Genomic DNA, 72,089 nt, shown 5'->3' with positions numbered 1-72,089 from the left:
AAGGACTATCATACATAATATAGGTAGTAATGCATTGAACCTATATTTAGTATTGCAGTAATTTCTACTACCAGAGTCAGTAGTGAACTACAGTCTTGAACTATGGCTACTTATGGGATATTAGATATTACCTTACACATTTAATAGTCCGAGTGTTCTCATGAACTCTCAGAGCTGGCACTTTTCGGCTCTGTGCTAAATCCCAGTTTCATGAGTGTATTAGAGAATAAGTCCCAATCCTCTTCAGGGCAGCCCCACCCATAACACTCATATAGGTGAAATCCATCAAGAGTGCTCCTGTAATTCAAACACTCCACTCATAAGACCTCTAGATTTCATTAAGAGCAAAAAAACTCAACCTTACTTACATTACAGGATATATGCACATACACCATAGGGATGGAGTATTAATATATAGTTGTGCATATCTTTATTCAAATCACTATGTAATTCGTTTTTCCCTTTTGAACCTAACTCTTGGGATCTCCAATCATTAGGTTGGGTATCCTTACATGTGATTTATGTAATTATGGATTTTAATCCCATCCCTCTTGAGGTATCCCAAACTCTTTCTCTAGCTAGAGGTTTTGACGAGGGATCAGATATATTATCCCTTGACCTTGTATAATTTACATTGATGGTACCATTTCCAATATATGCTCGCACAATACTATGCTTTCTTCTTATTGCTCTTGATTTTCTATTGTAGTATCGATAATTTACCCTACCAATTGCTGCGATGCTGTCACAATGTATCAATGTTGGCGGCACTGATTTTTCCCATAATGGAATCTCATGTGTAAGATCCCGTAGCCAACTTGCTTCTTCACACGAAGAAGCTAATGCAATTAATTCGGCTTCCATTATAGATTTTGTCATAATTTGTTGCTTCTTTGATTTCCAAGATATAGCACCACCAACTAAAGTAAAAATATATCCGGTAGTAGATAATGAATCTCCAGACAATGTATTCTAGTCTGTATCACAAAATCCTTCAACAGCAGTAGGGTAATTTATATAAAATAAACCATAAGACTTAGTCTTGGCTAAATGTTTCATTAGACGATTAATTGCATGCCAATGAGGAATATTTGGTTTGCTAGTAAATCTACTAAGTACTCCTACGGCATATGCAATATCAGGTCGTGTGCAATCAGCTGCATAACGCAAACTTCCAATTATACTAGCATATTCTTTTTGGTTGCACACATCATTTTCATTTTCAATTGGAAATAAGTGAACACTAGGATCAAACGGTGTACTAACATATTTAGTATCACCATAATTATATTTCTTTAGTAATTTTTCAATATAATGTGTTTGATCTAACAAAATACCATCATTTAAACTAGAAATTTTCATTCCAAGTATAACATTAGCTACACCCAAGTCTTTCATGTCAAAATAGCTTTTTAGCAACATTTTTATTTTCTCAACTACACCTAAATTGGAAACAAATATCAATAAATCATCCACATATAAGCAAATAATTACATGTAGGTCATCAATATTTTTAAAATATAAACATTTATCACATTCACTACATTTGAAACCATTTTCTAGTAAACAAGTATTAAATTTTTCATGCCATTGTTTAGGAGCTTGTCTAAGACCATACAAGGATTTATTTAATTTACACACTTTATTTTCTTGACCAAATACAATAAATTCTTCTGATTGATCCATATATATTTCTTCATCTAAATTGCCATTTAAAAAGCTGTTTTTACATTCATTTGGTGAATAACTAAATTATGAATAGAAGTAATGGCAATTAAAAATCTAATTGATACTATCCTTGAAACTGGAGAAAAAGTATTAAAGAAATCAATATTTTCTTTTTGCTTGAAACCTTTAGCAACTAATCTTGCTTTATATTTTTCTATTGTTCCATCTGATTTATATTTTTTCCTAAGGACCCATTTGCAACCGATAGTTTTACAACCAGGTGGCAGGCCAACTAGTTTCCAAGTCTTATTAGAAATTAAAGAATCCATTTCATCATTAATAGCTTCTTGCTAAAAAATTGAATCAAGAGATGATAAAGCCTCTTCAACAGTATTAGGAATTTCTTCCAAATTATAAACATAATAATCTGAACCATAATATTTTTCTATTCTAACTCTTTTACTTCTTCTAAGTTCAATATCACTCATATGTTAGTTTTCCATAGAAGATGTTGATGCAAATGCATTATTCTTAGGGCTGTCAATCGGGCATAATAAGCCGAGTTTTCATAAGTTCAAGTTCAGCTTATTTAATTTGTAATATTTTCGGGTTTCGGGCTATGAGTTTTGGATTAAAAAATGTGAAACTCATACTCAACTCACATAATATTCGATTTGCGAGCCTTATTCAGCCTTAGCCCAAACTCACTTATAGCTCTTCATTTTCTATCTTAATATAATTACTATAACTATTAAGTTGTAAAACTAATTTAACATTTATAAGACTACAATATTAAAACTAAACATGAAAAAATAATAATTCTTAAAAAGTATATAAACCAAAAAATTTTCAACAATATTTATATTTAATTCGTTCAAAATATATGAAAAATAGTAATAAAACATGTGATCATAAGCCAATACATCTTTAAAAGTTGAAACTTTTTTATAGCCTTGTGATTTGAATCTAAACATGCTTGATGATTTGTGTTTCTAGACCAAAAAGAAATCAACTAATATTATGTCAATACAAAAATTTACTCAACCAATAAAAAAGTTAGAAATTCAATTATGCATTACTAATATTGGCTCTGAAGAAAGCTCATAGAAGAGTCTTCAGATGCATTTTTGTGTTGCATAATTTATATTTTTAGTATTTAGTAATAATATATTTGGATATATAATTATACATAATATCAAAATATAAATATTATATATATAGGTAATTAAAGGGCCGGTCCTAGACCGATTTGAGCCTAATGAGGCCCAAGCTCGGTTCATATTTAATTCGGGTCTAATTTTTAGGTTCAAACTCAAACCGGCTCACTAAAAGATCGGGCTTTTTGGGCTTTTTATCAAGCCAAACGAGCCGAGCTCTGGCTAGCCCAGCCCCATTGATAGTCATAGTAATTTCTGCACCCCCATTATTTCTAGACACATAGGGAAACTTGTCTTCATGAAAAATAGCATCTAAAGATTCAATCACCACATTATTTTTCAAATCTAAAAATCTATAGGCTTTACTTGTTAAAGAATAACCAACAAGAACCCATGTAGAAGCTCTAGCACCCAATTTTGGTCTTTTAGGATCATTTAATCGTACATAAGCCAAGCAATCCCAAACTTTTAAATAATTTAAATTAGGCTTATAATGTTTCCAAAGCTCAAAAGGAGTTATTTTAGAATTTTTATGAGGTATTCTATTTAAAACATAACAAGCAGTCAGGATTGCTTCGCCCCAAAGATTAAAAGGCGCATTAGAACTCACTAGCATAGCATTGGTCAAATCAATTAAAGTTTTATTTTTTCGTTCTGCTACACCATTAGAAGACGGTGGGTGAGTAAGGAGGTGTAGTTTCATGAACTATCCCCATCGACTTAATATATGAATCAAAGCCAAGTGATTCATATTCCTTACTTCTATCACTTTTAAATCTCTTGATTTTTCTATCGAATTGATTTTCTACTTCTTTTATGTAAACTTGAAAAACATAAAAAACATTACTCTCATTTTTCAGCAAGTAAACGTAAGTATATTTAGAAAAATCATCTGTAAAAGTCACAAAATATCTTTTACCACCACAAGTTAAAATTCCTTCAAATTCACACATGTCTATATGAATTAATTCTCGAAGTTGAGAATATCTTTCAGCACTTTTAGAAGGTTTCTTTGTGACTTTTGTCTTGCTACAAGATTCACATTTTTCAAAGTCATTACTTAATCTCGGAATCAAACCAAGATTGCTTAGATTTTTCACATACTTACTATTTATATGACATAATTGTGCATGCCAAATATTCATAGAAGAAAGCATATAAACAGAACCATAGGAAGTTTTATTGATGTTCATAACATTTAACTTGAACAAGCCATCACATGCATATCCTTTACCAACAAAAGAAGCATTCTTCATAATCACATAACTATCAGACTCAATAATTTGCTTGAATCCAGCCTTATTGAGAAGAAATCTCAAAACTAAATTTTTCCTCATCTCAAGTGCACGAAGCACATCTTTAAGAAGTTCGACCAGAAGTAAAGTTTTATTCAACCTCACCAGAACCCAAAACTTTGATAGTATGAGAGTCACCAAGCATGACTTGTTTATCTTTCTCGATGGGTGTGTGGCTTGTGAAGCAAGTGCAATCAAAGCATACATGTTTTGAAGCACCCGTGTCTATCCACCAACCATCGAACCCCCAAGCATGTTAACTTCTGTGATCATAGCCACATATAATTCTTCGGCAACATTGGCCTGTGGTACAGACCCACGTTTCCAGTATTTGCATGTCTTAACAAAATGTCCTTGCTTTCCACACACATAACAACCATCATTTGGGAAAGGGATTGATTTAAAAGGGGGCCTTTGATTTTTGCCTTTCTAATGGAAGTTATATCTATGTTGGTTTGAGTGCTGATTCTTATGCCCACGTTTCATTTTTTTTTTCTTTGGTTTCAGTTGGGCATTATTTTTTGCATTCATCTCATTGGACATGTTGTCATTGGAAGTAATGAAATTTAACTTGGTAGTACCATTTTCATTACCATTTTGTTCACTTTTGGCATCTTGATCTATTACTTCTTCTTCAATCCTTAGACAGGTGATGAGACTTTCTAATGAGAACTCTTTGCTTGCGTCGAAAGCTCTTTTGGAAATCCTTCCAAGATGGTGGAAGTTTATCCACTATCACAGCAACTTGAAGTTGTTCATCAATCTGGATTCCCTCGGACCTTAACTCATGTACAATCATTTGAAGTTCATGAGATTGGGCCATCACAGATTTTTCATCCTCCCTTTGAAATTTCAAGTAGCGGCTTGTGGCACATTTCTTTGTGCCTACTTCTTCAATGTTATACTTTTTCTGCAAAGCTTTCCAAATCTTTTTAGCAGTAGGATATGAATTCTCATAAAATCATAAAATTCATCAGAAAGACAATTTAGCAAGTACTTCTTGCAATGAAACTCATCAACTTCCCATTTCTTTATTTTTTTCTTCAAGAACTTTCTTGTCTTCATCACTTATCTCAATTGTTGAAATTTTTTGGACTTTTTCTCCATTAGAATGTAAGCCAATTTCATCAAACTAAGATAGAAGAGAACTTTTCCCTTCCACCGTTTGAAGTGAACTCCATTAAAATGAAATGGCTTGTTCAAATCACTTGAGTCTTTGATATGAACTTGCGAGTTGGTCTCCATTTGATCTGAATTACCTTAAAATTGTTGTTCAACTGAAACAAAAATTAAGAACAAACATGCAAAAGAAAGATTAGACAATAATGATATATTGATACTCAAGTGTGGAGGGTTGAAGTATGGCTATCTCACTCTCTTTAAGGTGATTCAAGCCTCTACGGAAGAATCAAATCTGGTGCAGCAGGTTCTCTAGCTTGTCACCCCCAGGATATAAGAGCCCAGCCACACTTGCTAATACTTTCTCTAGACTGCACAACTAGGAGAGTAAAACTCTACAAATACCTTTTGTTTCTTGTCTAACAATGAGACGGAAAATAGTGAATTTAGACTCAAAAGACATAAGTTGTTGTAGTATCACTTTTCTATCTCAACTATGCATAAGACACCAAGTAAATGCTGAAATTATTGGCCATTCAAAACAACATTCAAATTTTTGTTGTAGGTTACAAGAAAACTTATTGTAATTAAAAAATCATAATTTCACATAATGATACCTATTCAATTCAAATTTGAATTGTAAGTTACAAAACTTCAATGTAATTGAAAAGCCATAATTTCATACAATAAATCTTTATTAAAAACATTCAAACACCTATAAATTTCAAAAAATTTAACCAATTTATTTCCCTTGTAACATGCACATTTAATTGAGAATTTAATTATTTTATTAAAATACTACAACACATCTGATTTGGTGAATCCAAAATTTTATTATCTTTCACGTCAAGGAGAGGAGTAAGGAAACTGGCTCAACATTAGGGATTTGATTAAAAAATTCTGAAAATGCCTAAGGCAGAAATGGTATTGACCTAAGTTTTCTCAGGAAAAGATCGAATGAAAAGAGACCAAAGTTGAATTAAAGAGTGATAAATTGGACTTTACAGAAGACCAGGATAAACTATTGAAATCTATTAGTGGTTGAACATCAGAAAACCTTGCAGGCCCCAAAAACAAACAAACAACCAATCAAAAACTTGTATCCTTTTGTCTTTTTTAACATTTAGCGCAGACTAGAGATTGAGGGACATGGACCATAACTTTACAGATGACTATCTGGGCAAAACTTGAGTATAGAAGATTCTTCATGTCACCGACAACAGTTTAGATGGCTAACCATTCAGTGCAAAACTTGAGGGATTAGACGGTACAGTTCAAACTACCCAATTTTGGCCTTTGTATCCAATGGCTCGATAATATTTGAAGCTATTGTCAGTTCAATAGAGAAACAGATCGCTTAAAGGTGACATTAGCAATTTTCAGAACCAAATGTAAATACAAAAGCATATGTAATCAGAATTTCTGCACTGCCATGCAAAAGGAACTAGATGAGAGTTACAGAAAATACCTCAAGAAGTTTTGAACTCTTACAGCTAATAATCTGCTCTTGTATTTCAAACTATTTCAGTATAGATAAGAAAAATGCCAAGGAAATTCTGTATTGTATGCCAGGCGGCTATCCAACATTGAGCCTCAAGCTATGGGCATCATATATTCCAATTGCACCATCAGAAAAGCCTATATATACCAGAGGCCATTACAGCAATATGTTGCACTTGCAATGCAGAGGAAGAAAATGAGTCTTGTGGATTCCACTGCAATACTAGCTAGACATTCTAAATCCATGATAAAGAGTAGAATAGACTTGAAAAATTTCTCAGCTTTATCTTAGTTCACGATGGATGTAATTCGTATAGCAATCATCTATAACTTTATGCGAAATCATGATTTGCAGGTGAAATCACATGCTACATGGAGCATAATCTATATCCACTTGGCAAACATTAATTAATTTCTTAGATGTATTCTCATTTTTATTTTATTTTCTTTTCATCTGATTGTAGACACCAAATTTTTGTCAATTTTTAATGTTTTTCTGAAATTTTATCTATTTGATAAGTTATTATTATTATTTTTTTTAATATATATTAATGTGTGATTTTCTCATTTTTGTAGGTTTGTTTTTGGAAAAAGAAAAAAAACACAAAACAAAAGAGAAAAATCAAGAAATAAAAAATCATTTTCATCATTTTCCCTACCAAAACAACTATTAACCCATTCCACACTCAATTGCCAGGCACATTTCTTTTCATTAGCTAAGAAATCATCATTTTGACAAATCCAACACACAAACTCCTCTTTTTCTCTCCCAATACTCACTCTCTCGGCTCTCTCGAGGCTGAAAACGGAACAGACAAGCAAAGAAAAAAAAAAAAGAAGCACTCTAGCTCCCAGACATATCTCTCGGCTCCCTCTGGTCTCTCAACAGACAAGACCCAAAAAGAAACAAAAAACACTCCCTCTCTCAATTCAGTCTCTCGGCTCCCTCTCTTTTTTTTCAACAAACTCATCACACAGCTTCAAACATCAAAAGAGAGGCAGCAACTGGTTGGATAATTGGAGCTTTTCACCACAAAGCTCAACCAACTGACTGCAATATCCTAGGGGTATTTTTTTCTTTTTTTTTTTCAGTTTTGTTTTTCACATGAAATTCATATTTAGTTGCTTATTTTCTCCTGTTTTTGCTGCCTTGCATTGTTGTTGTTTTATTGTTAAAAAATTGGGAAATGGCATGAACCAAATATAGGAAAAGGAAATGTTTCTTGTGAATGCATGTTAATTGTTTGAAAAAATGCCAAAAGGAATTTTAAGGACTGTTTTGCCTTAATTTAGCCTTTTTATGTTGTTTTCTTGTCCAACTTAGATTATAGTTGTAATGTAGAAGTTATAAGAAGGGTTTTGGCATAATTTTTATGATTTTTGGTGAAGATTATAATGTTTTAAAAAATAAAAAACTGGACTGACTTTTTGCTATTTTGGCCACTTTCGGGTCATCTTTTGTAAAAATTAACTCCGGAAATGGAACCTACGCGAAAAATGGAGTGGGGAGGTGCATTTTGAGAAATTTTGGTGACCGGAGAATTCGCCGGCGACCACCGCCGTAGGCGCCACGGCGGTGGCGGCCGCCAACTGAAGTAAGCTTCATCTGGCCGAAGAAGAAGAAAAAGAAACGGATGGGAAGTAGAAGAAGAAGAGAAGAAAATAAAGAAAGGAAAGAAAATAAAGCAAAATGGTTTGGGCTAATGCTTTACCTTATGTTGGGCCAAGAGTTAGTTTTGGTTGGGTTTTGGAAATGGGTTTTGATTTATTTCTCTTAGGTTTCGTTTGAGTTAGAAGGTCAGATCCATGCTTTATTTTTAGTTGGGTTTGAGTGATAAAAAAGGGGCTGGCCTGTGTATTTTAGCCTGGACTTTCGATTGGGCCAGATAGCCGTGGCCCAAAGAAGAAATAGAGAATGGCCCAGTGGCCTGTTTTCTTAAGAAGATCTGCTAGCAAATTTGCACTTTAGCTCCTGATCTTTAGAGTAGTTTTATTACGGCCCAGAATATTTTAAATTTCTATCATGTAGGTCCTTATATTAATTTCACTTTGGTCCTTGAGTTTTATCTTTCATTTAGTTCTGACCCCTAAACTTTGAAAAAATATAATTTTTATCCCCGAAAGTTTTTCAATCTTTGCAATTCAGTCCTTGGCAAATTTTGGCTCTCTTTATTATGATTGTTTCTTTTCTTTAATAACTAATTATGTTACTTTTGCACATATTCAACTTGCAATTTTTAGATGTTTTAAATTTCTTTATGTTTGACATATTAGTGTGAATTTAGTACTTTTATTATTATTTTTTTCAATTAAATTGGTGTCATGATTCTTTTGTTCATTGTGAGTATAAATAGGACAATTTGACTCCATTTAGTCACCACTTCAAACAGGAGGTACCCCTATTTTTATTATTTCAATGCCAATTACGTGCTCTTATGTGCTCCTATGTGTTCCTATGTGTTTATATATTTTTATATGCTTTATTTATTGCATTTAAATGTTCATTTAAATTTTCTTATATTATACTTGTTTAGTCAATTTTTATAATTATTCGAGAGGCATTTAAATACCTCAAAAATGTAATAGATAGGATAACTAATTTTATTTTATCATATCTTTTCCATTTTAGATTGTAGTTAGATTCCCCGATGTAATAGATAGGTTGCGTGTTTATGTGGTTTATGTGTTATGTGTTTTACCCGCTTTTCTTAGGATTTTTGCCTCTAGATATTATGTTTACGTGTTATGTGCTACGTGCTCTTATGTGTTTATTTGTTTTAATTTATGCTTTATTTGTTTTACTATGTACTATTAATGCATGACGTCACCACACTAGTCCAACGCTAGTTGTGGCTTTTCCCTCTATTTACTTGCTAGTCCAACGCTAGTAAGGATTTTTAGAAATGGGCTAGTCCAATGCTAGACCCTTTAGGTAGTCTTGCGCTAGATTCATCTTTGTGTGCTATTCACTACATTTTCATGCATATTTTCATTTTTAGGATCTTTTCTCATTTGTATGATATTCCCTATTATATTATCCCCTACCCGCTATAGGTGTTAATCATGTCATTTAGCATTGCATCTCATTTAAGCTAGTTCATTTGCTTGTTCATGTTAGGATAATTATTTTTCAAACATGGGAAATGGGCGATTATAACTTTTTAGTTTAAATACCCTATTAATCCATGTATAAGAAAATTATGTCACGAATTTTTGCCTCCCGTACCCTTTATGTTGCATTCCCTTTTTCTTTGATCACTTATATCTATGTATATAATTTAATTTCTTTTTCTTTATTTTTAATTTCATCATTTGCATACTCGTGACACCTTCAAGGAATTATTTTGGCCTTCGCAATTAATGTGATTGGTTCAATTAAACCCTTGAATGAACATTTTGTCCCTTTCGATATTTTTATAAATTTAGATTTGTATCCATGTAAAAAACATCCAAACGTGATAAAATTAAGGGTTAGATTAGGAAAATTTTGACTAAATCTCGCAACTAACTTAGACTAGGTTGAAAGGATGCCTTAGGTTTGATTTAATCGAACCTTTGCCTTCCCTTTCTTCAATCGTGACTCTCGAACCCATTTTCTCTTGTTTTTTCGAAGACCTGGAGTTGTCAAAAGGGTTTTTATTTTATCTTATTTTTATCAAAAATATTTTTGGGGTGACTTGGTACACCCAAACTCAATACCAAGTGGCGACTCCTCTTTTTCTTAAAAAAAACCCTATTTAGACTAAATTTTTGGACCCAAATTGTCGCATTTTTTAAAGTCCCACTCTAGGTCCTTTTTCACTTATTTTTAAATAAAATCATATTTTTTATAAACATCTTTTTATTTTTATTTTTCCATCGCGAAAAAATGGGGCGCGACACTGATGATATCTCTTATGACTCTACCTTGTCGGAAAAATAATTGAGGGAATTTACTCTAACCAAAAGTGTTATGCTTATATATATTTTTTTTGTAAAACTTATTCTACAAAAACACAGCAGTGGTACCATAAGTGCACAATAATATGCGCAAACCGCAACCAGATTACCATATAAATTGAATCAATAATTGAAAGTAATCACCAAAAAATTAAAAATGTAAATGATGGGCCTCTTATACCTGGACTTCGCAAGGCAACCAAGGTTTGTAGAGACCCATGATATGATTTGGATACATGGGCCTTTGTAGAGAACTTTTAGTGACATTTCTGGCCCATATGTCAATGCAAAAACAATTAGAGGTGGGCAAAAACAACCGTTGACTCAAAAATTCGTCATACCTAATCCGATCGGACCTGAAAATTAGAATATCCAATCTGTATTATTTGATCGAATCAAAAGAGTGCCAAATACCCGCTTAGATGTTGGATGGGGTAGGATCACATAAATTAAAAAGCCACAGGTACCCAATCCGCCTCCCCCCCACCACACACACATATATGTATTATTTTTATACACATACCACAAAATAATATTTTTAGAGCTAAATAAGTAATTTCATTGTTTAAATTACATTACAAATATGGGAGACTATAGTCTGTTCACAAGATTTATTTGCAGAAATCATGATCCTATATTTTTTAGAAAAGAGTTTAATTAATGTGGAACATATACTTAAAAAAAGGTATTACTTATTTCAAAATTTCATTGATTTTGAATTCTTTTAATTTTTTCCTTTTTCTTGTATTCTCTTCGCATGTTTGTTTCTTAGTGGGAGACTTTTTATTAAATTATAGATGAATATGTAAAATACAAAAATTAAATTAGTATAAGTTTTTTTAAAAAAATTAAATGATAAGCAAGGTAGTGCAACTACCTGTTAGAGCGGATAAGGGTCAGAAAATGTCTGACCCGTAAGATGCGGATCGAGTCAGCCAATTGGTACACGAGGTAGATACATGGCCCGTGCCCGGCCCTAGAAACATCTTTCTAAACTAAATTAGCTGACCTAACAGTCCAATGCAAACTAGTGTTGATTAAGAGCAAATTACCCTGGTAGCCATTGAACTTTTAGAATAATCAAGTTTTGGCTACTCAATTATTAATAATATATTTTTATCCACTGAATTAAAAAAATATAAATTTTGAATTATTCCATCTGATTTCACCATTAATTCTATTAGATCTAACAATTAATAGTATGTCTCGTGAACAATGCAAATTCTAAGATCTGGCAGAGTTAATAGTAAAATTAGATGAAATTACTGAAAATTTGTTTTTTTATAGTTCAATGGGTAAAAATATACTAATAATAGTTGAGTGGGCAAATATTGACTATTCAAAAAATTTAGTGGCTATCCAAATAATTTGCTCGTTAATTAATGGTAGTCTTTTCGTTTAGGCTAAGGAATTTAACAAAGGATTTCAAATTCATCTGAATTGTTCTAGTAGTTTAAATTGTTTAAGAAGTATTTAGATTTGTATCAATTATCAAAATATATTTTAAATACTAAAATAATTGATGATTTATAAATTCAAATACATTTTGAAAAAATTTCAAATCTTTTGTCAAATCATTCAATCTAAATGCAGACTAAAATAGTTTGAAGTAATGAACTCGTTACTAATATGAAGGGAGAAACCTTTCCTCGTTGCAGCCGTTCCCATCCACTTGCGGTCAATTTTAAGTAACAAATATCCACAATTAAGGCTAACAAATATCCACAATTAAGGCTAAAGATGAGATTATATGTACATTTTCTTACTAAATTGAGTTAAGGGACCTAAGAATATTTTCCCTCAGTTGGACATCTAAATAAAAAAAAATTACATTTTCCTTCTACATGGATTGGGTACTAATTGATAACTGTTTGCCATAGATCTCCTAATGATTTACCTATATGTTTTGTTAGTGTCTCCATTCCTTTGATCATGGATATTGATTATTAACAAAATTATAAAATAAGTTCCAAAAAATATTTTCTCTTTTCGTAGAAGTATATCTCATTTTATTTTTCAAAACTATATGCACAACAAATTTGTCATGGGACACCAGATCGTTTTTCAAGTCCTCGCCATATTTATTTTGTCTCCATCCATCTCATTATTGCGGGAAGACTTAGCGTCAACGTTGGTGGACCGACAAGAAACAATGGGCATACTCGATGTCAATTTCGGTGATTTTTTTTTTTTGGTTTTATTGGAAAAATAAATGTTTACGTGGTTTTAGCTCAAGTTATCACTATGGCTCACGACATCCCCGATCAGTTACTGAATATCTATAGATTAGTCTTATTTTTTCTCTTTATATATATATATATATAATGCTAGTAATAATTTTATTGATCATTCTTTTTAATTTTTACCAAAAAATCCAGCAATTGCTGTGAAAAGTATGGATGTCAGGTTCTTTAAAGAAGCATCGATGTCCATGATGTTGAATTAGTGCTTATTGAGTTAGTTGTTGGAAAGGAACACAGCGAAATGACTCATTCTCTGAAAGCTTTCAATGGTTGAATGTTATCCATCAACTTCTGTTTCAGAACTCAGAACAATGTGATTCAAATTAGATTAGGCAAGCATTTGAGGATGAAATCCATAAGTTTGTTAGAGTTTTAGTTAACTGCATTTAATTTGATCCGAGAAAAGGTCATCCATGCTAAAAAGTGTACAAAATGTTGAGCTAAAGATGTGTCCTCGCAAATGATTCAGGACTGGTGGGAATTTGAATATGGCTTTCCCAGCATGGATGATTTTTCCTTTTGTTGATCTTCAGAACAGTGTTTCCATATCCACTAATAATTGGGATACTTATAACGTTTAGATATAAGAATACCATTTATAATACTTATAACGAGACAAAATGGAAGCCCAATACTCCCCGCGAACTACGGGCGCATGCACGAATTGATCTTTTAACTTGTCTGCATAATAACTAGTGAACATAGATAGGTTAAGTGCGCACAATTCCGTTATGTTTTGCAGGTAGTGGCATTTGAACACAGAAAATCAACATATTTTATGCAAACTAGTGTTGATGCAAGCAAATTACCTGGTAGCCATTGATCTTTTGGAATAATGGAGGTTTGGTCACTCAACTATTAATAGTATATTTTTATCAATTGAACTAAAAAAATATATAAATTTTAACCATTCCATCTGATTTGCCGTTAACTCTACTAGATCTAACTATTAATAATGTGTCTCATGAACCATGGAGACCCTTTAGTCTCGTAGAGTTAATAGTGAAATTAAATGGAATGATCCAAAACTTACACTTTTAATAATTTATTGAGTAAAAATGTACTATTAATAGTTGAGTGACCAAATTTTAACCATTCAAAAAGTTTAGTGGTTGTCCGAGTAATTTGCTTTGTTTATTAATTGTGGTATCTTCGTTTGGAATGAGGAATTTAACAAGGGATTTCAAATTCACCAGAATTGCTCTAGCAGTTTAAATTTGTATTTCACCAATTATCAAAAGCACATTTCAAATACTAAAATAATTGATGATTTACAAATTCAAATACCTTTTAAATAATCTCAACAACTAAAGGGATTTGAGAAAATTTCAAATCCTTATCAAATCATTCATTCTAAATGCAAACTGAAATAGTTTGATGTAATGAACTATGTACTGATATGAAGGGAGAAACCTTTCCTCGTTATAGTTGTTTCCATCCACTTGCGGTCAATTTGAAGTGGCAAATATCTACAATCAAGGCTAAAGATGAGATTGTATATACATTTCTTAGTTAAGGAACCCGAGAATACTCCCACAGTTGGACATTTGAATAAAAAAAAAAATTTGTACGTTTTCGACATGGATAGGGTACTAATTGATAATCATCTGACATATGGCCCACTTGGAGCTCTTGATTCCGTGGCCCAGCTCAATAAAATAGTCGCCCCGTACTACCTATTTAAAGTTTGAGAATAGGTAGATCTCCTAATGTTTTACCTATATGTTTTATTAGTGTCTCCATTCTTTTGATCATGGTATTGATTATTAACAAAATTATGAAATAGAAATGTTATTTGCATTCTCACCATTTATTTTATCATAGAGTCTAATAAATGAAAGCCATATGATAAAAATGATACTGAAAGTGTAATTAACAAAACTTGGAGTACAAATAACATTTTTTTTATAAAATAAGCTCCAAAAAATATTTTCTCTTTTCACAGAAGTATATCTCATTTCTTTTTCGAAAGTGTATGCATAACAAATTCGTCATGATCATTACAAGTCATGGGAACTCGTTTCAAGTCTTCGTGACCTTTTTTTCCTCCCCATCTGACAATTTTAAAAAATGCTCTCTTCCTTCAATTTTCCCCTCTAAAAAATCTGAAATAAGTTAAAATGTCTTTTATCTTTTACTTTTCAATTCAAAATCATGTTTCAATATCACGAGTAAAATCTATCAAAATTTTAACCTTGTTTCATTTCAAAATTTTCATTGTAAAGTATTTAATCGAAAATAATATCTTTATATAGCAGTGATTTTAGTACGTGATCTACATAATTTTGTCCTTTACTATTCTATATTTTGCCCCTACTGACCTCAGGTCCTCCTAACTCAACCACTATTTAATGCAATTGGTAATTATTTGAGAACTATAATGTTTAAAACATTTTTGGACGGGTTGTGATGAAATCCCCCGTGAATCCAATTTCTCTGGAAAAAGAAGACAATCAAGAATCCCAATGATCAATTCAAACTCTCCACAAAACAAATATAAAAAAAAAGGTTCATTAACTTTTGGTAAGTAAAATAAAAAAAAAATTTCCTGTATCATATCCGAGAAATTTCAACTTACTGATTAAATAGTCGTAAATGCTGTTCTTAAGAGAGAATCATAGAATGATTGAACAAAAACACATTTCCTATGAATCGGAAACACATTACGCGCTTTTCTCTTCAATTTGTGAATAGGAGTACCGGACTTCAATATATGACGCGCTTTTACCTCTGCTTCCCACGTCCCCCGGCTTCCACTCCATAATCACAGTATCCCACATACCCAATTCACATCCTACACTATATGAATAATATAAGCATATCCACAAATTACACAACTAAATATACGAGTAAAATTACTATAATTTCCACATACTATACTACATGAATATCAATTTTATCTCTTCTTCTCATAGTAAGATATTAAATCAGCAACTTTTGACATCGTTGAGGCTTTATAAGTACAAATGTAAAAAACAAATTAGGATAAAAATAGTTTGTTATTTTCTGCATGAGTCATGAGATATGTCATAGTCGCATCATAAATTTTAGAGTTTATTACAAATGGTAACTGTTTGAGAGCTATAATAATTTAAAATTTTTTTACGTGCCTTATGCTATTAGGTATAAAGTATAAATAATTCAGAATATTTTCAAAATGTATATAATGCTATAGTTGTTTGGGACTAAATGTAAGAACGTATAATATGAATTTACATTAGGTTTTGACTTCGGGAGAAGCTGGGCGGGGCGGGGAACCAACTCTGCCCCATTGCCATCCTTATTTTGATATCGTCGAGGCTTTATATCTATATAAATGTAAAAAAAATTAGGATAAAAATAGTTTGTTATTTTCTACATAACACATGAGATATGGTTGTAACTACAAATAGCCTACCAGGAAAAAGATATTAAGGATGGGGCTTGAAAACAATACTCCTACAAAATACTTAAACCTTATTATTTGAGCCAACTCTTGTTGACAACTACTAGGACAAAAACGACAATAATTTAGTGCCCCATTGGCCAATGTTTCAACCTTTTCAATTAGTTCAAGATCGCGGCTAATTACTTAGAATATTAACAAAAAAAAAAAAAGAAAAATTGGACATCTAATAATCTGACAAGGACCATTTCTATTATATTCTATAACTATTGCTGCCACAGCCCGACAGCAAAAGCCCAATTTTTTTTTTTTTTTTTTTTTTTTAAAAACCACTGCTACCGGGCGTTGTTGAATTTTTTTTTTTTTTTTTTAAAAAAAATTGGCAGCCAGAGTCAGTGCTGCCATATTTACTATCTTGCGTTAAATTTTCACACTCCTTTTTGGCTTCTTGCGTCATACTTCTCCTCGGACAAAGATATCTGTCAAGTACAGTATACATTCTCACAAAAAGAAGTTCTAAAAAATTACACAGAATGGGAATCCTCAAGGAGTAAAAACTAAAAAGGAAGCAAGAGAAATTCTGCGGCTGGCCAGAGTCAGTGGCCCGAGAGGGCTTTCAGAGTCACTTTCTTCTCTTAAGATTTTTGGCAGGATGGACTTGTCCTTGCATGCAACTGCTGTGAAGAAAGAATAAGAATATGGAATTGAAGATCTTTTTCAGGTGGAGTGGTACCCCCCATCCTTGATCTTTTCGGAGGATAAGATAATGCAATTGGATTTTTTTAAAAATATTTTTTTAAAAAAAATATTTGGGCAGCAGCCGGCCGGTGCAGCCTGGCAGCACTGACACTGGCTGCCGGGCTTAAAAAAAAAAATTTCACTGCTGCCAAGCTGACAATGATTTTTTTTTTTTTTTAAATTTGGACTTTTGCTGCCGGGCAATGGTTGTAGAAACACCCCTTGCCAGACAACTAGATGTGCATTTTTTTTTGTTAATATTCTAAGTAATTAACCCAAGATCGCAAGATAATGCCCCTTATTCTATATCACCCGTAAGACTTCCAAATATTAGGTTGATATAACGTGTCCTAAAACTTATTTTAACATCTCCATCTTTAGCTTCATTTTATCTTGTGGATTTCTCATAATGTCATTTTAGTATCTTTATTTTCAACTTAAAATAATCTTGTGAACAAAAAAAAAAAAAAATTAACTGTATAAGTAAGCAAAAACAAAAGAAGCATGGTTATGATGAACCTTCACTTTTTCTACCGGTGAAGTCCACAGTTAGCTTCCATGTTCCCACTCGTGAACCAAATTTGTAGGATGGAATCTAATTTGGGTCCCCCATTGCTTGGAAAAATTCTAAAGTTTATCACCAGACAACCTGGAAAGGCATGCAGCAATATTTTCGCTTTACTTTATCATGCAATTGCATGGAAAAATTGTAATCTATAGGTCCACCACATTCAATAATTGTAATACAACACGGCCGGGAAACTCACTACTTTCTCCACAATAAGAGACCATATCCATTGCCAAAAAGCCTTGCAAACACTAATTGTTTCTACATTGGTTCAAATTATCGTCTCCGAATATTATTGTTTCTTAAACTTTACTTTGAGTAATCAAGTAGCTTCGCGATACACTGGGAATTTTCCCATATTCATCGGATCAGCTACTCCCAGAGGTTTCTTTCTTCTCTCTCTCTCAAGTAAGTGCTGAATTTTTTTTTTTATTTTCCTTAAACTTAATGTTGTTTTTTTTTTAACGTAGCCTCACCATATAAAGGGAATTTCTGCAAATCCAACAGATCAGGTGAATTGCTTTTTTTATTATTATTATTATTATAGACATTTTTGGTTGAAATATATATGTGGCTTCCATGTATTTTTATATTTATTCTTCTGCTAGCATATACTTTTATATGTTGCCGAGTAGCTTCCAGGGCTGGGATTTTGCTTCCTGTTATTCTTGGTGTATCATATTAGTTTGGGTAATTTTCTTTGTACATATGAATCATTTGGAGTATTATTTTCCTGAAACCGATAAGAAATCACTGAAAATAGTACAGTGCAATATGAATCGTTTACATTATAGAAAAAGACAATATATACGATCCATATGTCAACTAATTAATGCATCATGAATTAAACTTCTAAACTCTGGATCTATTATGGCTTTTATTCATAAATTTTGATGATCCGGCTAATGCGTCACTTAAATTCATAAATGTATCGATCCGTAATCTCTTGCATCATCATTAATTATAGGGTACCAATAAATTAATTATAGGGTAAAAACCACTGTACTCCCTGCAAACATTACTTTTAGGCTTTTTGTTAAATGTGCTTTTCAATACTTAAATTTTTCCTTCTAATATTACTAAGGCTTTGTCAATTTTGCTAATCTTCTATATAAAGTTGCACAGTTTTGCTCCAAAAAAAAAAAAAAAATCAAGCACTATTGGCTTCTTTATTTTTTACACTTTTCCTTTCAACGTAATGCTGTTTTTTGAGATTTCAAGTTTTATGTTCCTACCATAGTAATTTTCAGAGTTTGTATGCTAATTTGTTTTAGACACTCAAATTTTATTGTGTAGTTTTTTTTTAAAGAAATACTAAGTAAGTTTTAGAATAAATTCCTCTTGTCCGTTATGGATGTATAGATGAATAATCTATCTTTTGGAAGGGAATGGTTGGAGTAGGAAACTCTAGGTTGACATACTTGCTTTCTAATTTTCATCATATTTTTGCTTAAACCCCCCCCCCCCTCTCAAAAAAGACAAAAAAAAAATAATTGTGGTGACGGGACATAAACAGAAGAAAATGTGGTGATTTGATTGCACCGGTTAGGATTTCTCTACAAGATACTTAAAGTTAGTCATAGTATTTCGATCTACTTTCTTTAAGTCAACAGGTTCAATTATTGTTAAAACTCAAGGAATTTTTTTAAAAAAAAGAAATTCACGCAATTTTTAGGAAACTCATAAGCAATTTCACCCTACTTTTGTTTCTTCAATAACAAATAGTGACCCCTTACCTACTACTACTATGTCCGTTATAATGGGCCGTCTCCATTGCAAAAAGTGCTTTGTACATGACCCGTGTTTCTTTGTACATAATTATTTTGAATGCTATATTTCATGAAAGAAATAAGAAGAGTAAAATATTTAATTATTTAAACTTGATGAAGGTATTTGGTTATCTTTCCGGCAGATTTTAAGAGTCCTTTTGGTCATATTCTCAAATTAAATTCACCGTTTGATGGTGAAATAATAATGTTTTTGTACCTTTAATTTGTAATATTTTCAAAAATTCATAATTTGAATCACTAATCATCTCTTAGGGACAAAGATTGTGGCAATGATCGCTTGAAAGGACCATAGAATTTTCCTATCTCTTCAGATTTTGATTAATTTTAGTTTATCTTTCACCAGAATTTTTTTGTGTTCCGCAAGAATTTGTTTTTTTTTTTTTGGATTAATATGCCAGGTGACCGATGGCTGTCTAATGCTTTCCAAAATAACAACAGGCTGTCTAATATGAGAACGTTTTTATTTTATTTTATTTTTTATCATAAGGTTCAAAACATTTCGTTCTGCATTTGATGATATCGAGCTTTTCTACATTTACTTGTACAAAAAAAAAAAATTGTCCTTTTCTTTTTGACATCCCTCTCCTTGCCCCTAGGAACTTAATTAAAGTCCACTTCCCTTTCATTATTTGTAATTTTCAGGTCACACTTGATGGAAGTGTTGCTGCTGGAAAGTCTGGTAAAATCCCTGAATTCTCCAATCCAGGAGGAGCTTGGATTGCTTTGTGGTATTGAAACAGAGATACAAAAGCTTTCAAGCTTGCTATCAACAACCAAAGCAGTGATTGAAGATGCCGAAAATAAGCAATTTACTAACAAGGCAATTCAACTTTGGCTGCACAAGCTCAATCTTATTGCTTATGAAGTCGATGACATATTAGATGATTATGCAACCGAAGTCTCGAGAGAGCCGAGCAATGTATTGGATTGTCTTCCAGCAACATCAAACATATGGTTTCGGCACAGGATTGGAGCAAGGATGAAGAAAATCATTGGAAAATTTGATGCAGTTGCTGATGAGAGAATAAAACTTGGATTGAGCAACCACTTTCTGGTTGATTCCACTGCAATACGTGAGATTGGTTCCTTGCTAAACGAACCTGATCTAGTCCTTGGAAGGGACGAGGAGAAAGACGAGATTGTGAAAACATTGGTGAATCACGTCAGAGATAATCAAAATGTATCAGTGCTCCCTATAGTGGGTGTTGGAGGCCTTGGAAAGACAACACTTGCCCAATTGGTGTTTAATGATGAGAACCTAGCCGAGCCTTTTAAGCCAAAACTATGGGCTTGGGTTTCAGAGAAATTTGATGTGAAGAGCATTATAAAAGCCTTAATTGAGTCTGCAAAAGGGACTTCTATGGGAGACTTACCCTTGGATACTCTCCAAAGAAAGCTTCAAGAGTTATTGAGAGGGAAAAGATACTTGATTGTACTGGATGATGTCTGGAATGAGAATCCACAGGAATGGGAGGATTTGAAATCTGTTCTGCAATGCGGATCAAAAGGTAGTTCAATTGTCACGACAACTCACATGGAGAAGGTTGCCACAATAATGGGCACATTACAAACATATTATCTGTCGAGTTTGTCAGCGAATGAGTGTTGGTCACTATTTAGGCAACGGGCATTCGGCTATCAAGAGGCTGAAGAATATCCTAACCTTGTAGTTATCGGAAAAGAGATTGTGAAAAAATGTGGTGGTCTTCCGCTGGCTGCAAAGGCTCTTGGAGGCTTGCTACGATTTGAAAGGGAAGAAAATGTATGGAACTCCGTATGTAGTGAGCTTGGGAACTTACCTCAAGATGAAACAGATATCTTGCCCGCATTGAGATTGAGCTACCTTAATCTTCCGGTGGAGTTGAGAGGCTGCTTTGCATATTGTGCTGTATTTTCCAAGGGATCTGAAATTGAAAAAGAGGAGGTAATACATTTGTGGATGGCAAATGGATTGATTTCATCTAATGGAACGATGGAAGTGGAAGATGTTGGTGATGCTGTGCTGACTGAACTGCATCATAGATCACTGTTCCAAGCCGTGAAGAAAGATGAGTCTGGCAATGTCCTTACTTTTGTGATGCCTAACCTTGTCCATGATCTGGCTCAATCATTAATGGAGGCTAAAGACGGTGGAACAATTAGAACCAATAGGCATTTGACATTGGATTTCCCATATGATCAGCAAATAGTGGCTTTTCCTATTAGAAGAATGAGAGGCACTGACCGGTACTCTTCTTTCTTGTCAAAATGTGGTTCCCTGAGAGTGCTCATTGTAAGGACAGCATGGTGGGAAAAAAGGTTTTCAAAGCTGCCACCTGCAGTAAATCTTTCAGGATCTCACATTGTTGAACTACCCAATTCAATTTGTGGCCTGTGGAATTTGCAAATTTTAAACCTAAATGATTGTGAACATCTTCGGAGTTTACCCAAGGGCATGAGATTCCTCAGAAATCTTCGACATCTTTGTCTACGGGGGTGCTGGAATTTGACTCACATACCAAGTGGAATTGGGGAGTTGAGTTGGTTGCGGACGTTGAGTATGGTCGTCCTGGGTGGCAAAAAAGGCTTCCAACTAAGTGAGTTGCGAGGCTTAAATATGCTTAGAGGAGAGCTATCAATTAGGCACCTTGAGAGGGTTGAAGATAAAAAGGATGCAGAAGAAGCTTGGTTAATTGGAAAACAGAGTCTCCGCAGGTTGTGTTTGTATTTTAATTGGGATTCTGAAAGAATGCTTCAACGTTACAATGATGAGGAAGTGCTTGAAGCCCTTAAACCCTCCCCCATCCTTCAATTTCTGCACATAGAAGGCTTCAACGGTTCATCATTTCCATCTTGGATTTCAACTGTAACAACTGTTCGTGTGTTCAACAGTGCACCGGAGTATATAGTTGGGGCCCAGGAGAGTACCGCCACTGCTGCTACTGACAATCCAAAAGGAATGTTAAAAGCACTGGTGTTATGGAACATGCCCAACCTAAAAGGAATGTTAGGAAGAGAAGTCCAAGTTACTCCAGGAGTATTCTCTCAACTTCAATCCTTGTCTTTTGTTGATTGCCCAACGTTGACATTGCCATTGCCACGTATGCCGTCCCTAAAGGAGTTAGACGTCAATATGTGCCGGAACATGGCATGGGCTTCAATCTCCAATCTCACTAGTCTTAACTCCCTTATAATTGAGGACATTCCAGAATTGAGTTGTTTTCTAGAAGAGATGCTACAAAATCTTAGTCTTCTTGAATCCCTGGAAATTAGGTTTATATGGGATCTGCGAGCCTTACCCAGAAGCTTGGCTAGCCTCACGGCTTTGAAGACGTTGACCATCAAGGAATGTCCCAAGCTGGGGTCTCTGCCAAAAGAACACCATTTGTTCGACTGCTTTAATTTGGTGAGTCCCTCAATGGGGACTACAGCCCTCAAATCCCTGACTCAACTAAGCATCCAAGGGTCAAACGCGACAGCTCTGCCAGAGGAACTCAAATATTGAGTGGTCTACGTAAAAATTATACTAAAAAATAACAAGGGACTCTAACCCCACGTCATTTAAGTCTCAATGACTTCAAAAAAAAAAAAAAGGTCTCGATTTTATTGCCATGAGCCACTCTGATTGCCAATAGATAGGATCCACATTCTTAATTTAAATACAATAAATGTTTCACAATTTAAAATTTTCCATTTTATAATTATGTTTGTCAAAGTATACATTGATGCGTTTATTCATGTGCATAAATTTAAAGACTTTTTTCCCCTATTATATTATGTTTCAAACACATATCTTTAAAGTGTATGTCTTCAATATATCTAATAGTTGATAACAATAATCACAAATTGAAGTTTTAGCACCCCAAACTTCTAGGTTTTACAATGCAACCAAAATATTCCGAGTGCACTTAGTTAATTTTGCATCAAATCATTGCAATTTTCAGCACTGGCACCTTCCTCTTCTTAATGAACCTATAAACCGCAATCAAACTATTGCATTCTTATGGATGCAAACAATTGGGACCATGGCGTAAAGTAGCCCAAGGCAGAAATGGCAACTGTGCCAACAGTCTCTTTTGATCTTTCTGGTAGTGACCTAAGTTTCTTCAAGGAAAGATCCAAATATAGGAGACCAGAGTTGCATTAGGGAGAGAGAGAGATTGGACTTTGCAACATAGCAGGATTAACTGTTGAAATTTTACAAATGAATCATTGGTCAAAAATTAAGAAACCTTGCAGGTCTCAAAAGCAAACAACTAATTAATAAAAAAAAAATGTATCTTTGCCTTTCAACATTTGGCTCACTAGGAGGGACAAGGAACCTAACTTTACAGTTTAACTATCTGGGCGAAAGGCAAGCAAACAAGTATCTTCAGATGGCTGAACTTTAGTTTCTCTTTTTTTTTTTTTTTTTTTTTATCGAAACGATAGGAATATATTGATTGGAAGGGGTTTATACACAGACGAGACTAGCTCGATGCTATACAAAGTGCATTTTGCACTATAGATTGGGGTTAACCCATTCTACATCAAAATAATTGCTCAAAGCTTGAGCACTAAACAAACAACTTAGATCGTTCATTCTAGATTTTCCTATGCAAAAGGAGCATTTGTAAAACATCTTACTTAGCTCGCGTATGTCCTCTATTAGGGTAGCTAACCACAAGCCTGCTGTTTTTGTTCCCTGTATTTGCTGCAGAAGGTCCGTATTAAGTACTCCAATGCATACCAACCTCCATCCTTGTTCTGCTGCTTTGATCAGGGCCCATTTAACACCTTCAGCTTCATGTTGAACTTGGTTTGAGCTTTCTCTTTCTCTCATTTTCCATCCCATCACATCCTGCCCTCTGCAATCAGCTGCCACAATGCCATATCCAATGGACTTTGATGCCTTGTTCCACCTGGTAGCTACTCTTAACTGCATTCCTGCTGTTCTGTTGTCTGGAGTTTGGCTAATTCCTTGTTCGTTCCTCTGAAGTGAAACTGTTGTTGATTCAATGCTACAGCTCCTAGTCTTTTTGGTCCCGTCATTGAACTCCATCCATGCATTCCAGGCTTTGGTGATCACTTGTGCTGGCTCATGAGTTTTGTTGTTAAACTCTTTATCATTCCTACTTTTCCAGATATGCCACAGTATATAAGCTGTAAGAGATATATGGTCTATCCCTTGATCTCTCTGAATTGCTTCGGATAATGCAGCCCACCATCTGTTGAAATTCCCATTAAGCTCCTGAATCCCATCCCACTGTACTGGTGCAACTTTCCAGATCTCCTTAGCTTTCTTGCACATCAGGAGAAGATGTTCCAATGTTTCTAGCTCCTCCCCACAGCCTGAGCATATAGGGTCTCCTTTAGACATCCTTCTCCAAATTAATTCCTTGACTGGAATTGCTTCTTTCAGTCCTTTCCATATAAAGAGCTTAACTTTGTGACTGATTTTCAGTTTCCACAGCACTCTCCACATGTCAGTCCTTCTGGGTCTGTAGCTAGTCTCAATTCCTTCTCTTCTCCCTCTATCCTCCTGTTCTGTCTTAGCTCGGATTGCCTTGTAGCCTGATTGCATCGTGTATTCCCCTTTCTGATTTTCTGTCCAGAAGATATTGTCCTCTCTTCCTGTGATGCTTATGGGAATCTTGAGAATGTTTTCAGCATCCTCCTGTTTGAAGTTTTTGAAAATGAGGTTTCTATTCCACCTGTAGCCTTCTATCAAATCAGCAACTTTCTGAACTTGGCAGTCTTCTGGCTTGATTGTGATTGGCCTTCCTACATTTTGATTAGGAATCCATTGATCCTCCCAGATTCTAGTAGAAAGGCCATTCCCTATCCTTTTTCATATTCCCCATTGAAGCTCTTCTCTTGCACTCATGATGCTTTTCCAAAACCATGATGCATTGTTGGGGATTCTGGAGTCCAAGATACTGCAATTTGGAAAATACTTGCTTTTCAGAATTCTGCTGGATAACAGATTTGGATTTCTGATGACTCTCCAAATCTGTTTAGCCAGCAAAGCTCTGTTGAAACTTTGAATCTCTTGGAATCCCAAACCACCTTGTTTTTTCTCCCTTGTCATCTGTTCCAGGCTACCCAATGCACCTTATTCTTGTTGTCTTTTTCTCCCCACCAGAAGTTGGAAAGCATGGAGCTGATCTCTTTGCATAATCTGCAAGGAAGTTTGAAACAAGACATTGTATAATTAGGCATTGCCATAGACACAGCTTTGATCAAAATTTCTTTCCCAGCTGAGCTTAGAAGCTTGTTTTTCCAGCTTAGCATTCTTCTTCTAATGTTATCCTTTATGTAGCCAAACAGCTGTCCCTTAGACCTTGAAATCACCATGGGCAATCCTAAGTATTTCCCTTGTGTTACTAGTCGAATACCTCCTAGTTCCATACATACTTCCTCCTTAGTTGCTGCATCCACATTTTTGCTAAAAAAAACACTGGACTTGTCTAAGTTAACCATCTGCCCAGATTCTTGTTCATATACCTCTAGTATCCTCTTCAGCTCCTTTGCTTCTTGAGAGTTGGCTTTACAAAAGATCAGGGAATCATCAGCGAAGAAGAGGTGGGTTATAGAGGGACCATGTCTGCTTATCTTCATGCCTGCCATACTTCTTGTCAGCGTTGCTTTCTTCAACAGGCTAGAGAAGCCTTCTGAACAAATGAGGAATAAGTAAGGTGACAGAGGATCACCTTGTCTTAACCCTCTTTCAGGTACAATGTATTCCTTACACTCACCATTGATATTAAAGGAGAAAGAGACTGTATTTATGCACTTCATTATCCATGTTATCCATTTCTCACAGAATCCCATTTTTCCCATTATATCTTGCAAAAATTGCCATTCAACTCTGTCATAAGCCTTGGACATATCAAGTTTCACAGCCATAAATGCATCCTTACCATACCTTTTATTTTTGAGATGATGCAAGTATTCATGAGAGATAATGATGTTATCAAGAATGTGTCTCCCAGGAATGAAGGCAGATTGATTCATGCTAATACAATGATGCAGAATGGGTTTGAGCCTATTGACTAGAATCTTTGCAATAACTTTGTAAATCACACTACAGAGGCTAATGGGTCTGTATTGTTTGATGTTAATGGGGCATGGAACCTTTGGAATCAGGGAAATGATGGCATGGTTAATAGCCTTTAGCATGTTGCCAGAATGAAAAAAACTTTTAATAGCATTTACCAGATCTCCTTTGATTATATCCCAGAATTTTTGGAAAAAAAGGGGGGACATCCCATCTATACCAGGAGCCTTGTTGCTATCCATAGAGAAAATTGCAGATTTGATTTCCTCTTCTGTTACTGCCTTAGTTAGATCCTGGTTCATAGCCTCAGAAATGGATTTTGGGATTCCATCTATAATCTCATGGTTACTACTCTCGGTAGATTTGGTGAAGAGTTGCCTGTAGTAGTTACCAATTTCAGTTCCCAATTCATCCTCATTTTCTGTCCATGTACCATCTTCCTTTTGTAGTTTCTGCATTCTGTTCACCTTTCTTCTACTGTTTACCTGTGCATGGAAAAAATGAGTATTCTTGTCTCCTTCTTGTAGCCATTTGAGTCTGGCTTTTTGGCTCCAAAACATTTCCTCATCCCTGTAAGCTTCCTTCAGCTGCATTTTGAGAGATGCCTTTTCCTTCCTTATACTTGCCAGTGAAGTTCCTTGAATCTGCTCCAGCTTTTGCTTTATACTCTCAATCCTTTCCTTAGAGTTCCTGTTATTATTGTTGCTCCATCTAAGTAAGGCAATTCTGCAATTCCTCACTTTTGTCTTAACCTGAAACATCCTGGATCCCTCTACCCTCTTGTCCCAAGCTTCCTTGATAACTTGAACTATTCCTTCGTTCTGAAGCCACCTTTTGTCAAAAAAAGAATCTTTTTTTCCTGTTTCTTTCCATGGGGATAGTATCCAAAAGTAGAGCACTGTGATCAGACGCATAGGATTTCAGGTGAGTGCATTTTGCTTTTCCAAATTTCAGGTTCCATTCTACACTGCTCAATGATCTATCAAGCCTTTGTTTAATCTCACCGTCCCCTTCCCAGTTATTACTCCATGTCCAAGGCTGCCCTTCATAACCAATGTCAATCAGCTGATTTTCATGGATAAAGTTCCTGAAGTCAGAGAAAGTCCATTCTTCTCTTTTTCTTCCTCCCCACTTTTCCTCATTGGAACAAATATCATTGAAATCCCCTGTAATTATCCATTTGTTACCCCATAAGTGTTTCCTTCTTTGAATGACTGACCACTGTTGTTTCCTTATAGAATCATCACAACTAGCATAGATCCCTACTATCCACCAATCACTATTGCTGCTTTGGTCCTCTATGTGAGCCTCTAGAGTGAAGGCCGTGTGTTGTACCTGCAATATTTTAGTATGTGCACTCCAGTATAGGACCATACCTCCTGCCTTGTTCATCGATTCCACTATATAGCTGTGCTCATAATATAGGATCCTCTGGATCTTTTCCATATATTGTTTCCTGTTCTTAGTTTCATAGAGAAACATTAATTCTGGGGAGAGGAGTCGCTTGTACTCCTTCAAATGGGGAACTGTCAAGGGGCTCCCAGCACCTTGGCAGTTCCACACCATAACCTTCATGGATTACTTGGGGTCCAGTGAAGGCTGGCACCCACCCCTTCCTTTACTCCTTCTATTTCCCTAACTTGGTCTCCCCCTTTACTTTTTTTCAGGATATGTTCGCAGGTCCCAGAGTCTGTCATGGCTTCATCTTCCACAGCCAATTTCCTTTTGGCCGTTCCTACTTGGATCAGACAATTGCTGTCAATCTGTTGCAAAGCCTTCCTGCCCCTTCCCATTAATAACCTAGCTATTTTCCTTGTTTTCCTGTCCTGTCTCTGGGAGTGTTCTACTTGAGAGCCTTTGCTGTTTTGGAACTCAGTTTTACCTTGTACCTCGCTTGGCATAGTACTGTAACTGCCATCTGCTTGGATATTTAGATCAGCTGTTTGTTCTAACTCTATCAACTCCCTGTCTATCATTATCTCATCATCTCCTTTAATCCCTTGGAATTCTGGTTTCTTGCATCTTTCCACCTCTTTTAGAAGCTCCATCATCGTGTTACTGCTAGAGTGTTGGACTCCTGCCAGACCTTCCTCTAAGATTGTTTCCTCCACCTTGTCCATATCTGCCTGATTTTCTACTATCTTTTCCTTACTGACCAGAGCCTGAATCTGTAGTTCCCCATTCAAGTTCCTTGGAATATGGTCCACTCTCTCCGTTGGTTTATTGTTTCCTTTATTCCTTTCTTCCAGACTTTCCTTTCCCCTTGGAACTGTGAATTCATTTTCCTCTTCCTGCCTCTTTGAATCTTTCCTTACCAGTTCCCCGTTTTCCACCCCCCAGTATTGCCTCTTAGATGGAGATTTGTAATAGTTCTTCTCCTTTTGGGGTGAAGATTTCCCAAATTGTACTCTCATCCATGGCCCATACTGATTCTCTTGCAGATCATCTCCTACTAGTATCTTAGACTGACAGCTCTTTTCACTCTGGCCTATTATCCCGCATGTGTAGCAGAAGTCAGGACACCTTTCATATTTGAACTTAATCCATCTCTTTTGACCGTTCATTTTGATTGTTGTTCCACGAAGCAGAGGATGGAGTATGTTCACCATGACCAGAGCCTTCAGGTGCTTTCCTTCTTTGCCTCCATTCTGTGGTATAACCACCTCCCTGACTTCCTTAAACACTGCACCCACTTTCTTTCCTACGTCCTTTGATATGCAGTGTAGGGGAAGATTCCACATTTGGACCCAAAGTGGTGCTATACTAAAGGCATTAGGATCATCCTCAACCCCCTCGTACCATCTGCTCAACACAAGTAACTGATTGTCTAAAATCCAAGGCCCTCCATTGATTATTCTTTCTCTAATTTCCTCCCCTTGAATTCCAAATTGGAAGAAGTTTGGCCCTAGTTCAGTTACCTTTAGCTCTCTCGGATAACCCCAAGCACTTGCCACAAAGTTTTTAACCCCAGTATAGTTAGCTATCTTATCTCCCCTTATTCTTCCCAGCAAACTAGCCTGGCATTCCTGCCTGCCTATGCGAGCATCCCCTGCATCCAGATCCGTCACACAGTACTCATGGCTATTTAAAGCAAACTTTTGCATGATCTCAGTCAACTCTTCAGCCATAATAATAAAATGATATTTAGATGGAAACCCACACTCTCTGAGATATAAAAAGGATCTAGCCAAGCTTATACAGATGAGCACTCAAATCTGCAAACTTCCACTAGGTAAATGCCTTTCTGGGAGATCAGTATAACGACAAACCAACAAAGAAGAAAAAAAGGAAAGCGATGAAAGAAGCTAATGCATAGAAAAAAGTCAAAGCATAAAACTTAAATAACCTCAGGCTGTAAAGCATGCATTTATGGCCGTAATTCCTGTTCTGCGTCGGTCCAAATTCTTAGCACCGACCAGCTATAATTAGTATGTCCGAAGCTCCTGGATCCTGGCCACTTTTTGTTCCGACATCCACCAACACTAGCACCAGATCTTGTGGGTTTGCGAACAGATTCACGTTGATTGGTTGCAAGAAATTGATTGTTAGTTCCTGGTCTGAGTCTCTGTTTTTGGATTTTTGAAAGTTTGAAAGTTTGCACAGTTGGAAAGTTGGAGAGTTTTGGCTCCCACAATTGGGGGGAAAAAGCTCTCGTAGTGAGAGAAAGAGCTCTCATAGAGAGAGAAGCCCAGATTGTCAATAACTGGTTATTGAACTTTAGTTTCTCCAATTACGGGTGATGTATGACCTGGTGGTGCTTGCATAGCTTTCATTTTCTTCTTCTGCAAACCATCAATGTTCCAGATACATAGCTGCAAACAATATGGTGCACCAATCATGAGCAGTTAGCTCCTTAATATTTTTACAGATGATTTAAATCCAGACTTGGAAAAAAAAGAAAAAGCACCTGCCTGTGCATCAGCTCCAGATGATACCAATACATTCAAGTTCTAGGAGAAAGCAAGCCCAGTGATTTGTTTATGGTGCCCCTTAAGCTTGGTTTTAACCTATAATTCAAAAACAAGGGTCAAAAAGAAAAACAGCTGATAGTTCCATCTCAAGCAGGGGGAAAAGAAGACATACAAGCCGATAGCGAAGCTGCCATCATATACAAAAAAGATCGTAATCAACAGATCTGTGGTCTTCTTAATTCCAAAAGCTAAGTACACACTAACAAAATAGAAAGCAACCTTCTTCTTAGTCCTTTTTACCAGTCAATCTAGGGAAAAGTATATTTAACAAAGATCATATGCACCAATGTCACAACATCTTCCCTTTAAATGAAAACAGAGGCATGTAATGCACAGGAAGAAATTAGGGTATATCACGCAATACAGATGCAAGAAAACAGGAAAACGACAATGGAAACGCCCAAATAAACATTGGTTGGAGTTTTCACAAAAAAAAAAAAGAAGACTAAGTTTTCCATAATCATTTAGTAAGTCAGGCTCTTGCTCCTACTCCAGAATCTGACTATCACCAAACAGAATATAAGTTTTTAAGTTTTCCTTCCTAATTTCCTATTTAGTCTTAAATTTGAGGACCTTTAGAAATTATAGGTGATTTGGGCCTCCAAATGATGCCACATTCAAGATAACAAAGCACGAAATCCTACTATAAGGCTCAAACTGGTATAATATAATCCACAATTGACCTATTGTGGAAGGTTTAGGGACTTCAAAGGGGCTGTCTCAACAACAAAAGATGTACTGAGGTAGACAAAGAGAATTAGTCAAGTGATTGCAACAAAAATCCTGCGGCAGCATCATTATCTTTATCTAAAAGCCAGTGAAGTGCTAAACAAACAATTTCTTTAAATAAGCAACATGATCAGCACTTTGGAATAGGATAATATTCACAGATCCAAAGGGATGACAAGAAAATCTACCTCATCAACTCCCACATTGTATATTTGTATGGTGGAATCTTCCATTCCTATGGCAATAATATTGTTGTCCCGAGGATGGAATGCCAAGTAGGTAGCTGCTGGAGGTGGAGGCATGAAAGTAGTCATGGCCTGACCAAAATTCAAGGGATTGGATTTGTCATCTTAAACCATCAGCAGAGGTCAGACAACGCAAACAATGGGCACAATGGCGTTAGGTGCAGAGGGTAACAACATACCTTAAACGTCATCATATTGAACAAAGAGACCTTGCCACCAGGTGCAGACATGACGTAAGAGTCATTCCTTGATAAAGCAATGCATGTGGGTGACTCTTCGGCTGGTTTGGCTTCACTTAGATCATTAGACAGATCCAATAAAAGAATTAACTCTCAGTCAAATATTTAAATAACTAAAGGTTGATACTTCAAGAATTAGGGAATCTGAGTTTAAATCAATTGTCCCCCCTCCCCGCTTCTCCCGTACCAACCCTCCCATGTTGATAAAAAAAACAAAAAAAAAAAGATTGAGATGCGTGATTAGAGATTTTAATTCAAGAATTACATGGACAGAATCTCAATTGGCAAATATGCCATTTTTAGTGTTTCATCAATATCAGACGTAATTTGTCTGTAGTTTTATTTTAAGCTTATCCTAACAGGAACAAATTAATGAATTTTCAAATTCAATCAAGACAACATGGGAATGGTTTAAATAAAAGAACTCTGCATTAGTTCGTTGCAACCATACAACAAAGGGATTTCAGTTGGGATAACACAAGTGCAAAAATTCATGGAATTAGTGGTCCCAAATAAGAAGTATGGTCTGGAATCTTTGTACAAAAAACAAAGTCAATTATTCAATCTAAGCCACATCTGAGGAATGATGGATGCAATAGACTGATATGCGCAGAACATACAACACGGAAGAAAGAAGATACAAAAAATGGGATATATGAGATAAGGTTAAACCGAAGGAAAAGAGAACAGAAGTGGAAACAACATGCTGAAAATCCAACCTTTCCAGAAGGATTCCGTTCACTGCGCTGCCATTTCCAGAGCCTATGAAGAGCATTAGAGCCCAACGCCAACAGAGCAAGACCAGAATTTGTGTAAAGCAAACGCAAAATCTGTAATTCCCATATTTTTTGCTAAACAAAAGTACCAAGGGTATCCGTTGATAAAGAACTTTCAAAGCATTACACGCAGCAAGAAATTCTATCAAATATAGGATAATCGCATTTGACACTGAGACTTACACACTGGTTACAGATACCCCCTCAACTTCCGATTGCAGCACTTTAATACCTCATTCAACTTTTTAGCGCAACATGATATCACACCAACACCAGGCACAATAAATACATTTTCATCAGGAGACCTGAATGCATATACATCAATAACCTTAACTCACCCTCTCTCTCTCTCTCTCCACTTTTCTCATCCTTATGCCTTTGGAAGAGGTTTAAGGTTTTAGAAAGGAGATAATCTGTGATTGAGAGGTTTGGTCATTATGGTGGCTTGAATGCAGCTAGCGAAATTGGCAACTGGCTATAGGGTAACTGGTTGGGAGGCGCTAAATTGTTGCTGGGACATGTTACATAAAACAGGAAGTGGGATATGCTATGCTGTTCACTGGCTGGGTTAAGTTGACTTATGCAATCAAATTCTGTCCTACAATGAATGCCTTCCCAAGAAAACGAAAATTATTTCAATAAAAGTGAGGATCCCACCCATGTACCATGCATATACCTTGCTAGCAGCCAGAGGGTCAGGCAACCTTAGCGTCTTGAGTTGATTTGCCTCAGCTATATCAGAAAACTTCCAGCATTTAATTCTATCAGCATTATCTGAAATCCTTGGTTTGACATCAGCTATTGTGCTTCCATCCATGGCAGCCTGTAAATGAGTCAGATCAATGAGTGAGCCAAACAGAGCACAGCAACAACATTGAAGATGGATGTACAGACAGAAATCATCAATTAAAAGACAAAAGTTTTTAAAGATAATGGAATGGGAAAAACAGAATACAAGATTTCCAATGGATAATGATTGTTGAATTCTGTCGGTTCGTTCAAGAATTGAAGCAACAGGGGCAGCAACATGACCAATAGGGCCCAAAGAACCATCAATTGCAGGCTGCAGAAAACAATGCAAATAAATCATGTGATGCCTTCTGCAAAAAAAAAGAAAACAAATAAAAAGAGAAGTGCAGGTACTTAACATTGACTTGTTCAGAGAAAGCCCTGGATTCCTCGAATGTTCTGCTCTCCAGCATCCTCAACAAGTATTGTCCATCTGTATTCACCAATATTTTGATTCCATTTTCTCTTGTTGTAACAGCAAGCAGTGATCCTTCTTTGTTGAATCTCGGGCTAGGACTTCCCTGAAACGACAAAAAAAATTCATTAATTTTGAATTTGCAGTAAAAGGCTTATCAACAAAATATGGTTGTTTTCAAAAGTGATACTTACAGGCAATCCCCCATCAGCATCGGTGAAAGTTATCGCGTGGTTATTATCCATGTCCCAAAACTTAATCTGAAACTCATCATCAGCAGCTAAGAAACGATTCCTTCTATCAAATTGCACCACACCCAGTGACCGTTTCCTAAAACCAGAGTATGTCTTCTTGACGGCTCCTTCTCTCTCATTCCATTCAACAAGGTGGGATTCACCTTCTTTGCTCGTCCCACAAGAGAACAATCTGAAGCAATAACAGATTGATGAAGCAACTTTGGAGAAATCAAAAAAGAAAAATTTAAAAAGTCAGATAGCAGAACCACCAATGCTTTCCAAGGAAAAAGTATGCAAAAGAAAAGATCACAGAGTGCTAATTTTCACCATGATAGATTTTGGCTTCAGAAGAACATCTCAAGGGTTACACGAAATGTTTAAACACTATTAAGTTGTTCCTTACTTCAGATTTACAGCTTTCACAAGTCGCATAGTCGATGACTTGGGGACTGAGAAACAATCTATGTGGGGACTGGAGTTGGGCATGTGGTGACCAATCAGTCACTAGGCTGTGAAAAGTCCCCTTGAATGGTGGAGCTTTCGCTAGTCTAGTGTCTTTTAGCTGATTTAAGCTATACATTACTAAAAGAAAAGAGGATATATACACCTAAAAATTAAAGGCTCAAGATCTCGTGCATCCTGATGCAATGCAGCATGTCATGCATCCACACTTTCTATTGGCTGGCAGAACTAATTACAAAAGTTTTGAGCTTGGATCCGTTAAAACGGAGGGAATGAAGGAAAATGGAAGTTTGGATTTAACATTTAACTGAGGAAATTACTCTGGAAAATGTGTAATTTGGCGAGAAAGAGAGCACAAGAACTAACAAATAGTGCAGGAACCATTTCTTCATGCTAATAAATGTCGACTGCCAATCAATTTCAAATTGCAGAGGAAGATTCTAAGCTAAACCTGCGGAACCAACAAATCCATGGTCTTTTTCCTCCTCCTGCGATCAAGACTAAGTAAAATTGCGAGAAAATATGAGATTGAACAATCCCAGCTTTGTACTTTCTTGTGGGAACATTTTGCACCCATAAGTGTTCCTTTCACAAGTATAATAAAATGTTTTGGGCAAATTCCACTTTACCCCCTTGTGGTTTAACATTTTTTTACATAATCCTCTTGTGGTTTTAAAAGCTATACAAAACCCCCTTCTAATTTGGATTAAAGTGTCAAAGTGACGGGAATGACCATTCGTAACGGAGTCACCTAAAATGTCAAAAATACTCTTATGTAAAGTTGAAAATTATTTATTAACCAAAAGGGTTATGTGTATATTTTGAAAACCATAAGAGGATTATATGGTAAAGGATTAAACCATAAGGGGGTTATATAGTAAAATATAAAAATCATGCGAGATTAATGTGTCATGTATTTATAAGGATAATTTCGCCATTTTTAGAAGTTTCGTTACGAGTAACTATTTCCGTCACTTTGACACTTTAATTTAAACCATGAGGGATTATGTATAGCTTTTGAAACCATATGGGAGTTATGTAAAAAATGCTAAATTACAGGGGGTAAAATGTAATTTGCCCAAATGTTTTTTAAAAAACTGCCCTAGGTACATCTTACTCATTTTCCAAAAACTGCACAATGACAAGTCTTTCCTGTTACTGAATCAATAAAGAATTACACTCATTTGATTTAACTTGATAAGATTAATTTGGTTATTTAAAAATTTAAATAGTAAAATTTGTGAATAGTAGATTATATTAGGTGACTTGAAGAAGAGATTATTAGATTCAGGCATAAGGTTGTTTATCCCACGTTGGTTTAAGAGTAAGAAAAAGAACGCTTAATACATAAATAATGGCCCGAAACTTTCTACTTTAAAATTTTTTGGGCCAAGTTTGGATTTCTGATATGATGTATTAATTCTATTTGGCCTTTCGGGTTCCAAACAGAGACGGGGTCCTATGGTAGAGCCACTTTTGACCTGCAACGGATCCACTGTACCACACTCTGTCTCACATCCTATCCCACTCCTTCTAATCTTGCCAAGTGTCCCTTTATAAACCAAATCCTGAAGCAACCAACTCGGACTATATTTAATTAGTTAACCGATTAATTGGGCAGAAAAACTTAATCTCTGTAACCGGTTGTCAACTAAAATAAAAACCCAATCACAAAATTAGAGATTAAACAAGGGGAAAAAAACCACGAAACCTGAGTCGTCATCTCCACCATACCCTTCGAAACAAAAGAATCAGATATCACTCCTTCTCAAAAGCATCTTTCGGGTGAAACTCATCATCTCATCAGCGTGTTTCGGGAAAGGCAATTGAATGACGCTCACCACCTGTTCATTGAGAAATCCAAATTCATGATGGTTCTCTGCTTCTTCATTGAATAATAATTACCCATATTTTATCCAGCAAATCGTTGAGAAAATAAAAAGGATCCATGAAATTAAGAACTATCTTGGACGCAGCAGGCCAGAGATTAACACTTTCAGCATCTGGGAAATACCAATGCATAAGAAAATCGCCACTCCAAAACCTTTTCTGCTAAACGAAAGCTAGTCTTCAACTGAACAGTGGGAGTAGGTGAATTTTCCTTCAAATAGTTACTCTTTTCCTCTGTGGGCAACTCAAAGAATCTATGCAAAGGGATTGATGGGTTCGTCTTGTTTCAGTCGTTAAGTTTCGGGATTTCTTTTTTTAAATCTCTGTTGATTGAAGATCTATTTGCTTAAGATGTTTTCTGTTCAAAAATTTTTGTGCTTTTGTGTTTGTATTGTACCTGTTGAATTGTGAGTGATATCTGATGAGATGATGAGTTTCACCCGAAAGATGCTTTTGAGAAGTGACATCTGATTCTTTTGTTTCGAAGGGTATGGTGGAGATGACGACTCAAGTTTCATGGTTTTTTTCCCCTTGTTTAATCTCTAATTTTGTGATTGGGCTTTTTATTTTAGTTGATAACTGGTTACAGAGATTAAGTTTTTCTGTCCGATTAATCGGTTAACTAATTAAATATGGTCCGAGTTGGTTGCTTCAGGATTTGGTTTATAAAGGGACACTTGGCAAGATAAGAAGGAATGGGATAGGATGTGAGACAGAGTGTGGTACAGAGGATCCATTGCGCTTTTGACCATGGTACATCCTGAACCTGAAACTTCCACTTCAACACGTTTTTTTTTTTTTTTGTCAGACTTTTTCAAAGTTAGCAAATAAACCTAATCCCAAAGTTAACCTCAAAAGCCGGCAACTCTTGAGGCAACCTTGGGGACTTATCTACCCACCCCTCAAACCCCTTAGAAGCGATGTGATAATATCACTAGCCTCCCTTGAAGTTTGTAAAATTACACAAACCTCTCTTAAGGTTAAGGTTTTGATAACAAATTAGTCTAATTAGAAAAAGTAACATTAAAAAAGTACTTTAAGAAAAGAGATGAAACTTTGATTCCATAAATACCCCTTATACATGTATATAAATTATATTAGTAAAAAAAATAATTAAAATTTAGAAATAATTAATACACATATTTTATCACTCACAAAGTTCACATTTAACAAATTAGACAACACAAATAAATAACAAAGCTACACTAATGATCACAAGATTCAACAAAATAGACTAGTCATCTTTTTTAACATGATGTTTGCTATGATTTTTATGATTTTAAACACAAAAATTTTTTAATTTTGCTTTTCTTTTCCCTTCATTCCCCAAAATAGACTAATCATACCCAGAATATAAAATCCACCCCCCTCTTAGTTCTTAAATTTTAACCGTTGGCACTCTATAGCTAAAGTATGAAATTTATCTAGTAGTTTTAATTCCTAAACTTTGAGTATCACTTGCTTACTATTTCATTAGTTTTGATATTTTTGTAGGATGGATTTTATATTTTAGAAAGTAAGGTGTGCAAAACTAAAGTGCAATGTATTTTAAACTTTAGGAGGTAAAGCGTCTAAAAATAAAGTTTAAAAGTTGAGTGGAATGTATCTACTATTTAAGGGATCAAAGTAAAGTTTACTTTAAGTATCTTGTAGTCATGTAGTAATTTCGATCTACTTTCTTATTCCATTGCTTGGAAAAATTCTAGTCTATAAGTCAACAGGTTCACTTATTGTAATACAACACGGCCAGGAAACTCATAAGCAATTTCACTCTACTTTTTTTTATTCAATAACAAATAGTGACCCCTTATATATAGAAGTTGACCTTTGACAAAAAAAAAAAAAATAGTGACCCCTTACCTGCTACTACTACTTTGTCCGTTACGATGGACCGTCTCCATTGCAAAAAGTCTTGCACTTATGGTTTGTATTTTGGTTGAAATCATCATCTTTCTCTGAATGCTCTCTTCTCCTTATACTTAAATTTTGAGTGAGCAGGTGCACGACATACTGGGAATTTTTTGCACGTTCATCAGATCATCAGCTATTACAAGAGATTTCATTTTCTCCCAAGTAAGTGCTGAATTTTGTTTCATTTTCTTAAACTTAAAGTTTTTTTTTTAAATCGTAGCTTCACCATATGGAGCGATTTCTTTTGCAAATTCTACAGATCAGCTATTGCCAGAGTACTCATTCATTCAAAAGTAAGCGCTGAGTTTCTTTTCGCTTCATCAAACACGTCTTTTGATTCAAAATATAGCCTCTGTGTTGTGTTTTTAACATTACTTCTACGAGTATATTCTTGTTTGCTGCCAAATAACCTTTAGGGCTGGGATTTGGCTTCCTGTTATTCATGTTTTGATACAACAGTTTGGAAGCATGTGCTTTGTACATTACCCGTGTTTCTTTGTATATAATTATTTTGAGTACTATATTTTCATGAAAGAAGTAAGAAGGGTAAAATATATAAATATTTAAACTTGATGAAGGCATTATAATTTTGTTTGGATAGGGTATTATTTGAAATATTATTTGGAATAACTACTGTAGTACTTTTTGTGATGTGATGTATGTGAGATAAAAAGGTGATTGGAAATATAAAAAGGTGGGTTGGAAAATGTGTTTATGATGCAAGCGAAATATTATTTGGGATAATTTTACTATCCAAACAAATTGCATTAATGGTTATCTTGTCGGCAGATTTTAAGAGTCCTTTTGGTCATATTCTCAAATTAAATTCACATTGGATGGTGAAATAATAATTGTTTTAGTCTTTTAGACTCTTCGATCATTTTAAAATTTGAACCACTGTCGTTTCTTAAGAGCTAAAATTGTAGGAATAATTGTCTGAAGGGACCATATATAGAAGTTTCCTATCTGTTCAGATTTTGATTATTTTTAGTCTATCTTTTACAGGATTTTTTCTGGGTTTCGCAACCTTTTTTTTTTGGGATTAATATGCCAGGTGACTGATGGCTGTCAACTATGAGAACCTTTTTTATTTTATTTTATTTTATTTTGTTATCATAAGGTTTAAAACATTTCATTTCTGTATTTGATGATATCGAGCTTTTTGTACATATACCTTATACCCAAAAAAAAAAATTTGCCCTTTTCCTTTTGACATCCCTCTCCTTGCCCCTAAGAACTTAATTAACATTCACTTTCCATTTCCTCTTTTGTAATTTTCAGGTCACACTTGATGGAAGCGTTATTGGAAAGTCTGGTAAAATTTCTGAATTCTCCCATAATCCAGGAGGAGCTTGGATTGCTCTGTGGTATTGAAACAGAGATACAAAAGCTTTCAAGCTTGCTATCAACAACCAAAGCAGTGATTGAAGATGCCGAGCTGAGGCAATTTACTGACAAGGCAATTCAACTTTGGCTGCAGAAGCTCAATCTTATTGCTTATGAAGTCGATGACATATTAGATGATTATGCAACCGAAGTCTCGAGAGAACCGAAATGCAAAAACAGATGTTGTAATGTATTGGATTGTCTTCCAGCAACATCAAACATATGGTTTCGGCACAGGCTTGGAGCAAGGATGAAGGAAATCAATGGAAAATTTGATGCAGTTGCTGATGAGAGAATAAAGCTTGGATTAAGTGATCAGAAGCGTGGGAGCAACCACTTTTTGCTTGATTCCACTGCAACACGTGAGACTGGTTCCTTGCTAAATGAACCTGATCTAGTCCTTGGAAGGGACGAGGAGAAAGACGAGATTGTGAAAATATTGGTGAATCAAGTCAGCGATAATCAAAATGTATCAGTGCTCCCTATAGTGGGTGTTGGAGGCCTTGGAAAGACAACACTTGCACAATTGGTCTTCAATGGTAAGCGCGTAATTGAGCATTTTGAGCTAAAACTCTGGGTTTGGGTTTCAGAGGATTTTGATGTGAAGAGGATAATAAAAGCCTTAATTGAGTCTGCAAAAGGGACTTCTGCTGAAGCCCTAGGCATGGATCCTCTTCGAAGAAAACTTCAAGAGTTGTTGAGAGGGAAAAGATACTTGATTGTACTGGATGATGTCTGGAATGAGAATCCAGAGGAATGGGAGAAACTGAAATCTGTTCTGGAATGCGGCTCAAGAGGTAGTTCAATTGTCACAACAACTCGTGTGGAGAAGGTTGCCACAATAATGGGCACATTACAGAAACATTATCTGTCAAGTTTGTCAAACAATCAGTGTTGGTCATTGTTTAGGCAACGGGCATTTGGTCGTCAAGAGGCAGAAAAATATCCTAACCTTATAGCCATTGGAAAAGAGATTGTGAAAAAATGTGGTGGTGTTCCACTAGCTGCAAAGGCTCTCGGAGGCTTTCTACGATTCAAGAGAGAAGAAACTGAATGGAACTTTGTGAAATCTAGTGAGCTTTGGAACTTACCTGAAGTTGAAACACATATCTTGCCCGCATTGAGATTGAGCTACCTTAATCTTCCGGTAGAGTTGAGAGGTTGCTTTGCAAATTGTGCAGTATTTCCCAAGGGCTCTGAAATTGAAAAAGAAGAGGTAATACATTTGTGGATGGCAAATGGATTGATTTCATCTAATGGAACGATGGAAGTGGAAGATGTTGGTGATGCTGTGCTGACTGAACTACATTATAGATCACTGTTCCAAGCTATGGCGAAAGATGAGTTTGGCAGTGTCCTCACTTTTAACATGCATGACCTTGTCCATGATCTAGCTCAATCTGTAATGGAGGCGAAACAAGGTGGAACAGAGTCAAAAAGAACCATGATGTTGTTTCTGGGACATCAGCTAACAATGGCTTTTCCTATTACAAGCACAGGCATTGATCAGTTTTCTTCTTTCTTGTCAAAATGTGGTTCCTTGAGGGCGCTCATTGTAAGCTCAATGTGGTTGAAAGAACAATTTATGAAGTTGCCACTTGCAGTAAGCAACCTGCAACATTTGAGGCATCTAAATCTTTCAAGATCTGAAATTGTTGAACTACCCAAATTCAATTTGTGACTTGTGGAATTTACAAATTTTAAACCTAAATGATTGTGCTGAACTTCAAAGTCTACCCAAAGGCATGAGATTCCTCAGAAATCTTCGACATCTTTGTCTACGAGGGTGCTTGGGATTGACTCACATGCCAAGTGAAATGGGGAAGTTGACTTGCCTACGGACGTTGAGTATGGTCATCCTGGGTGGCAAAAGAGGCTTCCGACTAAGTGAGTTGAAAGACTTAAATATGCTTAGAGGAGAGCTATCAATTAGGCACATTGAGAGGGTTGAAGACAAAAACGATGCAGAAGAAGCTTGCTTAATTCAAAAACAGTCTCCGCAAGTTGTATTTGGATTGGGATTCTGAAAGAATGTTTGAAAGGCACAATGATGTGGAAGTGCTCAAAGCCTTGAAACCCTGCCCCAACCTTCAATTGCTGCATACACAAGGCTTCAATGGTTCATCTTTTCCACCTTGGATTTCAACTGTAACAAATGTTTATGTGCTCCAAAGTGCAGCGGAGTACATAGTTGGGGCCCAGGAGAGTACTGCCGCTGTTGCTGCAATGTCCCCATTGTTGAAACAACTGCAGTTAACGAGGATGCCCAACCTAGAAGGAATGTTAGGAAGAGAAGTCCAAGGTGCTGCTAATACTCCGGGGGTATTCTCTCAACTTCAATACTTGTCTTTTGTTTATTGTCCAACGTTGACATTGCCATTGCCACTTATCCCATCCCTACAGAAGTTACTTGTCTGGAAATGCCCGAACATGGCATGGGCTTCAATCTCCAATCTCACTAGTCTTAAATCCCTTATAATTATGGACATTGAAGGATTGAGTTGTTTTCCAGAAGAGATGCTACAAAATCTTAGCCTTCTTGAATCCCTGGAAATTAGGGAGATGAAGAATCTTCGAGCCTTACCCAGAAGCTTGGCTAGCCTCACGGCTTTGAAGGAGTTGGCCATCGCGCACTGTGCCCAGCTGAAGTCTCTACCAAAAGAAGGATTGCGAGGCCTTGCTTCTTTGCAGAGTTTCAATATCTACGAATGCTATAATTTGGTGAGTCTCTCAATGGGGACTAAAGCCCTCAAATCCCTAACTCATCTACGCATTTCAAGGTCAAACGCGATAACTCTGCCAGAGGAAGTCAAATATTTGCCCGCACTACAAAAACTAGAGCTGAATGATTTTCCCAATCTAACTTCAGTGCCGGACTGGTTTGGAAACCACCTAACTTCTCTTCAAGACTTGACACTAAAATATTGTCCCAAGCTTGAAACACTTCCATCCAGCATTCAAATGATGACAACACTCCAAAGTTTGACTATATTTGGCTGCGCCCTGTTGGGACCACAGTGCAAAAGGAAAGGAGAGGAATGGCACAAAATTAAGCACATCCCGGACCTGAGTATTTGATAATACAATTATGTATGTGTGGGCCTGCTTATAACATAATTATGTAATAAAGTATTTGTGTACTGTCCTGTAAGTGTGGAGAAGACCAACACTAGTACGTAATTGATACAATGCCTACTTGATATGAATTTAGTCATTTGCTAGAGGCTGTATTAAATGAAGAAGATATTTGGGATTTCATTGCAGTTCTAGTAATTTTTTTCATAATGCTATTACTTTAGACCATCCACATTTGAAAATGTAAGATTAATTATGGAAAATAAATAAATACAAGAAAGTGTAGGTAAAATTAAATAGGGAAAACATATAAATGCAAAGGAGAATAATAATTATTGATATGTATATATACATTATAAATTCGATGAATTTTAGATGTGTTAATGGGTGCCCTTGACCCAAAGAAATAACCATGAAAATTTTTTCCCTAAAAAAAATAACAAAAAAAAAAAAAGAAATGATCTATGATTGAAAATCCGAAGTATCATGTAACTTTTGATTGAGAACAAACATATTATGACTAATCTGGAACCAGAAACATAGCAGTAGGCTTAAATGAAGAAGATATTAGTATTTGATTAAAAATGTTAGTTTCTCATAATGCTATCGCTTTATACCATCCACATCTTACTTGCAACTCAAATAACGAAACTATGGTTGGATGAAGCTCATAATCATATCAAGAATGCTACTTTATATCTTGTAATTTCATGTGCACATGACTGTTTAACATTTGAGCAGTTTACTATAGGATTTCTTTCTTGTATAGTTTTATTCACAAATAATTATCTAAGAAAACAAAATTTCAGATTTTGTAACCTATCCATTGATAAAAAAAAATTTTAAATGTAAAAGATGGTCAGGCATTACAAAAAAAAAAAAAGGGGAAGAAATATGATTATATTTTATAGTAATATATTTTTGTAAAGATAAGGAAAATGCCAAGGAAATTCCGTATTGTATGCCGAGGGTGCTGTCCAATATCGAGCCTCGTCTAAAGATATTCAAATTGCACCATTAGTTAATTCCTTTGCAAAAACTAGGTAGACAGTCTAAATCCACTTGGCAAACATTAGTTAATTCCTTAGACCTACTCTAGTTTTTCTTTTCTTTTCGTCTTATTCTCTTTTCTTTTCTTTTTTTTTTTTGAATTCCTCTAGGAGCTCTGATGGCATCTCTCATGAGTTCACCTTCTCTAAAAAAAAAACAATTGATAGAATATATTCTAAACAAAAGTGTTACAATAATATTTTCTGTAAAAATTATTCTACATGGACACAATTATGTTGACCTATTTGTTTGGGTTTGGATGTAAAAGTTTACCTAAAAGCTGAAAGAAATTCAGCAGCTGTGTAAAAATAAAATAAAAATGTAAATGATGGGCCTCGTATACCTGAACTTTCCAAGGGGACTGAAAATGGTAGAAGACTCGCAGACCCATGACATGAGTTGGATACATGGACCTGTGCAGATCACTTTGACCGACATTTCTGGCCCATATGTCAAGGCAGAAACAGCTTTGCAAACCAATGTAACTGACCAAACAGTCCAATGCAAACTAGTGTTCATTAATTTAGGTTGCGTTTGAGATCTGACGAAAAATTTAAAATCCTTTCATATTTTTTCTAGTTATTTAGATTATTTTAAAGTTATTTGGATTTATAAATTATCAATTATTTTAGTATTCAAAATGCATTTAAACAATCTGTAAATTACAAATCCAAATGTCTCTTAAGATATCTAAAGAATTAAAATGATTTGAGGGGATTTCAAATTCTTAATCAAATTTCTCAATCCAAGCAAAGCCTAACTGAAGTAGTTTGAAGTAATGAATTCTGTACTAATATGAAGAGGAGAAACCTTTCTTGGTTGCAGACATTTATTTCCATCGACTTGCGGTGAAGTTTAAGCAACAAATATTTACAATTAAGGCTAAAGATGAGATTGTATATACATTTTCTTACTAAATTGAGTTAAGGGACCTAAGAATATTCTCTCAGTCCAACATTTGAATGAAAAAAATAGATTAATCCTTTTTATACTAATAGCAGTGTATACACTATCAATTTTGAATGAATAACAATTATATAAAATTTGAATTTAAAATCTAATTTTTACACGAGTTATAGATCCAATGGTAATAGTGTATACACTGTCTGTGTATATAAGATTTACTCATTATATGTTTTCCTACTACATAGGCAGCGTACTAATTATCAAAAGAAAAGAAATAATCATTCAAATTAACCCCTTCTCTCCTCCTCCTCTCTTCCTTCTCTTTAGAAAAAAACTCTCTAAATAAAATTCCCTTCAACTCTCCTATGGGAGATTGATCAAATTTTTTTGATCTTTTTTCATTAGAGGAGCCCTCTCTATAGTTTTTTTTTTTTAAATTGTGTGAATAAAATCTCTCCTAAGATTTTCTAGTGAGAGTTTTTTCTCTCTTAGGGTTGTCTAGTGAGAGTTTTCTTCTCTCCTAAATTTTTTTAGTTAGAGTGTTATTCTCTCTTGAAAAATATATATTTTTCTACTACATATATAGGTAGCATACTAATTGATAACTATTTAATATAGATCTCCCAATGATTTACCTATGTGTTTTATTCAGTCCCTCCAATCTTTTGATCATGGATATTAATTATTAACAAAATTATAAAATACATTCCAAAAATATAGTTTCTCTGTTCATAGAAGTATATCTAATTTTCTTTTTCAAAACTTACGCATAACAAAGGCCTTGTTTGGCAAGCAAGGTTTTAGCTAAGTTTGTCTGCTACAAATTTTTTAACAACTTTAACTACAACTAGGAGGCATGAACGCGCTTCGCGCGATGGAAATGTAAAATGCCCTACCCAATTTTATATAGAGCAAAAAGCAAAATATATGAAGTATTAAAAATAATAATTTATCCAGAAAAGATATGCTGATTATTGGTAAAATCCAAAAGGGATAGATCCCTGAACATGTAGTCTACAGAGTTAAATCTGTTCAGTAATTTGTTTTGCATATAAAAACTATTTATAAAAGAAATTGCACTGATTAATTATTAGTTGAAAAAGAAAAAGAGGACATCAAAGTTACAGAAAAATATTCAAACATTCACTATCAAAATTGGATAGGTACAGTCAATAGCTTAATGACCAATTTTGGGTCTAAACATGCATTATGAAACCTTGATTCGCTTAATAATCCCAACAACTTGCTAAACATCAAGCTTCTAATGCTAAATGCAACACAAAATCTGCTATGCGAAGCAATGTGTGGTGACTTTACTTACGAAATACAAAATTACTTCTTTCCTTCTTAAAGCAGTTCATTTATTTGCTTGTAGTTTAAGACCCGCTCTTATTGCAAGCCAAGAATTTGACAGTTACAAATGATCACCCATAAAACAGATTAGCATAAAATGCAAAAAAACTGTACACAAACACAAAAAAGTAAGCAGCGTACAACGGAAATGGCATCTGAGCCATATTAATCAACAACCTAGCTACTACAAAATATCTGTGGTTGAGTTCTTTATAACAAGGACAACTACACATTTAACTAAAAATATCTACTAAAACTGTTCTCTAGAAAAAGGCTGAACAAATTAAAAAATTACAATAATCAATTTACATTGAGTCACACTCCTAATCAGACTACATGAATGCCTAACACAGCATGTATAACAGATTCCTTCTTCTTAGCTGCTCAACCACATGATCACCCAGTTCAACATTCTGTAACAAAAAATCACAAGGATAATCATAAACCGCATAAGTATGAATAGCCAATATACCCCACAATGTAAATTAATCTCTTGACTCCATTGCAAAATATCAATACCACAATGTAAAATATGCACAAGACCATGACAACCATTAAGAACATCATTTTTCACAATCCAAATTCTATTCCTTCAATAGAAAAATAGACACACAAAGAATTTCCATTTTATACAAAATCAAGAGACAACAAGCACAAAATTTCCTTCATATATCATATTGTCAAACACCAAAAGCAATTAAACCCAAAAATTTGAGGTAAAAAATTCAAAACTGCAATGAAAATTGGATTCTCATCAATCAGAACCTATTTCTTATGGAATCCACTAATTAATCACAAATGACCAATCCTTCAAGCCTTGGAACCACCAAAGTATCAAAACAAAACATTACAAAAAAAAAAATAATAATAAATTTGCATGCACGAAAACGAGAAAAAGAAGAGGAAACCAAGCAAAAGGCACTAAACCACCAGTTTTTTTAAAAAAATCTCCCAAGGGAAAAAAATGCACTAACGTTTCAAACCACCAAAGATCTTCTCATGGAGAACACAAAAGGATTATAGGAGCAATCTACTTATTCTGAAGCCAGAGTCCAAAAAATTGGAAATCTAAACACAAAAAAGAAGCTGGAGAAGATTAAGACAATGATGTAACTATAGGCCCAAGGAAAATCAAACAATCAAATCACAACCTTAGTTAATTTTCAAACCGAGTTGTAATTCAATTAGATGTAATTTGTATCCGAGTTGTAATCAACTCATCTCTAAATTGTTCTTCAACATTTCATTGAAGCAAGTACTTGAAAATAATATGATTAGGAGATCAACACGACACAATCAAAGAGAGAAATTTCAATGCTAATTTCTGCTCTATGGTATATAAATTGTACATCTGATTAAGCCAGCCACCTATTACCATATATTTGTTATTCTGCTTATGAGAGAAACTGAAAAATGGAGTCCAGTTTAAAGCGAAATTTAAAGAAGAAAATGAGTATATAACTCACTACATAACCAATTCTTCAAGGCCTACAACCACAAATCAAAGGAAAAAAAAAACAACTTTGCATGCACAGAAGAGAAAACCAAGCAAAAAACACTAAACCGCCATTTTTTGAAAAAATCATCCCAAGGAAAAGCAAATACAACAAACCAAGATGTGAAAAACCACTACATCAGTCCAAGTTCCCAAAAAAAGAGGTGGAGATGGATAAATCATCACAATCCATCATAGTACTACATAGAAACAGGACACATTATGCTGCAATGCCTAAATAGTTTAAAATTTTTTTGGCAAAAGAGTTTAAAAAAATAATAATAAGAAGGGGAGGTTATGAGAACTAAACATGGATCAAACTATAAGGTATAAAGTTGTTCTGTCTGCTTCATTTTGTAAGTTGAATGTGACTGAACATGCATATAAGTAACAGAGCAACACAAGGAACGACAACTATTTGCAAGATGCTGAAAATATTCGATAAGATTTAGTGTTTAGGGGGAAAAAAAGGGACACAAATTATGCAAAGAACCAGATTTTGATGTTAAACAAACGAAAAAAAAAAGATTTTAGAGCACTTGGACATTGACAGGTTAAAAATAAGAATGTAAAGTCTGAGAAATCACCTTCGAGCATAGCAATCGCTCGTTGCACATCTTCCAACTGTGTAGAACGAACAAGAACTCAAGACAATCACACAAGGAATAAAAGAAATCCCTTGCAGCATATCTTCACTTTCACTCTTCTATTCACTAATACCACTATTTTCTACCTCTGCCATTTCTTTCTCATAGCCTTGCAGATGAATAAAAGAAACTTAAGGCTAATACCAATGGATAAGATACTAAACGTAAGTTATGCACATATACTAGCATATGTTACTATACACTACTTAGAAAGCAATCCCCACATGAAGGCAATTGATATGAGCTTCAGAGACATTCCATAGTGCACTTTCCCCTCCAAAATCAAAAACACCAAAATCTACCAAATTATCCAAAAGAAAGAATTTGCATAATATGATGTGAATATCTTTGACAAGTGCGTACTGTCATTTGTTTCACTCCATTCTGAAAAAGAATCAGCCAAAAATAGAACATAAGAAATCTGGTAATCTTTTAAAATCCAAACTATCGTGAATTTATCGGATAACAACCCACAAAACTAACATAATTTGCTCTTTTCGACACAATTTTATATGATATTCTCCCCACTGCCTAACATTGCTATCAATTAACCTGTATAGACCTTCACAATGCCTCTTGAAAGAATACTCCTTCCACAACTCAAGGTTGTATTTTGTGTAATAACAGTGCTTTGGAAACTAATCAGCCTCCAAAATTCTGATATATAGGTCCACCACATTCAATAATTGTGCTACTGCACGGCTAGGAAACTGACGAGCATAGGGGTGTAAATGAATCGAGACGAATCAAGTCGAGTTTTGGTATAATCGAGTCGAGTCTTAACCTAGATTTATGAAACTTGAATTCGACGAGTTCAAAATGTATAGTTCGAGCTTAAAAAATGAAAAAATTAATTATTTTATTTTTAAAAAATAAATAAAATAATAATTTGTCTTAACAAATAATAAAATATTAGGGATATATATGTAATTTTATTATTAAAATAAAAAAAATAAATATATAATCAAACTCGAGCCGGCTCGCAAGCTAATAAATTTAGTATTTTCGAGTTCGAATTCGACTTGGTTAGTTCGAACTCGATGTTGACTTAGCTCCAGTCGAACTCGCGAGCTGTTCGATTCGTCTGCAACCCTATACAAGCACTTTCACAAATCTACTTTCGTATCAATACACACCTACTACTTTCTCTTCAATAATAGGCCATCTCTATTGCCCAGAAAGCCTTGCATGTTAATACTATACCACTTCTACGAATAGCTAGGGTTTGACATGCTGCGAACCCTCTTGAAAGAGAGGGGTGCCTTCGGGATCCTCCTATTCAACTACTTCGACCATTTCTGAGCACCTCATAGCATTTTCAGGGCATTTGATAAAGGCCCAGCAGAAATTACTATAATAAAAAATGCTAAAGTAGTCAAAATCTGATCCATTTCAAATTCTCCACAAAACAAATAATAAAGAAAAAAGTCATTTACTTTTGGGAAAGGAAAAAATTAAAAATGTTCCTGAATCGTAATCTAGCGCCAATTTTTCAATATTCTCAACTATTATAAGATCGCAAGAAAATGCCCCAAATTCTATATTATTCGTAAGATTTTTGAGTATGAGTTAATTTAACATGTCCTAGAAGTTATTTTAACATGTCCTAGAAGTTATTTTAACATCTCCATCTTTAACTTCATTTCATCTTGTGGGTTTCTCCTAATTTTATTTTAGTATCTTTATTTTCAACTTAAAATAATCTTGTGAAAAGGCTTACTGGATAAGCAAAAACAAAAGAAGCATGGTAATCATCAACCTTCATTTTTTCAATTGGTACATTGAAAGTTAACTTGCAAGTTCCACGGTGAATAATTGTACTACTAACCAACCAGGAAAGTCACGTTCAATTTCACTCCACTTTCTTATCAATAACAGTACTGCATCTGTGATCGAATTAAGTGAACCATCTCCGAAGTTGTCTCTTGGCTAGAGTTCGTCCATTATTATTTTTATTGTGATAATTAGTTATTTGAGTTGTAGTTATTTTATTTTATTTTAATTTATTTCAAGTAATTTAGTTACTCTCATTTTCAAAAACCCCCCATACTTCGGACTCTAAAAGAAATAGATTATCCCTAGTCCCTGTGGATTCGACTCTGCTTATCACTATCTATAGAAATTATATTTTATTTAAGCAGGTATTTATTATTGCACAGGTTCGGCACCTGTCACCCAGCAGAAATTACTATAATAAAAAATGCTTAAGTAGTCAAAATCTGATCAATTTCAAATTCTCCACAAAACAAATAATAAAGAAAAAGTCATTTACTTTTGGGAAAGGAAAAAATAAAAAATGTTCCTGAATCGTAATCTAGCGCCAATTTTTCAATCTTCTCAACTATTATAAGATCGCAAGAAAATGCCCCAAATTCTATATTGTTTGTAAGATTTTTGAGTATGAGTTAATTTAACATGTCCTAGAAGTTATTTTAACATCTCCATCTTTAACTTCATTTCATCTTGTGGGTTTCTCCTAATTTTATTTTAGTATCTTTATTTTCAACTTAAAATAATCTTGTGAAAAGGCTTACTGCATAAGCAAAAACAAAAGAAGCATGGTAATCATCAACCTTCATTTTTTCAATTGGTACGTTGAAAGTTAACTTGCAAGTTCCACGGTGAATAATTGTACTACTAACCAACCAGGAAAGTCACGTTCAATTTCACTCCAATTTCTTATCAATAACAGTACTGCTCCTACTTTCTCCTCTATAATACTCCGTCTTCCTTGCTGAAAGTCTTGCACATACTGAATTGTTTCAATTTTGAATCAAATTATCATCTTCCTCCCCTGTGTTCTCTTTTATCAAACTTGGATTTTACTGGTTAGGTTCACGATATACTGGTAATTTTCTCATATTCATCCGATCAGCTATTGCCAGAAGCTTCATTTTCTCTCAAGCAAGTGCATGCTGAGATTTGTTCCCTTTCCTTGAACTTCAAGTTTTTTTTTTTTCCCTTTTATCAACTAGCCGCACTATACAAAGGAAATTTCTACAGATTCAACAGATCAACTGTTGCCAGAGTATTCACGCTCTCCAACGTGAGTGCTGAATTTCTTTCTCTTTTTTTTTTGTCATAAGCATTTTTTTTGGTTAAAATATAAATGGGTTTGTTTAGATAGAGTGTTATTTAGAATAATTACTATAGCATCTTTTATGATGTTATGTATATAAGATAAAAAATTATTAAAAATATGAAAAATATATTTATAATACAAGCTAAATATTATTATGTAAAAAGGTGGCTTCCATGTGTTTTTCTTGAAACTAATAAGAAGGGTAAAACACTCGAAACAGTGCAGTGCAATGTGCATCCCATGTTCAAAAGTTTATTCCTAGACACCTGGAAAGTCATGCAGTAATTTCACTCTACTTTTTTTTGCCATTTTTTGCTTGTAAAAATTCTATTCTATAGGTCCGCCACATTCAATAATTGTACCCCCACACGGGTAGGAAGCTCATTGGCAATTTCACTCTACTTTCTTATCGATAGACCATCTCCGTTGCCAAAAAGCCATTGGTCCAAATTATCATCTTTCTCCGAATATTTTTTTCTTAAACTTTACTTTGAGTAATTATGTAGCTTCACGATATACTAGGAATTTTCCCAAATTCAACATATCAGCTACTCTCTGTGGTTTCTTTCTTTCTTTCTTTTTCCTCTTTTGGCTCAGTGCTGAATTTTGTTTTTTTTCCCCTCAAACTTAAAGTAGGTTTATTTTTCTGCAGATTCAACGGATCAAATGTTGCCAGAGCATTCATTCTCTCCAAAGCGAGTGCTGAATTTCTTTTTTTTTTCATTCACTATTTTTGATTGAAATATAAATGGCTTCCGTGTGTTTATTTCTTCTGCTAGTATACTTTTATATGTTGCCGAATAGCTTCCAAGGCTGGAATTTTTGCTTCCTGTTGTTCTTGAAACCAATAAGAAGGGTGAAGCAATCAAAATAGTATTGAGCAATATGCATCTGGAACATTTATAGAAAAAGACAAAGTACGTCCCATCAACTAATGCATCATGAATTAAACTTCTAAAATCCGGATCTATTACTACTTGAATTCATAAATTTTTTACACTTTAGGCGCTAATGCATCACTTAGATTCAAAAATGTAGCCATCCATAATCTCTTGCATCATGATGAACGATAGGGTACAAAGGAATTAAGCAATTCGGCAAACCCCAGCAGACCAAAAGTAAAAAATTTGGGAAAAGATATACCCCAGCAGACCATAATATCAGAAGATTATGTCAAGATGCTACATTAGAATTAGAGGCACTGACCAGTACTCTTCTTTCTTGTCGAAATGTGGTTCCCTGAGAGTGCTCATTGTAAGGACAGCATGGTGGGAGAAAAGGTTTACAAAGTTGGCACCTGCAATAAGCAACCTGAAACGTTTAAGACATTTAAATCTTTCAGGATCCGACATTGATGAACTATCCACATCAATTTGTGGCTTGTGGAATTTGCAAATTTTAAACCTAAATGATTGTGAATATCTTCGGAGCCTACCCAAAGTGTCATGCATATTATGTTTATATATTTTGGTCACTTTAGTCATTTTAGTTTTTAACAAGGATAATTTCGATATTTTTATAGGTTCTATTTCGGATGATCATTTCTGTTATTTTGATACTTTAATCCAAATCATAGAGGATAAAGTGTAATTTGCCCTAAACTTTTCTTGTTGGGAGGGAGGGAGGATTTAGGAAGAAAACAATTTTTCAGAAGCTTTAAGGGTACAAATGTAGGATGAACTTAACCATATTAAAAGTTTACATGTCTATTTGAACAACTAGACAAATCTTCATTTATGGCACTACATTAGCACATTTTTTAATCACATTTGTAGTATTTTTAATTAAATTTTTCATCACAAAAATGTTACAATTTCTTTAAGTGAGATATAAACATCTAATAATTGGAGTGGAAGTTTTCTCAAGCAAAAACAATGTGCTCTGTACAAAATGCAAAAGTATGACTATAAAACTAAAAACATCTGTAAGCCATGTACATCAGGCTATGTAAAAGCAAAATTTGTTGAGTAAAGTCCCGTGACATGCATAGTTCCCAATTCCCTCGTTCCTTTCAATCTTTCTCCATGTAGCCACCACACCTAATAAATTCGGTACAAAAATTACTTGGGTCGGTCTTTGGATTCGAGTCATGAGAATTGATATCAGAACAAATCTCACTTATATCTCTGCTATGGGGAGAATCTAGAATGCAGTCATCCCACGTCTGTGGAAGGAAGGGAAAATGAATGATCTTTAAGCTTGGATCCAACGGTTACTTCATTACTTGGATTAACTATTTTGGATAGTGAATTTTGGTCCCAAAGTTACTTGGGCCATCCGGATAGTGACATTACCACCGTTTTTCTTTCTTTTAAATAGGAACAAATTTATTTCAAACTTATCTGCACTATGAAGGTATTCTTTACTTGTAAAGACACTTAATCAAAGAAATTTTGATGAAGTATTAATCTCAACTCACAATTCTAATGCATATTTATCAGTTGTGCATGCGCATGATTAGCCGGTTAACGGCTTTGCGGGCGAATGTACACATGCATTATATCCTTTTAATTATATCTGAAAAGTAAGGGACCTAACTGCTAAATGTGACCGAAAGACTAGAAACATGAAATCAAGACATGATGATTAAATAAATTTAGGAGGACAAAATACAACTAATTAATGTCTTATACCTCCCTCGTGAATCCAACTTCTCTGAAAAGGGAAAAATTCTCTGAAGAAGAATTTATTTTGTTTTGTAAGAAAGAATAGTAGAATCTCTTAAGCAAAACATGTTTCCTGTAATAATGGTGGAAAGCTATGAAGAAGATGAAGTTATATCATTCTGAATTTAGAGTGGTTAGATATTTCACGAGATTCAAAAGAATTACTTACCATGGAATAATTGTTGGAAGGGCTTCGAACATTTTTTTTTGTACAAAATGTCTTATCGTTATCAACTGAGTCAATTTTTACTAATGTTTAGGCTAAAAAGAAAGAAAAGAATCCAGTGTCACGTGAGCCAAAATTTGGACCTAATCATTCCAAGTTAAGATTGTAGGAGAATGTCACACAACCTTTACTTGTAACTTGTGAGACTTCTTCCTTCATGTCACAAATCCTTTGCTTGTAACTTGTGAGACTTCTTCATTCAAAAAAAAAAAAAAAACTTGTCAGACTTCTAAGTGTTAGCTTGATTTTACGTAATGTTCAATACTTGTACACTACACAACCTGGAAAGTAATTGCAAGAACTTAGCTTTGCTTTCTTATCAATATAAGTAGTGATTCCTTACCTATTACTAGTACTTTCTCCTGTATACTGGACCACCAGCATTGCAAAAGGTTTCGCCAATATAAATTAGCTTCTTTCTTTGGTTCAATTCATCTAAATATTTTCTTCTGCTTAAATTCAAAGTTTTCGGAACGTAGCTTTACAATATACAAGGAATTTCTGCATATTTGTCGCATCTGTTGCGCCTCGCCGGAGTATTCATTCCCTCTCAAGTAAGTGCTGAAGCGCTTTTAACTAGTTGATCAAATAATTGTTCGGTTGCAGTAGAGCTTCTACTGGTTTTTTTTTTTGGAACATTTCTTAAGCTAATTCCGGCTTTTCTTGTTTTATTATGTATATATTTTGCACTTTGCGCTTTGATCTTGACGGGTATCAAATTCATCTCTGGCTTTATCTGATGGTTTAGTAGCCTGTAGTTAGGCATAAGACATGTATTTCGAGTAACCCGTCCATATACAAATTATTTTTTTTTTCAAAGTTGTTGAGTGCAAAAAGAAAGTTCCAGATTCTTAATTTAGGTTTGCACTGATTTTGAAATTTCCGAGAAGAGAAAATCCATTTAAGTTGTTTGCTACATGACTGTTGCCTTTGTCACCAAAAATATGGTTTGTACGGTAATTTTTGGAGACGTCTCTCAAAAACTAGGGAATGGTTTCAATAGTTCCTCAACTTTTACCAGTGATTTTTTTATTTGATCTCTTAGCTTTTAGAATTGTCTATCAGGTCCCTTGACTTATAAATTTGGTTCCAAATTGTTCATATGATTCCCTTCAGGCCAAATATAAGCGTGATAACGTTCATTTGATTACAGGTATATTTTCCTTCTCAAAGTTTGAAAATAAAGTATAACCATATTGAATAGTTTTGGTAGAGTATTTTATGGCTGACCAAGTTGAGTAACAAAAAATAACACTATTCTTGTAAAAATTTACATAAGGTAAAAAAATTACTCTTTAGCACATCACAAGCTTAGCATTACCTGCTTATAAATTACTTCTTCGTCTTCTTCTTATTTTGTTCGATTCTTTTTAAGGTATCCTTTTTGGCTACACCTGTCGTTGGAATCCAAATAAATCGATTGCCCCACAATAGAATGATAATATTTATACCAATATACTACACAAATCAATAAAGGTAGTGAATAAAAATCAATAAAATCAGTGATACCTTACCTACTACTGTTACTTTCTCCTGTATAGTTGTTATTGTAGAAAAGAACATAACGTTTAACAATGAAATGATTACAAAAAAGATACATGTAAATAAAAATCCCAATATCTTGTTTTCATTTTTTTTCCTTCTTCTTTTTTGTGTGCTTCTTTTTTAAGTACCCTATTTTGGCTAAACATGTCTATTGAATCTAAATATATCATTTAGCCCCAAATTAGAATGATAATGTGCATAACAGTAGATTGGAATTAATATGCTCAAACAAAATTTGTTAAAGGAGATTGTTATCAGTTTTTTTAGATAAACTAGTTTTTTTTTAACTCTCCCATCCTTCTCCACACCCTTTCCACCCCCAACTGCTAGGTACAAAATTTGAATTCTGAATCTAGTAGTGATGAAGATTCTAAGAACCCTCCCCTCATTGCTAGTAACCAAACTAGTCAACAACTCAATATTTATGGAAATCATTAAAATGGCAAATTTGACTACTTTATAAGTTAACTTGGGAGGAGCCAAACTTACATTAAAATGAATCTTAGTCTAACAGAATGAAAATTGTCTTGATTAGATTCAGTTTTTGGGACGAATTAAAACCAAATTCAGAATTTTCAACACATATTAAGTTATTCAAATAAGTCAACTATTAGATACTTAACTGAAACTATTAAAAAGGACAGATATGTTTTATATTTAAAATTAGACTAGGAAAATAGACATTAAATTGAACCTCAGTGGAACAGTAAACATTACCATAATGAGATTTAGCTTGGATGGACTATTCATAACTTAATTTATAAGTTGAAGAACTCAATAAACACTTATACAAGTTGAAAGGCCAAATAAAATCATTGGTAAAAGTTGAGCGACAATTGGGAGTCATTTACCCAAAAATTTTACTCGAGATAAAAATGGTGTTTGAAAGCATTTCCTACAAATAGTAATGTCCATTTTTCCTTGTGAAAACCTCGAGCTTATAAAACCCTGTAAATGAATAAAGGTCATCGCCTTTGTATGTGCTCCTATCTCACTTTAGGCTTTAATGTTGAAACATCCAAAGATTCGATTTTCCTTGGGACTCTATATCGTATACTTTGAACTCTTCCTAAAATTCATTCGCCAGGATTGTTCCATTTTTTTTCATAACATTCTTGATAAGTTGGTTTTGGAATAGGGACAATACTTCATTTAAATCGGTTTTTTAAAATTATCTTCCATGGCACATGATTCAAAGACTAAGCTCCATGCATGATCTTCCACCTCATGTATGTAAAACATGTTTCTCGAGTTTGTAACCATGCATGTCCACCAATTATTCTGAAAACATTTCTTTGATTAATCGATAAGTATTCTTGGTGGTCATTGACTGGCTGCCTAAAATGAATACAAACAATGTTTTCATGTTAATGTAGAAGATATGTTTTCTTCATTTCCTAGTAACAGAAAAACAGCTTTTGCTTATAACTATGTTGCAATTTTTCATTTTCTATTGGGTCCATCAAGTTATAAATCTCTAATAACTTGATTAACATTGATTTAACTTTCTTGAACTGTGATTTTCAGGTCACACGTGATGGAAGCATTTGTGGGAATTCTCGTCGATACTTTGAATTCCATGATCCAGAAGGAGCGTGGATTGCTTTGTGGTGTTGCAACTGACATGGAAAAGCTTGCACGCTTGCTCTCCGCCATCAAGGCAGTCCTTGAAGATGCTGAGCAGAAGCAATTCACAGACAAGGCAATACAACTCTGGTTTCAGGAGCTCAACGGTGTTGCCTATGAAATCGATGATGTATTGGATGATTACGCAGCTGAAGCCTCAAGAGTCAAGTACAAAAATTCTGGTTGTTTTAGTTTGATGTGTTACCTTGTAGCAGGAAACTTAGTGTTTCGTCACAGGATTGGGACAAGGATGAAGGAGATCCTTGAAAAATTTAATGCAATAGCTGATGAGCGGATAAAGCTTGGTTTGATTGATCAGAAGCGTGGGGGCAACCACTTTCAGGTTGATTCTACTGGAACACGTGAGACTGGTTCCTTGCTAAAGGAACCTGATCTAGTCCTTGGAAGGGACGAGGAGAAAGACGAGATTGTGAAAATATTGGTGAATCAAGTCAGAGATAATCAAAATGTATCAGTGCTCCCTATAGTGGGTGTTGGAGGCCTTGGAAAGACAACACTTGCCCAATTGGTGTTTAATGATGAGCGCATAGCCAAGCATTTTGAGCCAAAACTCTGGGTTTGGGTCTCAGAGGATTTCAATGTGAAGAGGATTATAAAAGCCTTAATTAATTCAATACGAGGGACTCCTGTTGAAGAATTAGAATTGGATCCTCTGCAAAGAAAACTTCAAGAGTTGTTGAGAGGGAAAAGATACTTGATTGTACTGGATGATGTCTGGAATGAGAATCGACAGGAATGGGGGGATTTGAAATCTGTTCTAGCATGTGGATCAAGTGGTAGTTCAATTGTCGTGACAACTCGCAAGAAAAAAGTTGCGGAAATAATGGGCACATTAAAGACACATTGTCTATCGAGTTTGTCAGACGATCAGTGTTGGTCACTGTTCAGGCAATGGGCATTTGATTGTCAGGAGAAGGAAGAAAGACTTGAAGCTATTGGAAGAGAGATTGTGAAAAAGTGTGGTGGTGTTCCGCTGGCTGCAAAGGCTCTCGGAGGCTTTCTACAATTTAAGTCGGAAGCGGAATGGAACTCTGTGAAATGCAGTGAGCTTTGGAACTTACCTGAAGATGAAACAGGTATCTTGCCCGCATTGGGATTGAGCTACCTTAATCTTCCGGTAGAGTTGAGACGTTGCTTTGCATATTGTGCTGTATTTCCCAAGGGCTCTGAAATTAAAAGAGAAGAGGTAATACATTTGTGGATGGCAAATGGATTGATTTCTTCTAAAGAAACGATGGAAGTGGAAGATGTTGGTGAAGCTGTGCTAACTGAACTACATTATAGATCACTGTTCCAAGCCGTGAGGAAAGATTCGTTTGGCAGTGTCCTTACTTTTGGAATGCATGACCTTGTCCATGATCTGGCTCGATCAGTAATGGAGGCTAAACACGGTGGAACAGAGTCAAATAGAACCATGATATTGGATATGCCATATCATCAGCTAACAGTGGCTTTTCCTATTACAATCACAGGCACTGACCAGTTCTCTTCTTTCTTGTCAAAATGTGGTTCCTTGAGGGCGCTCATTGTAAGGTCACTGTGGTTGAGAGAGCGGTTTACGAAGGTGCCACCTGCAATAAGCAAACTGAAACATTTAAGGCATCTGGATCTTTCAGGATTCGACATTGTCGAACTACCCAATTCAATTTGTGACTTGTGCAATTTGCAAATTTTAGGCCTAATTGATTGTCACAAACTTCAGAGTCTACCCAAGGGCATGAGATTCCTCAGAAATCTTCGACATCTTTGTCTAGATGGGTGTTGGAGTTTGACTCACATGCCAAGTGGAATTGGGAAGCTGACTTGCCTGCGGACGTTGAGTAAGGTCGTCTTGGGTGGCAAAAAAGGCTTCCAACTAAGTGAGTTGCGAGACTTAAATATGCTTAGAGGAGATCTATCAATTAGGCACCTTGAGAGGGTTGAAGACAAAAAGGATGCAGAGGAAGCTTTCTTAATTCAAAAACAGAGTCTCCGCGAGTTGAATTTGCATTGGGATTCCGAAAGAACGCGTCAACGGTACAATGATGAGGAAGTGCTCGAAGCCCTCAAACCCCGGCCCAACCTTCAACTGCTGCGTGTCCTAGGCTTCAAAGGTTCATCATTTCCATCTTGGATTTCTACTGTAATAGAAGTTGATGTGTACAAAAGTGCAGCGGAGTACATAGTTGGGGCCACGGAGAGCACTGCCGCTGCTGCTGCAATGTCCCCATCGTTGAAACAACTGACGTTAGAGAACATGCCCAACCTACAAGGAATGTTAGGAAGAGAAGTCCAAGGTACTCCAGGAGTATTCTCTCAACTTCAATCCTTGCTTTTTCACTATTGCCCAACGTTGACATTGCCATTGCCATGTATGCCTTCCCTGAAGGAGTTATGCGTCGAGTACTGCCCGAACATGGCATGGGCTTCAATCTCCAATCTCACTAGTCTTAACTCCCTTGAAATTGAGTGGATTGAAGGATTGAGTTGTTTTCCAGAAGAGATGCTACAAAATCTTAGTCTTCTTGAATCCCTGAAAATTCGGAGGGGGAGACATCTGCGAGCCTTACCCAGAAGCTTGGTTAGCCTCACGGCTTTGAAGGAATTGACCATCGAGCACTGTCTCGAGCTGGAGTCTCTGCCAGAAGAAGGATTGCGAGGCCTTGCTTCTTTGCAGGAACTCCATTTGGTCCGATGCTATAATTTGGTGAGCCTCTCAATGGGGACTAAAGCCCTCGAATCCCTGACTCATCTAAGCATCTACGGGTCATACGCGACAGCTCTGCCAGAGGAAGTCAAACATTTCCCCGCACTACAAAATCTGGAGCTGGATGATTTTCCCAATCTAACTTCATTGCCAAACTGGTTTGGAGACCACCTCACTTCTCTTCGACGCCTGACACTACATTCTTGTCCGAAGCTTGAAACACTTCCATCCAGCATTCAAATGATGACGACACTCCAAAGTTTGACTATGGAGGCGTGCGACCTACTGGAACCACGGTGTGAAGAGGGAGGAGAGGAATGGCACAAAATTAAGCACATCCCGGACATTCCGTAATACAATTAATATATTCATGTATTATGTAATAAAGGATTTGTGTACTGTCCTGTAAGTGTGGGGAAGACCAACATGAATTTGGGTACCTATTTTATACCATACCCTGTTGATATGAATTTATTCATTTGCTAGAGCTTGGATTAAATGAAGAAGATATTTGGGTTTTTTTCTCATAATGCTATTACTTTAGACCATCCACATTTGAAAATGTAAGATTAATTATGCAAAGTAAATAAATACAAGAAAGTGCAAGCGAGATTAAATAGGGAATGTATATAAATGCAAAAGAGTAAAAATTATTAATATGTGTATATACATGATAAGTTAGATGAATTTTAGATGTATTAACGGGTGCCTTTGACTTAAAGAAACAACTATGAACATTTTTTTCCTAAAAAAATAACCAAAAAAAAAATGAAATGGATCTATGATTCAAAGTCCAAAATATCACGTCGCCTGGCTAATTTTTGATTGAGAACAGACATATTATGACTAATCTGGAACCAGAAACATAGAAGTGGGCTTAAATGAAGAAGATATTAGTATTTCATTAAAAAAAATTTAGTTTTCTTATAATGCTATCACTTTATACCATCCACATCTTACTTGCAACTCAAATAACGAAACTCTGGTTGGATGAAGTTCATAATTATATCAAGAATGCTAATTTATATCTTGTAATTTCAAGTGCACATGACAATTTAACATTTTAGCAGTTCACTATTGGATTTTTTCTTGTATAGTTTTATTCACAAATAATTGTCTAAGAAAACATAATTTCAGATTTTGTAACCTATCTATTGATAGTTATTAACAAATTTGTGGTATGGCGAAATGAAATTCGCGCCTCTGTCCCAGGAAGTTCGTGCATTGAGTGGTCTACGTAAAAATTATACTAAAAAATAACAAGGGACTCTAACCCACGTCATTTAAGTCTCAATGACTTCAAAAAAAAAAAAAAAAAAAAAAGGTCTGGATTTTATTGCCATGAGCCACTCTGATGGCCAATGGATAGGATCCACATTCTTAATTTAAATACAATAAATGTTTCCCAATTTAAAATTTTCCATTTTATAATTATGTTTGTCAAAGTATACATTGATGCGTTTATTCGTGTGCATAAATTTAAAGACTTTTTTCCCCTATTATTTTATTTTTCAAAGACTTATTTTTGAAGTGTATGTCTTCAATATATCTAATAGTTGATAACAATAATCACAAATTGACGTTTTAGCACCCCAAACTTCTACGTTTTACCATGCAACCAAAATATTCGGAGTGCAATTAGTTAATTTTGCATCAAATCATTGCAATTTTCAGCACTAGCACCTTCCTCTTCTTAATGAAACTATAAACCGCAATCAAAATATTGCATTCTTATGGATGCAAACAATTGGGACCATGGCGTAAAGTAGCCCAAGGCAGAAATGGCAACTGTGCCAACAGTCTCTTTTGATCTTTCTGGTAGTGACCTAAGTTTCTTCAAGGAAAGATCCAAATATAGGAGACCAGAGTTGCATTAGGGAGAGAGAGATTGGACTTTGCAACATAGCGGGATTAACTGTTGAAATTTTACAAATGAATCATTGGTCAGAAATCAAGAAACCATGCAGGTCTCAAAAGCAAACAACTAAATAATTAAAAAAAATGTATCTTTGCCTTTCAACATTTGGCTCAGTAGGAGGGACAAGGAACATAACTTTACAGTTTAACTATCTGGGCGAAAGGCAAGCAAACAAGTATCATCATCCTACCAATACAATAACTGGTGCAAAATGTCACCTAGGAGGCGTTTCAAATGGCCGACTGTTCAGTGCAGAACTTGAGGGATTAGTCGGCAGAGTTCCGTTATCCTGAGAGCTCGAACTACCCCATTTTGGCTCTGTATCCGATGGCTCGATTACATGAACAGCACCATCACTTGTACCAATTTGCTCTTGGATCGAACGGATATGCTGCAATCACCATGGGAAAAGCACTACTGCTGCTGCCACATTTGAAAACTCACGTCAGATCCATAGAAACGCACCACTTAAAGTTCAAGATGAGATTAGCAATTTTATGAACTGAATGTCAATGCAAAAGCATATATAGTTACAAAATTTCTCCACTGCCGCTCAAAATGGACAAAATGAGAGTTACAGAAAATTGCTTTAGAAATTTTGAACCTTTTCAATTACTGATCTACTCTTGTATTTTAGATTAGTTCTAAAGACAAGCCAAGGAAATTCCAAATTGTATACTTGATGCAATAGGATGTGTTCAAAAGCACACAACTGCATGCCACATGATAGACTCGTTTCAGTCTTCCAGTCAAATACATATGTGAATCGCTAGCAAAAACAAAGTCAGGATCCACACAGAGAGACACTTGTGCTAGCAAAGAGAGATTTTTTACCATGATATATCCTGAACCTGTTTGACTGTCTCAGACCATGGCAGAAACTTAAAGAACTATGAAGCATGACCAGCTTCTTTAATGACAAGTCAGATGAGTATCATCATTTCAATACCTGACAATTGATGAAGACATGTAAGCCGATGGTGCTACCCGACAACGGAGCCTCAAGCTATCAGCATCAAAGATTCCAATTGCACCATCCAAAAATCCCGTGTAGACCAACAGGCCATCACAAGAGTATATTGCACTTGAAATGGGGGCAGAAAGTGCATCTCATGGGTACCACTGCAATAGAATAAACAGTTAAAATCATGACAAGAAGGAGGTACTCAGCGCAAACACTTCGAAAGACCTCTGAAGAGGAAGGGATAACATTACTGGAAGACCACTCCATTGAGCCTTATACCATACCAGGGAACAAATTTATCCAATTTTTTGCTGCAAGGAAGAGTTTTCATATTTACCATGTAACGATCTAAAGCACCATTCTCAGTAATTTGGGAGAAAGAAGATGAGAAGATGCTCTACGAGCAGACATGGGAACGGAAATTTGAAGGCCGCTAAATGCCATTCACTGAATTAATCTAGAAAAACAAAATGGTAGATAAAGTTATTGTCTCTCTTCCCTCTTTCAACCTTCTTCTGGTCCTTGGTAGAAACGTAACCGACGAGGAAAAGAAGGAGAAAATCACATCCATGGTCAACCCAAACACATGATGCATTATGCTTGAATCCTTGCAAACTTGATTTTCATAATGCTCTTTATCCTTCCAACATTTGATTGGCTATGCACCACAGAATGTAGGGAATTAAGATTGCATCAGTGGGAAGAAAGTCATATCAGAGGACAATCTAGAGTTTCAAGCCAAACTGAAACCAAAGAACTAAATCTCTCTGATTCTTTAACACATATAGCAAGTATACTCTTTGAATTTTGATTAAAAAATGTACTAATTAAACCAACTAATAAATTCCCTTAGAATAAAGCAGATACTCAAGTTGAATGTCATAAACAGCAATCTGACTTTCATGACTGACCAGCAGATGACATTGATCATTGTGGAACGGAACTTTAGTTTCTCCAATTACGGGTGATGTATGACCTGGTGGTGCTTGCATAGCTTTCATTTTCTTCTTCTGCAAACCATCAATGTTCCGGATACATAGCTGCAAACAATATGGTGCACCAATCATTAGCAGTTAGCTCCTTGACATTTTTACAGATTGTAAAGGAGATAATTTCAGTCTAGGCTTGGAAAAAAAAAAGCACTTGCATGTGCATCTGTTCCAGATGATACCAATACATTCAAGTTCTGGGAGAAAGCAAGCCCAGTGATTTGTTTATGGTGCCCCTTAAGCTTGGTTTTAACCTATAATTCACAACAAGTGTGAAAAAGAAAAACAGCTGATAGTTCCATCCCAAGCAGGGGGAAAAGAAGACACACAAGCCGATAGTGAAGCTGCTACCATATACGAAAAAGATCGTAATCAACAGATCTGTAGGCTTCTTTATTCCAAAAGCTAAGTATAAGACTTCAAAGGGGCTGTCTCAACAACAAAAGATGTACTCCGAGATAGACAAAGAGAATTAGTCAAGTGATTGCAACAAAATTCATGCATAAAAACTTTCACTTTCAAAACATCCTGCGGCAGCATCATTATCTCTATCTAAAAGCCATTGAAGTGCTAAACAAACAATTTCTTTAAATAAGCAACATGATGAACACGCATTGTATTCCAATTAGATGCCTAGAAATTTGTGTAGATTCTAGTAGTACTATTGGATTTCAATTGGGCAGACTGAACATGACCTCACACATTAGCATTGAATTACTGGGGAAGAAAAAAAAAGAAAAGATGAAATCTCCAGAGAGTTTGAAAGTGGAGTCATGCTCAGCTGATTCCTCTTGCATATTATGGTAACTATTAGACAAAAAAAATTAATTACAAAAGATAAGGGATATTTTGGAGGCAGAAGGTGGACTGGTAAGTGGTAACAGAGTGTGTATATCTTGGATTTTGTTGAACAAGTTGATAGCAAGTCACATGAGGGATAGTTTGCCTTTGTTCCTATTTATGTTGCTTGACCAAAAAAAAATTGAGCAAAATAGGGACGTAGGCATCCTAAGGTAGGTTGCCTGTTTTGTTGAGCAAAATCTTAAATAAGTTTGAAAACCATTTTTAGCAACTTATTGCAATCATGTTAATCCAATGTAAAGTTTTCTATAAATCGTTGTAGATTAACTGTGAAGTTAATTAATCATGCTTCAACACACCTCAAGAATAAAGAAACTATACATCTTCAAAGAAACAAGAATTAGTTCCATTAAATATTTCCCCCATGTCAATTCTTGCTAGAAAAGTTGTGTGAATTAGTTGCATACTAGTTTTTATACAGACAATTGGTAAGCAAATTAATAGGAAAAGATTTTAAATGCACAAGAATAGTTGTTTACTACTAGTTTCTTGTCTTACACCAAAAAAAAAAAAAGAAGAAAGTATCTTCTACTAGTATCTTTCTTTCTTTTTTTTATCATACTGTGCGTCATCAAATGTCAACTCAAACAGTGGCAATGAAAGTATCGGTGTGATACTGAAACAAAGCTGTCTGTGTCCATGCACCATCACTAATGCTGAATCTTAATCCTGCTCCTCCTTCATTACTATTTGTTTGGATAATGAATTATTTACGAAAATTCATTTGCTTGTATATTTGACACATATAATCTATATCCACTTGGCAAATATTAATGAATTTCTTAGACCTATTATCTTTTTATTTTCTTTTCTCTTCATCTGATGACATTTCTCATGAATCCACTTTCTTTGAAAAATAATTGAGAAAATATACTCTAAACAAAAAGTGTTACACTAGTAATTTTTTGTGTAATGATTATTCTCGACAAAAACACGATAGTGGTACCATAAGTGCACAATAGCACGTGCTAACTGCTATCAGAATACTATATGACTTGAATTCACCAAAAAAGAAAAAATTAAAAATGTAAATGATGGGCCTCATATACCTGGACTTCCCAAGGCAGCCCAGGATTTTAGAAGACTTGCATACCCATGATGTGATCGGGATACATGGGCGTCTGTAGAGAACTTTGAGTGACATTTCTCGCCCTCAAGTCAATGCAGAAACAGCTTTCTAAAGCAAAGCAGCTGACCAAACAGTCCAATGCAAACTAGTGTTGATGCAAGCAAATTACCTGGTAGCCATTGATCTTTTGGAATAATCGAGGTTTGACCACTCAACTATTAATAGTATATTTTTATCAATTGAACTAAAAAAATATATAAATTTTAACCATTCCATCTGATTTGCCATTAACTCTACTAGATCTAACTATTAATAATGTGTCTCATGAACCATGCAGACCATTTAGTCTCGTAGAGTTAATAGTGAAATTAAATGGAATGATCCAAAACTTACACTTTTAATAATTTATTGAGTAAAAATGTACTATTAATAGTTGAGTGACCAAATTTTAACCATTCAAAAAGTTTAGTGGCTGTCCGAGTAATTTGCTTTGTTTATTAATTGTGGTATCTTCGTTTGGAATGAGGAATTTAACAAGGGATTTCAAATTCACTAGAATTGCTCTAGCAGTTTGAATTTGTATTTCACCAATTATCAAAAAGCACATTTCAAATACTAAAATAATTGATGATTTACAAATTCAAATACCTTTTAAATAATCTCAACAACTAAAGGGATTTGAGAAAATTTCAAATCCTTATCAAATCATTCATTCTAAATGCAAACTGAAATAGTTTGATGTAATGAACTATGTACTGATATGAAGGGAGAAACCTTTCCTCGTTATAGTTGTTTCCATCCACTTGCGGTCAATTTGAAGTGGCAAATATCTACAATCAAGGCTAAAGATGAGATTGTATATACATTTCTTAGTTAAGGAACCCGAGAATACTTCCACAGTTGGACATTTGAATTAAAAAAAAAAATTTGTACGTTTTCGACATGGATAGGGTACTAATTGATAATCATCTGCGATATGGCCCACTTGGAGCTCTTGATTCCGTGGCCCAGCTCAATAAAATAGTCGCCCCGTACTATCTATTTAAAGTTTGAGAATAGATTGATGTCCTAATGATTTATCTATATGTTTTATTAGTGTCTCCATTCTTTTGATCATGATATTGATTATTAACAAAATTATGAAACAGAGTGTTATTTGCACTCATTTTTTGGTTGATTGCACTCTCACCATTTATTTTATCATAGAGTCTAATAAATGAAAGCCATATGATAAAAATGATACTGAAAGTGTAATTAACAAAACTTGGAGTACAAATAACATTTTTTTTATAAAATAAGCTCCAAAAAATATTTTCTCTTTTCACAGAAGTATATCTCATTTCTTTTTCGAAAGTGTATGCATAACAAATTCGTCATGATCATTACAAGTCATGGGAACTCGTTTCAAGTCTTCGTGACCTTTTTTTCCTCCCCATCTGACAATTTTTAAAAATGCTCTCTTCCTTCAATTTTCCCCTCTAAAAAATCTGAAATAAGTTAAAATGTCTTTATCTTTTACTTTACAATTCAAAGTCATGTTTAAATATTACGAATAAAATCTATCAAAATTTTAACCTTGTTTCATTTCAAAATTTTCATTGTAAAGTATTTAATCGAAAATAATATCTTTATATAGCAGTGATTTTAGTACATAATCTACATAATTTTGTCCTTTACTATTCTATTTTTGCCGCTACTGACCTCAGGTCCTCCTGACTCAACCACTATTTAATGCAATTGGTAATTATTTGAGAACTATAATGCTTCAAACATTTTTGGACGGGTTGTGATGAAATCCAATTTCTCTGGAAAAAGAAGACAATCAAGAATCCCAATGATCAATTTCAAACTCTCCACAAAACAAATAAAAAGAAAAAGGTTCATTAACTTTTGGTAAGTAAAATTAAAAAAAAATTCCTGTATCATATTCGAGAAATTTCAACTTACTGATTAAATAGTCGTAAATGCTGCTCTTAAGAGAGAATCATAGGATGATTGAACAAAAACACATTTCCTATGAATCGGAAACACATTACGCGCTTTTCTCTTCAACTCATGAATCGGAGCACCGGACTTCAATATATGACGCGCTTTTACCTCTGCTTCCCACGTCCCAGCTCCCACTCCATAATCACAGTATCCCTCATACCCAATTCACATCCTACACTATATGAATAATATAAGCATATCCACAAATTACACAACTAAATATACGAGTAAAATTACTATAATTTCCACATACTATACTACATGAATATCAATTTTATCTCTTCTTCTCATAGTAAGATATTAAATCAGTAACTTTTGACATCGTTGAGGCTTTATATGTACAAATGTAAAAAACAAATTAGGATAAAAATAGTATGTTATTTTCTGCATGACTCATGAGATATGTCATAGTCGCATCATAAATTTTAGAGTTTATTACAAATGGTAACTGTTTGAGAGCTATAATATTTTAAACTTTTTTTACGTGCCTTATGCTGTTAGGTTATCATCATCCTTCACTTTTTCTACCGGTAAAGTCCACAGTTAGCTTCCATGTTCCCACTCGTGAACCAAATTTCTAGGATGGAATCTAATTTGGGTCCCCAGTCCCAGAGGTTTCCTTTTTCTCTCTCGAGTAAGGCTTAGTTTGGGAGTTTATGAAGGAAGAGAAAAGAAAAGAAAAGATAGCTTAGGAAAGAAAGGAAGAGAAGGGAAAAGATGCATATTTCGTTTGGGAGTTTAATGAAAGAAAAGAAAAGAAATCTCTTTCTCTTATTTGAGAGTTGGAGAGATATGGAAAGAAAGGATTTTATGAGAACACAACTTTACATATTTGCCCTTTCTATTTGTAAATCAAAGTCCAAAAATTAGCTTTTTTGTTCCCATAAATAGAATATTTGGACAAGACAAATTTCTAAAACAATTGCATATGCATTCCCACAAGGTGAATAATACAACAAATTTCTTGTTGGATTTCGATTCTCTTGCATGCATGTAAATCGCCTCAAGTTTACCAGTAATTATTCGATTATCTCAATCTTCACTTCTTCACCACTTGATCCATCCTAATGTTTATAAAATTTTATTTGTTGATGGTTAATGCACTGACAAGCATGACGTTTGGCATTTAATATTGAAAGTTTTCATCATTTGATTTTTTTTTTTTTTTAAAGAAAAATCATTCCAATAAATGTATTTGAGAGTCAAATATCAAATAAGAACTTGGGACTCTCAAATAGCCAATACGTTTGCAATAGCCTGGGAACTTTGGCTCAACTCCAAATAGCCTGGGAACTTTGGCTCAACTTGGGACTCTCAAATAGCCAATACGTTTGTAATAGCCTGGGGACTTTGGCTCAACTCCAGAGTAACCACATCCCAAACATATAAACATAGATAAAATATTTTTCTCAAAAAAGAAAGAGACTTTGGTTGTTAGCAAGAACCAATAAGTATGTTTATTGGTTGAAATACAATATTACATCCCAAACATATAAACATAGATAAAATATTTTTCTCAAAAAAGAAAGAGACTTTGGTTGTTAGCAAGAACCAATAAGTGTGTTTATTGGTTGAAAGACAATATTACATCCCAAACATATAAATATTTTTCTCAAAAAAGAAAGAGACTTTGGTTGTTAGCAAGAACCAATAAGTGTGTTTATTGGTTGAAAGACAATATTACTAAGTGTGTTTTCTCTGGAGTTGAGCTGGTACCATAAAATACATAAACAAGATATACGTGGAATGCAACCCAAGTCAATAAAATGCCATGCAACCAAGTGTACTCAAAATATACATAAACCAGGTTTACATGGAATTCAACTAGATTTCTTGTAGCATTCATATTTCCGAAATTCACATGAGCATTTACTCCTGATACAAAATAATTCTATCAATTTCTAAACAAAAATACACCCAATGATCTACATATTTTCAAAACATGAAATGTCCAGTGAGTAATTGGAATCATCTCCAATTTCCAAAACTAGCTTATATCTTCAAAAGTATTTCGAACATCTGATAACATGCTCATGTAGACGAAAGTGGCTAAAATCCATTCATCAATTTGTTCAAAATATTCCTACGCCTTTCCGATGGGCACCCAAAGAAGCTTCTTACTTTCTCGGTGTTTTGACAAAGGAACACATAATAATCATCAATAAGTGCTGAATTTTATTTATTTGTCCTTTTTGTATTCAAATAACTTTTGTTTGATTTTTTTTATATATTTCAATTATGAAATTATAATGAATAATAATTTGGTGATGTATTAATATTTTAGTATTTGATTATTTGCTAAAATTTAACTATAATAAAATTATATAACAAATTTTTATTTGCCCATCGGGAGAAACTGGGCGGGGCGGGGCGGGGAAGGGGCCCCCCGCCCTAACTCCGCCCCGTTGCCATCCTTATTTTGACATCGTCGAGGCTTTATATGTATATAAATGTAAAAAAAAATTAGGATAAAAATAGTTTGTTATTTTCTACATAACACATGAGATATGGTTGTAACTACAAATAGTTTACCATGAAAAAGATATTAAGTATAGGGTTTGAAAACAATATTGAAGATAGGACTTGAAAACAGACTAAACTTTCCTACAAAAATACTTAAATCTTATTATTTGAGCCAATTCTTGTTGACAATTATAAGGACAAAAACGACAATAATTTACTGTTCCATTGGCCAGTATTTCAACCTTCTCAATCAATTCAGGACCAGGGGCTTATCATGCAATTGCTTGGAAAAATTGTAATCTATAGGTCCACCACATTCAATAATTGTACTACTGCAGCGCTAGGAAACTCACTACTTTCTCCTCAATAAAAGACCATCTCCATTGCCAAAAAGCCTTGCAGACACTAATTGTTTCTACATCCGTTCAAATTATCATCTTCCTCCGAATATTATTGTTTCTTAAACTTTACTTTGAGTAATCAAGTAGCTTCACGATACACTAGGAATTTTCCCATATTCATCGGATCAGCTACTCCCAGAGGTTTCTTTCTTCTCTCTCTCTCAAGTAAGTGCTGAATTTTTTTTTTTTATTTTCCTTAAACTTAATGTTGTTTTTTTTTTTTTTTTAACGTAGCCTCACCATATAAAGGGAATTTCTGCAAATCCAACAGATCAGGTGATTTGCTTTTTTTTTTTTATTATTATACACATTTTTTGTTGAAATATATATCTGGCTTCCATGTATTTTTTATATTTATTCTTCTGCTAGCATATACTTTTATATGTTGCCGAGTAGCTTCCCGGGCTGGGATTTTGCTTCCTGTTATTCTTGGTATATCATATTAGTTTGGGTAATTTTTTTTGTACATATGAATCGTTTGGAGTATTATTTTCTTGAAACCGATAAGAAATCACTGAAAATAGGACAGTGCAATATGAGTCGTTTACATTATAGAAAAAGGCAATATATACGATCCATATGTCAACTAATTAATGCATCATGAATTAAACTTCTAAACTCCAGATCTATTATGGCTTTTATTCATAAATTTTGATGATCAAGCTAATGCGTCGCTTAAATTCATAAATGTATCGATCCATAATCTCTTGAATCATCATTAATTATAGGGTACCAATAAATTAATTATAGGGTAAAAACCACTGTACTCTCTGCAAACAATTATTCAACACTGAGAAATGTTTAGGCAGACATAGTTTTTTTTTTTCAGGCATAGATACTTGTTACTACCACTGCCATAAATATTCTATTTTACTTGCTTATTGTTAAATGTGCTTTTTCAATACTTAAATTTTTCCATCTAATATTACTAAGGCTTTGTCAATTTTGCTAATCTTCTATATAAAGTTGCACAGTTTTGCTCAAAAAAAAAGAAAAAAAATCAAGCACTATTGGCTTCTTTATTTTTTACACTTTTCCTTTCAACGTAATGCTGTTTTTTGAGATTTCAAGTTTTATGTTCCTCCCATAGTAATTTTCAGAGTTTGTATGCTAATTTGTTTTAGACACCCAAATTTTATTGTGTCGTTTTTTTTTAAAGAAATACTAAGTAAGTTTTAGAATAAATTCCTCTTGTCGGTTATGGATGTATAGATGAATAATCTATCTTTTGGAAGGGAATGGTTGGAGTAGGAAACTCTAGTTTGACATACTTGATTTCTAATTTCATCATATTTTTGCTTAACCCCTCCCCCCCCCCCCTCTCAAAAAAGACAAAAAAAATAATTGTGGAGTCACACTCAATAAATGACGGGACATAAACAGAAGAAAATGTGGTGATTTGATTGCACCGGTTAGGATTTCTCTACAAACCAGAATAACCAAAATTAATTAGTGGGTTAGGCATAGAATTTTGGAGAGTTAGGAATACAAACATTATTTTGCTGTGGGATTTAGAATACGTGTACGGTTGAAAATTTTGTGCACCTTTGCGTGCTTTCCCTTTCTTTCTTTTTCCAAATATAACTCC

The 72,089-nt window shown here is 34.8% G+C and overlaps 4 protein-coding genes and 1 long non-coding RNA gene across 6 annotated transcripts; 3 read left to right on the top strand and 2 right to left on the bottom strand.

Moving 5' to 3' along the window:
- The first annotated feature begins 18,003 nt into the window (after positions 1-18,003).
- Positions 18,004-23,008, top strand: LOC113779174 (putative disease resistance protein RGA1). Its single transcript, XM_027324668.1, has 2 exons — positions 18,004-18,020; positions 20,045-23,008. The coding sequence occupies exon 2, from the start codon at positions 20,055-20,057 to the stop codon at positions 22,884-22,886; it is 2,832 nt and encodes a 943-aa protein (XP_027180469.1). The 5' UTR covers positions 18,004-18,020; positions 20,045-20,054; the 3' UTR covers positions 22,887-23,008.
- Positions 23,009-30,141: 7,133 nt separating this feature from the next.
- On the bottom strand, positions 30,142-31,585 carry LOC113779177. Its single transcript, XR_003469448.1, has 4 exons — positions 31,545-31,585; positions 31,309-31,469; positions 30,328-30,427; positions 30,142-30,232 (listed from the first exon to the last, which is right to left on the bottom strand). It is a non-coding gene; the product is annotated as an uncharacterized LOC113779177 (long non-coding RNA).
- Positions 31,586-32,047: 462 nt separating this feature from the next.
- On the bottom strand, positions 32,048-34,199 carry LOC113779175 (protein TPR2-like). Of its 2 annotated transcripts, none has more exons than XM_027324669.1 (6): positions 34,148-34,199; positions 33,779-34,010; positions 33,529-33,690; positions 33,336-33,443; positions 33,057-33,203; positions 32,048-32,434 (listed from the first exon to the last, which is right to left on the bottom strand). In XM_027324669.1, the coding sequence occupies exons 2-6, from the start codon at positions 33,827-33,829 to the stop codon at positions 32,165-32,167; spliced, it is 738 nt and encodes a 245-aa protein (XP_027180470.1). In that variant the 5' UTR covers positions 33,830-34,010; positions 34,148-34,199; the 3' UTR covers positions 32,048-32,164. The 2 variants fall into 2 exon arrangements, with proteins under 2 accessions (XP_027180470.1, XP_027180472.1); XM_027324671.1 differs by lacking the exon at positions 32,048-32,434 and adding an exon at positions 32,642-32,685.
- A 5,175-nt stretch (positions 34,200-39,374) lies between these two features.
- LOC113780331 (putative disease resistance protein RGA3) lies at positions 39,375-41,150 on the top strand. The gene has a single exon (XM_027326137.1). The coding sequence runs from the start codon at positions 39,375-39,377 to the stop codon at positions 41,148-41,150; it is 1,776 nt and encodes a 591-aa protein (XP_027181938.1).
- A 13,358-nt stretch (positions 41,151-54,508) lies between these two features.
- On the top strand, positions 54,509-60,201 carry LOC113780328 (putative disease resistance protein RGA1). Its single transcript, XM_027326135.1, has 2 exons — positions 54,509-54,523; positions 57,042-60,201. Exon 2 carries the CDS (start codon positions 57,052-57,054, stop codon positions 60,199-60,201), a length of 3,150 nt encoding a protein of 1,049 aa, XP_027181936.1. The 5' UTR covers positions 54,509-54,523; positions 57,042-57,051.
- The last annotated feature ends 11,888 nt before the right edge of the window (positions 60,202-72,089 follow it).

This window comes from Coffea eugenioides, chromosome 8 (assembly GCF_003713205.1).
Source record: "Coffea eugenioides isolate CCC68of chromosome 8, Ceug_1.0, whole genome shotgun sequence".
NCBI classification, from domain to species: Eukaryota; Viridiplantae; Streptophyta; class Magnoliopsida; order Gentianales; family Rubiaceae; genus Coffea; species Coffea eugenioides.
The sequence above is the reverse complement of the archived record's forward strand: the minus strand, read 5'-3'. Positions and strand labels throughout refer to the sequence as shown.

Bases quoted from the DNA above. Each gene is read 5' to 3' on its own strand.
- LOC113779175 (XM_027324669.1), bottom strand. From the start codon at position 33,829: ATGGATAATAACCACGCGATAACTTTCACCGATGCTGATGGGGGATTG. The intron at 33,444-33,528 runs GTTAAGTACCTG...TGTTTTCTGCAG, and splicing joins CTTTCTCTGAACAAGTCAAT to CCTGCAATTGATGGTTCTTT. The intron at 33,204-33,335 runs GTATTCTGTTTT...ACTCATTTACAG, and splicing joins CATTATCCATTGGAAATCTT to GCTGCCATGGATGGAAGCAC.
- LOC113779174 (XM_027324668.1), top strand. From the start codon at position 20,055: ATGGAAGTGTTGCTGCTGGAAAGTCTGGTAAAATCCCTGAATTCTCCA.
- LOC113780328 (XM_027326135.1), top strand. From the start codon at position 57,052: ATGGAAGCATTTGTGGGAATTCTCGTCGATACTTTGAATTCCATGATC.
- LOC113780331 (XM_027326137.1), top strand. From the start codon at position 39,375: ATGGAAGCGTTATTGGAAAGTCTGGTAAAATTTCTGAATTCTCCCATA.